This window comes from Apium graveolens, chromosome 5 (assembly GCF_009905375.1).
Source record: "Apium graveolens cultivar Ventura chromosome 5, ASM990537v1, whole genome shotgun sequence".
Lineage (NCBI taxonomy): Eukaryota > Viridiplantae > Streptophyta > Magnoliopsida > Apiales > Apiaceae > Apium > Apium graveolens.
Genome location: NC_133651.1, coordinates 37139653 through 37211741, shown reverse-complemented (window position 1 = coordinate 37211741; position 72089 = coordinate 37139653). Strand labels below are relative to the sequence as shown.

General features: G+C 36.3%; 1 long non-coding RNA gene across 1 annotated transcript; it reads left to right on the top strand.

Annotated features, from left to right (window-relative positions):
* The first annotated feature begins 56493 nt into the window (after window positions 1–56493).
* On the top strand, window positions 56494–68939 carry LOC141659634 (uncharacterized). Its single transcript, XR_012549834.1, has 3 exons — window positions 56494–56572; window positions 66980–67024; window positions 68848–68939. It is a non-coding gene; the product is annotated as an uncharacterized LOC141659634 (long non-coding RNA).
* The last annotated feature ends 3150 nt before the right edge of the window (window positions 68940–72089 follow it).

Sequence of the window (72089 nt, the reverse complement as noted above, 5' to 3'; positions counted from 1 at the left end):
TTCTGAGCAAGATCTTCCCAAGTCGTAATCGAACCAGCTGGTAGAGAGTGTAACCAGCTCTTAGCCTTGTCCCTTAGAGAGAATGGGAACAGTCTCAGCTTCACAGCATCTTCAGAAACACCGTTGAACTTGAAGATGTCGCAGATCTCAAGGAAATCCCTAATGTGCGTATTGGGATCTTCCGTTGAAGAACCCCCAAACTGGATTGAATTCTGCACCCATTGAATTATGTCAGGCTTGATCTCAAAGGTATTAGCTGTGACAGCTGGCCGGATAATGCTAGATTGAATGTCATTGATCTTGGCTTGAGAAAAATCCATCAAGGCTTTCTTTCGTGCTGCTGGATCTCCCATAGTAATGAGTACCTGAAACACAAACAAATAAACCGTGAAAGTAAAAGAATCTGAGTCACTGAACTTTAACGACCACTAATGACAAGCACATAAACTAAAAATTAACACCGAGTCCCCGGCAGCGGCGCCAAGAACTTGTTAGGGCGAAAACACGCGCTAATATTCACGCAAGTATACGCATTCACAAGTAGTATAAGATATAAATCAGATTCATTCCCACAGAGACTGGTTTAGGTTAAGTTCAATTTATGCACCTATGCAACAATGTATGGTTATCGCTCAATGCTAAGACAAATAACAAATTGGGTTTTTATTAAACTAAGAGATTATACTAAATAACATTAACTAAGAAAATTGAGATTGAATTAATATATATAACAAAGATGGGATTCTAACTTCATTAAATACTTCATTCAATAGCCTTATTGTTCTTAACCTTAGCATGTGATGGCGATGACACTAATCAGATAACACGAAACTGATAAACGCCAACTTTCGTTGCACGAGTACCATTCTACCAGACATCCACAAAAGAGATAGAAGCTGAATAGGCACCAATTATATTGAGACCCTATATGTTTATAGAATTTGATAACATAACGGTTTAAGCACAGGTTATCTATCTTGATTACATAGGGCAAGTAAAACGGTTAGAGTTACCTACGAATCATGCATACACATACATGAACCTATGCTAGCATGGCAAGTTCTAAACCTCTATATTCACCGTCGCTTCAATAGAGATTAACACGCTATCTTATATGTTAGCTACACACATAAGATGAATAAGCACAACCAATACTAGGATATCAATCAATCACCACACACCAAGATATCAAAACAAATTAACTATTGAAATCCATAAGTAAATCCGCTAGAACCTCATGACAATGATTAGCCCATAATTGAACTCATTGTCACCATGGGTTCCAATGAAAGCATGGTATAAACAAGGTCTTAATAAACTGAATAATAATCAAAGTACGAATAAACGAGATCTAAGTTCAACAAGAACGAAAACGAGCATCCAAAGTTACAACTAATTCAAAGAATCACAAGTTGAAAACAATATCTTCTTTTTCGGAGTTGTTCTGTGCTTTTAGGTCTTCTCCTTGGTATCCCAATCTTCCCGGATGATGAAAATCCTTTTTTAAGTATATATACGCGCCTAGTGGACCTGGACCCTTAAAATCATCAAATTCCACTCAAAAAAGGCTTTTTCAGCGAAATCAGCGACCAGCCGCGCCTTGGGCGGCCGCTCAGCTCTCTGGGCGGGCGCTTAGCTCTCCTGGGCGGCCGCTCAACTCTCCTGGGCGGGCGCTCAGCTCCTGTCTGAAAAAATTTCTGATGAATCTTGTTTTGACCATGACTTGATTCTACTTGTCGGAATTAGGCGATTCAACTGCCCACGTGAAGCTATTGAGATTCTCTACAACTTAAAAATGGCCTTGGCTTCCAATTCTGATCACTTTTTATCATATTTCCTTTAAAAGCTCTTTTTTTCATATAACTGATACCTGAAATGCAATAACACAAAAACACATCAAAATACCAACAACTTGAGTCCAAAACACCAATTTAAGCTTATAATAAAGCATTCCAAGTGGATATAAAATCCACTTATCAATGATGGGATTAATGACATATCTACAGAATTATATCATTTGCGTGTTACACTTAAGTCCCTCACTAAGGAAAATGCTAAAATAAAAGAAAACAATCTATTTTTAAGTGAGAGGAATAATGTGATAGAATCTCAGTTTATTGAATTTGAGAAATTGAGAATTGAGTGTAAGATTGCTAAGGATGAATTAACTGAGTCCTTGAAGAAATAAGAGATTTTGAAGAAGTAACTTAAACAAGAACAAGAGGTGATTAAGGCATGGAAATCATCCAGAGATGTTCATGCTCAAATCACTAAGGTTCAAGGTATTGAGTCCTTTTGTGATGCAGCCTGGAAAAAGAGTAAGGAAAAGCTGGAATCCAATTTGGTTGAAGGATTGTTAACAGATGTAGACTCGACGAATGATGAGAGTCATCCGTAGGATAATCAAAAGGATTATCCGTCGAGTGACATAAATCCTCATCCGTCGGCTGTGAGCAAACCTGTGAGCAAAGCCAAACTTGTCAAGTTAAATGGAAAATATGGACCAGTTTCTAAAAGCTTCGTTCCAGGAGAATCAAGTCAAGTGAAGAAGGAGAAGAAAGTGAATGTTGGTCATCTGTCCATCAAGCAACTGAATGATAGATTAGAAAAGATTGAGGTTAAAACAGGAACTAAAAGGAAAAATAATAGAAATGGTAAAGTAGGGATTAACAAACATAACAACTACACACCTGATATGTATGCTCCAAGAAAAATCTGTGTTAAGTGTGGTAGTATTAATCATTTGTCTGTTAATTGCAAACTTTCCATACCTACTCCTACATCTATACCATCTTCTTTTCCCAACATGAATGCCATGCCTTCTATGCCTTTGAATGCAATTTCTGCTCAGAATATGAATGCACAATTTGCTAATATGCCATTTGCACCTAATCCTTATTATGCTGCATTTAGTATGCCTCAAATGCCATTTAACATGCCTTACTGGAATAACATGTTTGCAAATAGCATGCCTTTTCTGTTAATCAAAATGTGCATGATAATTCTGTTTTAATGACTGGTTTCAAAGGTCCAACTCAGATGACTAAGGATGAATCAGATATCCCCAAGTCAAATGAGATCAAACCTAAGAAATAAAAGAAGAAAGCTAACAAGGCAGGACCTAAGGAAACTTGGGTACCAAAATCAACTTGATTTGGTTTTGATGTGTGCAGGGAAACAAAAAGAATCTTTGGTACCTGGATAGTGGTTGTTTAAGGCACATGACTGGAGATTCTACCCTGCTCACAGAGTTCAAGAAGAGAGCTGACCGAAGTATTACTTTTGGATATGATAGCAAGGGTTATACTGTGGGATATGGCTTGATTTCAAAATACAATGTCATCATTGAGGAGGTTGCCCTAGTGGATGGTCTCAAGCATAATTTGCTGAATATCAGCCAGCTTTGTGATAAGGGCAATTCAGTAACCTTCAATTCAGAAGCCTGTGTTGTGTCTAACAAAAGAAGCAACAAAGTGGTTCTCACTGGTGTGAGAAGAGGAAATGTGTATCTAGCTGATTTCAACTCATCAAATGCAGAATCTGTTACTTGCCTTCTCAGTAAAGCAATTCAAGATGAAAGCTGGCTGTGGCACAAGAAGCTATCCCATCTAAATTTCAAGACCATGAATGAGCTTTTCAAGAAAGAACTGGTTAGAGGAATTCCTCAAGTGGAGTTTACCAAGGATGGACTGTGTGATGCCTGCCAAAAAGGGAAGCAGACCAAAACAACATTCAGAAAAAAGCTTGATTGAACAATTGAAGAACCTTTACAATTGCTACACATGGATCTATTTGGACCAGTCAATATGTTGTCCATCTCAAGGAAAAGATTTTTCCTAGTAATTGTAGATGATTTCTCAAAGTTCTCTTGGACATATTTCCTAAAGTCTAAAGATGAGACTAGTGAAATCATCATCAATCACATAAGGCAAGTCAACAATCATCTTGATTTCAAAGTAAGAAGAATCAAGAGTGACAATGGAATTGAGTTCAAGAATTCTGTGATAAGATCATTTTATGAAGAAAATGGAATAATGCATGAGTTCTCTGCAGCAAGAACTCCACAACAAAATGGAGTGGTAGAAAGGAAAAACAGGTCTCTTATTGAAGCTGCAAGAACAATGCTTGAAGAATCAAAGTTACCAACATATTTCTGGGCTGAAGCTATGAATACTGCCTGCTACACTCATAATATTTCTTTGGTTAATCAAGCAAAGTGCATGACACCATATCAATTGTTCAAGAACAAGAAACCAATTCTAAATTTTCTTCATGTCTTTGGCTGCAAATGTTATATATTGAGAAATCAGACTGATCAACATGGGAAGTTTGATGCTAAAGCAGATGAAGGAATCTTTGTTGGATATGCTGTGGGAAAAACATATATAGTCTATAATCTAAGAACCAACATTGTTATGGAATCAATATATGTTGTGTTTGATGATAAAAAGATTGAAGGACTGCAAGATGAAGATTTTCATGAGAGTCTCAAATTTGATAATGTGGAGATGGTTAGTGATGACAGTGATGATGAAAGTGATCAGGAAACAATGACAAAGGATAATGCAGAAAAATCTACTACTAATGAAGCATAAAATTCAACATCTGTCGAGTTGCAAAATGCTTCATCCGTCTGGAGATAATCTGCTTTATCCGTCGGGAGACAATTAGCCTCATCCGTCGGAACACAAAGTGCACCATCTGTCGGGTCTTCAAAAGAAGCTGAAAGTAAGAATAGATCACCTACAGAAAGCTCTCCTGTCTCAAATCAAAGATTCACAAACTCCGGGGGAGTTTCTTATAATCAAAACTCAGTCACACATCAAGACAACAATGAGGCCTCTTTATCTAGAGCTAATCTACCTCAACAAAGAAAATGGACTAAAGATCACCCTTTTGAGCTCATCATTGGTGATGCATCTTCTACAGTTCAAACAAGGAGAGCAACTCAAGAAGAATGTCTATATAACAACTTCCTATCTAAGGAAGAACCAAAGAAGGTAGAAGAAACTTTGTTGGATCCTGATTGGATTTTAGCTATGTAGGAGGAGCTAAACCAATTTGAAAGAAATAAATTATGGAAGCTGGTACCCAACCCTAAAGGAAATAATCCAATTGACACCAAATGGATATTCAGAAACAAGATGGATGAAAATGGCATAGTAGTCAGGAACAAAGCTAGATTGCTTGCTAAGGGCTATTATCTACAAGAAGGAATAGATTTTGATGAAACTTTTGCTCCTGTTGCAAGACTTGAAGCCATCAGAATTTTCTTAGCCTATACAGCTCATGCCAATTTCAAGGTCTATCAAATGGATGTCAATAGTGCATTTCTGAATGGAGATTTGGAGGAGGAAGTCTATGTTAGTCAGCCTACTGGTTTTGAAGATCCAAATTTCCCAAATCATGTCTACTATCGTTTGAAAGCACTTTATGGACTGAAGCAAGCACTTAATGCCTGATATGACACTTTATCAAAGTTTCTTTTGGAAAATCACTTCACAAGAGGTACTGTTGATAAAACTTTATTCTTTATAAATGTTAATGGCTCTAGTATACATGTTTAAATCTATGTAGATGATATTATATTTAGCTCTACAGATGAAAAACTTTGCAAAAAGTTTGCCAAATTGATGCAAAGTAAGTATGAAATGAGCATGATGGGAGAACTAACTTACTTTATTGGTTTGCAAGTTAAGCAAGTTAGTGACGGAATATTCATTACTCAAACTAAATACATTCATGATCTCTTAAAGAAGTTTGATCGAATGGATTGCACATCTGCAAAAACTCCCATGGCCACTGCAACTAAGCTTAAATTAAACACTACTGAAAAGTCTGTGGATATTTTAAGTTATAGGGGCATGGTTTGTTCACTTCTGTACTTAACAGCTAGTAGGCCAGATATAATTTTTGCTACTTGTCTTTGTGCTAGATTTCAGGCTGATCCTAGAGAATCTCATTTAGTAGCTATTAAGAGAATTTTCAGATATCTCAAGGGAACACTAAAACTTGGCATTTGGTACCCTAGAGATTCTGGTTTTGATCTAACTGGTTATTCAGATGCAGATTATGCAGGTTGTAAAATAGACTGAAAAAGTACAACATGAACCTGTCAATTTCTAGGAAACAAGCTTGTGTCCTGGTTCAGTAAAAAGCAAAATTCAGTTTCTACTTCTACAACTGAAGCTGAATACATTGCTGCTGGTAGTTGTTGTGCACATATTTTTTGGATGAAAAACCAGTTGTTGGACTATGGTCTACAAGTAAATATGATTCCTATTTTCTGTGATAACACAAGTGCAATTGCCATCACTGAAAATCCAGTACAACATTCAAGAAAAAAGCACATAAACATCAAGTACCACTTCATTAGGGAACATGTGATGAATTGTACTATGGAACTTTATTTTGTTCCAAGTGAAAAGCAGCTTGCAGATATATTTACCAAGCCACTTGATGAATCCACCTTTTCAAGGTGGGTAAGTGAATTAGGTATGCTTATTTTTTCTTGAATCATTTCAGATATTTTGCAAGTTGTTATGCATCCAGAAATTTAATTGATTTTTCTGTTTTGGATGAAATTTTGGCTAAGTCAAAAATTACATCCCGGCGGATGATCATTATCCATCGAGTTTTCTCATCCGTCGGAATACAATTTGTCTATAAAAATCAATTATTTTTCTGGAATTTTTTATAACTTGACGGATAACTGTTTTATCTTCATCCGTCGAATTATCTCAATCCTAGCTGTTAATTCTCTGAACATTATCCATCGAGTATACTTAGATTTTGTAAGCATGACACGACGAATAAGTGACATAATTTTTACAGTTTATTTATTTTTAAACGGCTATTTTGGGCAATTTTTATTGGTTCTTTATTTCAATTTATTATTTTTGTTAATTTATCTCTGAGATAGTATAAAAGCTAAATTCTTTTTCATTCTTTTCTTTTATCATTCTCAAGATTCAATTGCTCTAACTTCTTTCTTCTCAAAAGCAAACTCTTTCTCTGCAAAGTCCAACACTCTAAAAATGGCACCTGTAGTGAAAATCATGTCTCAAACCGGTTATATCTATGAGAAAAACAACTTCTCAGCTTTAGTAAACAAGGAGATTCAACAATCTGGTGACAATCACAAAATGATGGATTTTGTGAAGAACTGTAAACTCAACTATGCCATGCTGGAATCACCCACCATTTACCGTGAGGTTGTAGATTAGATGTGGACAACTGCAGTGTACAACTCAAAAGACAAGACCTTCACTTTCACTCTAAAAGGTAAGGAGTTTTGCATAAACACTGATATTATTAAAGCATGCTTTAGGATTCCTGATAATACTGTAACTGCTCCACACATAGACACTGACATTGTTAACATGCTTAATTCTATGGGCTATGCACTCACTACCTCTAAGTTAAGTGAAATTAGAAGGTTGGGTCTTAGGAAAGAATGGAGTTATCTTTGTGATGTGATAACTAAAGTGTTTTCTGGTAAGATTAGCAACTTTGATTCTATCAATATATCCATGCTCAACATGCTAGTTACTGATAAGTATTTCAATTTCAGTGACTTAGTTTTGTTTGAGTTAGGCTTTAAGTTAGGAGAACTTAATAAGAGAGGTAAAAGTGTCTATTATGCTAGATTCTTTATGATGCTTGCTAACCATCTTATTGAGAATATTGAGATTGAGAACCCAACCAACAAGCTGAATTGTTGGGTTTAAGAAAGAAGGATTATTGCAGATTTAAACAGAGCAAATCATCACAAGGAGGAGCCCTTGTGCTATTTTCCCATAATGGAGGGACCTCAGGTAAGTCAGATAAATTCTACTGTCTCTACTTCTCCAACCTCACACATTTCTTTGACTTCTAGTGTAGCTATGGTATCTGTGCCAATGACCAAACACATGTCTACCCAAGCTACCAAACCAACAAAAGTTTCTAAATCCAAAGCTAAGAAAACCCTCTCTGATTTCTTTCAAAAGAAATCAGTTGTAAAATCTACTAAACCTAAAGAGGGGAGTGTGAAGGAGGGTAAGAAAGGTGGGGGACAGGGTGAAAATCAAAGAAGCCCTAAGGATAAGGCTGGTGAGAAGAGTGTACCCAAACCTAGCCACACCACAGTTTCCGAACAAATTATGGTTGTTAATAAGGAAATTATCTCATTACTGGTTTCATCCTCCCAAAAGGATGTTACCATTGAAACAAGCTCTCAACCAGGAGCACAAGCTAAGAGGGGTAGGGACACTAGCTCACCACAAACTTATGCTAGAAAGAAAAGATCAAAAACCCTTGGGGAGGCACATGGCTCACACACTGTATAAACTGGTGCCCTTGTATTATTTTCCAGTAATGGAGGGACCTCAGGTAAGTCAGGTAAATTCTACTGTAACTACTCTTCCAACATCACACATTTCTTTGCTTTCTAGTGTAACTATGGTATCTGTGCCTATGACCAAACAGATGCCTACCCAAGCTACCAAACCAACAAAAGTTTCTCAATCCAAAGCTAAGAAAGCCCCCTCTGATTTCTTTCAAAAGAAATCACTTGTAAAATCTATTAAACCTAAAGAGGGGAGTGTGAAGGAGGGTAAGAAAGGTGAGGGACAGGGTGAAAATCAAAGAAGCCCTAAGGATAAGGCTGGTGAGAAGAGTGTACCCAAACCTAGCCACACCACAGTTTCCCAACAAACTATGGTTGTTAATAAGAAAATTAGCTCATCACTGGTTTCATCCTCCCAAAAGGATGTTTCCATTGAAATAAGCTCCCAACCAGGAGCACAGGCCAAGAGGGGTAGGGACACTAGCTCACCACAAACTTATGCTAGAAAGAAAAGATCAAAAACCCTTGGGGATGCACATGGCTCACACACTGTGTAAACTGGTGCTAAAGACACAGTCACTGCACCTTCTCAAAGTCAGGTTGATGTGGCTCCAATAAATATGGAGTCACAACCAAAATCTCTCATAATTGAAGCACCTGATACACCAAATTCTCCCACACACTCACTGGATGTTGACATGATTAATACATCACTTCCAAATTCTCCATCTTTAACTCTCTTGGAGAAGCCAAAAATCCAAGTAAGTGAGCATCATCTTTTAGATGATTTGTTGTCTCATTTACCATTTCTTTCTGAGGCTGTTGAGACCTCTGTGCCTAAATTCTCATCAATCTGCACAGAGTCTATAATAGTCTCCACTCCAAACTCAATTATTTCTTCTATCTCGATGGATATTTATCATCCATCGAGTAGTGATTGTATCCCGACGGATAAGCTTAACAACAGTCATCCGTCGGATAGTCAAACTGCTAACCCGATGGATATTCCTCATCCGTTGGATGTCTCTGCATAGCTTCAAATTTCATCAAGTCTTACAAGTGCAGAGGACTTAGTAGTAGTGCAGTCACTCTTAGGACTAAGGGAAGAGAGTGAATTGAGTGAGAGTCTGGGTTGTTCCCAGGAAAAGGAGAGAAAAAGAGTGAACAAATGTAGTCCATCTTTTCAGGACTGGCAAAAGTGAGTGAGAGGAGTCCCACCTTAGATGGTGAAGGTGAGGGTGTGAGGGTGGGGAGCCAAGGGGAGACCTTGATGCAAAAAGAGAGAGAAAATGAGAGAAATGCAGGTACAGGAGTGATAAGGATGGAAATCATTCCAAGCGAGTTAATGAGTGTCAATGAAGCAAAAAGGAAAAGACTATTTCAGCAAGACTATCAAGCTGCTATAGACTCTATTTCCCTAGATGCAGAGACATTTACTCACGCTGCTACAGCTTATCAAACTCTAGCTGTACAGGGCAATTAGGAGGCTAAAAGGATGCTACAATTGGTGCACACTACACAATCTCTATAAAGAGCAAAAGAGGCAATCACTGCTATGCCTTTCAACACTGGCATTGATTTTGCATTGGCTGAAGATTTATTTGGAGATGCTGGTGGGGATGACGAGGAAGACAGCATGAGCATAGGGGGAGATGCAGACACTCTAGCCTGGATGCTAACAAAAGATTGTTCCTACTCCCATCTCCAATCAACCCTATTCAAGCTGATCCATAACACCCAAACAACAATTCAATCATCTCATAATGCTAGCACAAAGAAGCTACTTACAGCTTACCTTGAAGCACTTCAACTACACAAAATCCAAGCTCTTAATTACAGTCAAAGTGTAGATGAAATCAAACAAGAAATTTCTGAAGTAAAACAGGATTTCATAGCAAGGTTGGATGCTAGAATGCCTGGAACTACCATGACTGAAATAGCCCAGAAGCTAAGGAAGGAAACTGATCTCAATAGAAAAGTTGAGGCCATGGACTCAAGATTATCTGATGTAGAAAAGTCAATGGCCAAGATACTTACCAATCAAGAAATTCAAACTGCTCTACTCCAACAGTTGGTGGCTGCTCAACTCCCCTCCACTCAACAACTTTATGCTAATAAAAAGGGGGAGAAAAGATCAAGTAAGGGGGAAAAAGGTGAAAATGAGGGGGAGCTACAACTAAACATACAAGTCAGCAAAGTGATTACGCCAACAATTGCTCTCACAAAGCCACCAACCCTGGACAACATTGATATCATAAATTTGGCAGCAGCAAAACTAAACATAGATGACAAACTGCTAAAGATTGATATAGCAGCAGCTGAGAAGGAATTGAAAGAAAAGTGGAGAAAGATAGATGCAGAGATTCAACAAAAGTTTGGGCCAATTTAGAAACCAGATAAAGTATTTAGTCATCACTCTCAAGTCATGAAAATCTCTGTGAATGACATAAGTATGAACTATCTGGAAAAGGGTCAAACTTCCTGCATCAAATCTCCAAAAAGCAGATTTAATCATGAAGCCTAAAAGAAACTATCCAAAGTTTTCAGACAAGAGTCCTATGGATACTATATATGAGACACCTAGGCCAGATGAGAGGAAGCTGTTGGTAAGGTCAATTGCATTTTACAGGGATCTAGCAGATTCAGCACTTAAAAAGAGAATTGCTAAAATTTACATAAATGGTAAGGAGATTTGTGTGGTGGTTGGACACCCACTGTTTGTGGAAGCTAAGAAGGAAGAGAAAGAAAAAATCAGGCTAGAAAAGAAGCAAGCTACCTTGGATGCTAAGAAGCACAGATAAAAGAAGGAGCAAGCTGCTATCTTGGCCAAACTACAAGCTATAAAAACCATAACAGAAACTTCTACACAACCATCTGAAATTGCTGAATCTCAAGATCTAAAGGTGCAAGCTGAACCTCAACTGAACAAAGAAACCAAGATACAAGCAAAGAATCAAGAGAAAATTGGACTTCAGTGATGAGGAAAAGGAAAACTCTATTCCCAGGAAGCCTACAACTACAACTCAAACATCAAAACCCTTTGTGGTATTTAAAGAATTCAAAGTGGTGGATCCAACAAGGAATATTCATGGTGAGCCCATAATTCTTAAGGATGAACTAGTAGACTGGGATAGTTTTCCAATTCCTGAGCTGAACTTTCCTATCTTTAAGGCAAAGAAGACAAAGTTAAGAGCAATCAAGAAAGTGAAACCAGTGTTTCTCAAATCCAAGATCTTAACCAAATCCCAACCCACAGTCAACAAGAGAGATCTCATATACATTTGTGATATTAACGAGTTTTCAGACTTGAATCTCTAATTGGATGAACTGGAAGAAGTAAGAGGAATTGATGCTTACAGATACCTTCCTAAAAGACTGGTATTTAAATACAAGGGAGAGAAAGAGATAACATGGCCTCTTCACAGGATTCTCCAAGAAAGCCAATCTGTTCTGATTAAAGTCTACTCATCCTTCAAAAAGAACTTTAGATATAATGTGACTGCAAGGAGAATAGTTCTTAAGAAGATTGAGGAGCTGAGGAGTGATAGAGCCAAAGATGCACTTCCAAAAACTCTATCAATTCCCTTTACATGAAAGAGAGTGCATCTGAGGCCTTATTGGCTGATGGAATTCATGGACAACAAAGGAATTAGAAGATTCTTCATATTGGAGGACCAGTTGAGTATCTCTAGCAATGAGACTCTTTTGGAAATGTAAGAAATGCTAAATCTCTCAGAAGCTGATGAACTTGAATTTCACAGACAACTCCAGAATCAAATAGAGGAAAATAAGAGAAGACTTGGGAAGAAATCTAGACATTCAAGGAGATAGACTTATCTACTCAGACTAGAGAAGCACCTTGAAAATTGATTGTGAGAACTCTTTGTACACTTTGCTTTGTTCAATTTTCAGTAAAACTTGCAGCACTCATTAGTTTTATCTACTATTTTTCAAACTATATCTTTAGGATGTTTTGTTATCATCAAGTTTCTCTTAATTTATGGCTATAATTCCAGTAGACATAAATTGGGGGAGATTGTTAGGAATATGTTGTGTACTTGATGATAAGCTAAACAAAACACCTCAGTAGATTTAACTTAGTGAATTTTGTAGCACCCGACGGATGATTCAATATAGTCCCGACGGATGATTCAATATAGACCCGACGGATGACTCACTGATATCCATCAGGTGAGTAGATTATGTAACAATAAGTACTATATCACATTTCTGTAAACAACTTTGTATAAATTCTGTAGTAGCTTATGAATCATGTAGACTGTTAATAGATGTGCATAATAGGTTGATTAAATGTAAATATAAGACGTCTTGTAATTCTGCACAAATGAAATGGATTCAAGTGATAAATGGCTATCTGACGGATGATCAACAAAGCTAACCGACGGATGATCAACAAGGCTACCCGATGGTTAACAAGCATGTACCTGACGGATGATCAATTCAAATATCTGTTGACAGTGACAACACAGTCACATGCGTCGAGTGTTTGCAAAAGGAATGTGGCAGCCTGTTTAGCAGGGTTTTGAGAACAAAAAAGCATTGCCATTTCCATGATATTATGAAGATATTCAAAGATGCTGAAATAGAGTAGTGAAGCAGCATGAAGTTAGACTTGATAGGTTTTGTTTTATTATCTTGTCTTATTACCATGTAAACTTGGTGATATATAAACCAAGTGTAGCAAGTAGAACAACTAACAAATTGACTAAGAAACCACATTCTCAAAGAAACATTTGTAAGCTGTATCCTGTAGCATTTCTCTGTAAGTTTAGTTGTTTATATTTGTAACTGCAACTGTGAGCTATTCAAGCTTCACAGGGTTCTCTCGATATATATATATATATATATATATATATATATATATATATATATATATATCTGGTGGGTATATTCAAATCCACCAGAAAGTTTTCAAGACCTGTGTTTTTATTACTTGTGTTTTGGTATATATAATTCTTTCATTCCGCACATTGCAAATCAAACACTTATATATTAGTGAGTTAGAACAGTTTTAAAAATCTTAAAATGAAGCCAGAATTACATTCAACCCCCTTCTATAATTCTTGTTGTATTGTTAGGGAATAACAAGTGGAGAAGTCAGGAAAGCTACTCGAGAACTCAAGAAGATATCGAAAAGCCAATTTTAAAGAACTGAAGATTGGAGATATCAAGTGAAAGAGATATGTCCTAAGTCCAATCATGTATGAGGATTTAGGAATAACTTTTATGTAATCTGTTTTGATTTCATTGATATTAATAAAAGACTTGTTTTATTTTTATTGCGGGCTCTATCTATTTAAATGTTTAAATAAGATATACCATAATTTAGAGTAAAACTTTTTATGGATTGTGATGAGATCATAATAATGAGACCTAAAAGATGATAACTCTAAACTTAAATAGTTCCTGGTCGTAGGATTACTAACTGGTAATTAATAATCCGCAAAGATCGGTACATACTATGCTTGCTTCATTATGAAGGATGTCTGTTATCATAGATATTTGTGTGGTGACACTATAGCTAGTATGTAGGTGCTTATTATAGAATAAGTTCATTGAAGATGACTCACACAGTTGAACAACTGATGGAGTTCACTCACGTGTCAGCAGTTGTTCACATGGTGATAGTTGTACAAGTATCCTTAGACTTGAGGTCATCATAGTCATCTTGTGTACACTGGACTATGCTTTGGTTTAGTTTTTAGTCTCAAGGGACAATTATAAGGGCTCTACTGGGTATAGGAATTTGTACACGAAGATATTGTATGATCAATAAAGGATCTACCCCTTCCAGTGAAGGAAGAGAATGTTCAATGCTGATCCACTTATGTTAGTTCAGGAATCTCTGGCCAGAGTGAATGTAATTAGAAAGGAGTTTCTAATTTATATTAAATAGAACTAAGCATAGTGAAAGGGAAAGCAAGTGATTAAATAAGATATGCTTGACACAAGTTCCATGCCTTGTATTTAATCGTGACATTGCAGGGTAGAAGGAATTAATTGTACGGTAACTATTCTCTGAATAGGTTCTTGGTATTCTAAGCAGTGAATTCGTATTATCCGGATCGATATGCTGAGAAGTATCCCTCACGATGTAGAATAAATATGATTAATTAATTAATCATATTTAATGAATTAGAGAATTTATATAAATAATGACAAAATAGTTTTATTATTATTTATTTCTACTACCGGCTTAATATTGAACCTACAGGGTCACACCATAAAAGAGAATGATTTAATGGTGGAGGAATTAATTAATAATGGCTGATAATTATTTATTTATGAAATAAATAATTAATTGGAAAATTTAATAATTGATTAAATGAGATTTAATTGATTATAAATTAATTAAGAAAAGTTCTTAATATTATTAATTAAGAATTTAATTTTTGGAAATTAAATCAAGTGAGAGAAGTATTTCTAAAGAGTTTAGAAAAATGATTAATAATTAAAAGGTGTTTTAATTATTAATGAGATTAATAAAGGGTTAATAATAATAATATTTTATGGGAAAATTTTCAGCTGAAATTTTTGCCTATAAATATACTATTATAAACCCTATTTTTGCCTCAACCAAAAAGATTTACAAAACCCTAATTCTCTCCACCTCCTCCTCCTTCATTACATCGTTTTCTTGGTGGATACCGGTGGAGTGCTTCACACTTGAGGAGCAGCTGCTAAGGATCTCCGCTCTTTGTTCTTGGATCGCCATTAAAGACCTCCATCTTTCCATTAACGTAAAACTTCTTAAGGTAAATATACTGAACTATGAATTAAATATTATTTTTCGCATGGATACAACGGAGGGTTTCGGTTTTTTTTAAGATTTAAATTTACGTTTTCGTTGCGTTTATGTGCTAAAAACCCTTCAATAGCATCAGAGCTACTTGCGAAATTTTTTTAATTCGTTTATGTGTTTAACTGTTTTCGATATATGAGTATGTACGTGATTCGCCGTGATTTGATGTTGATATAATATGCTTATATATGTATGGTTTTGAATATATGATATTCATGTGAGTTGTATAATCATAAGATGATTATGTAATCTGCATATATACTGATATATACATGATTTATGCTTGTTCTAATTATGAGAATCAGATTAGATATGGATTCTGAATTGGCTGCTGCAGATTTGCTGAAATCTGGATCGGATGCAAACGAATACCCCATTCCATAGGTAAACGAGCGTCTAAACAAAACTGATAGCCAAAGCTATCAACGACTCATCTGTAAGGCGTTTGACGTCGTTTACTGCCCGTAAACAGTGATTCTTATTTTTCTGATTTGATTCTGATTTTTGTCATATTTTTTTTTTATGATTAGATCATGGATAATATGATATGTTAAGATCAAATTATGTGTTTTAACATGCTTTTATGTGTTGTATGAGCATGGTGGATGGTTATGGCCTTTCGACCTTAGTGTAATGGTTTTGGTTTTGGTTTTAAATACGACTTGCATGTCGTCAATCTTTGTAATCGTAAATCTCGAATGTAACTCGAGTTATTCTTGTAAGTTCATTAGATTAGTTTTACTTTCAATCATGTAATGTAATTGAAGACTCAAGAAGGCTATCCAATGGAGGTGATACAAAGAAGAAGACGAGGCATACAAGAAGTCTAAACAAAGAAAAAGACTTATGTAATAAATAGTTGTATTTATTTCCATCACCATATTAGATTGACCTTGATCGTTATCATGAGCTTGATAAAGATCACATAGGATGGGGCCATAACCAAACACATTTACTTTATTGCACTTTACATTTACTTGTTTATTTAATTTTATATATGAGATATATGCCTATGTTTACCATGCGATGATAGATTTAGGTGAACTTAAATCAATATAAGGCGTGCTCTAGAAAATCTAGAATATGAATCATTTCTTGCCTTAACAATAATATTATGAATACAATCATGAGATTCTTTTGTTTATGAAACACGTAATTGAATATGAATTTTCAATATTGAGAGAAAGGATGATTCTGTCAACAACAGATTTCTATCTGTAAGAAAGGGTTATTAAGTGACGCCTCTTGACAATGCTCCACCCGATCTGGGAATCATCTGATTATCGATTATTGATTTGAAATATTTAATTTAAAAGGAAGAATCTGTTTATAATATGATTATGATTGTAACGTAATATAATCCCTCTAAAATTAAATAATATCAAGTAGTAATTGACCAATGACACAACGGGCTTGTGTCGGTCAAAGCCTTCCAAAATGGTAGAAAGTAGTTCTTATTTTTGAATCATTGTCGTTTCGTGCTACAGCCGAGGGCTTTGATTTTGAAATAAGAAATACTTGTCTATTACATAGAGATGTGTACATTGAATTAGAATCTAAAGGTCGGTACGTGCCACAGCCGTGGGCCGTTGGAGACTGATTCAATTGTACGAAATGTTGGGTTAGACTTGACTTAGAATATTGACTTTGTCATGCCACAGCCGTGACTCAATTATTCAAGAGGCTAAAGTTATATTAGGGAATAACATAAGATGTAATTGACAAGAGTTGCCTGCCTATTGAACATCACATGACGTTTCGTGCCACAGCCGAGGTTGTGTGATGGAATGTAGGATCCCTATTCCCACTAGCATTATGAATGCTTAATTTTCACTTAGGGGTTGAATAAATTAGATAAACTAGTGGGAGACACTTATGAATAAAGACCCGATTCATATAGTGTTTTGAAATGAAATTGAATATTTGCTAAGTGTTGTTATATGTTTATCATTTACAGATTTACTATATTCGTCATGTCTTCTGCACTATCACTCAGGAGCATACTAGATGCTCACAAGTTGACTGGTCCTAATTTAGCTGTTTGTTTTCACTGTAACAAATTGGGGCACTGGAAGAGGAACTGCAAGGTTTACCTTGCAGAATTGAAGAAGAAGAAGGGTAGTAAGACTACCGCTTTTGATTCAGGCATGTTCATGATCGAAGTTAATATGTCACTAGGTCAAATTTCTACTTGGGTATTAGATACCGCCTGTGGTTCTCATATTTGCAATTCGTTGCAAGGACTAAAGGGAAGTAGGACTCTTGAAAAAGATGAGGTGATTCTACGTATGGGTAATGGAGCAAGGGTTGCAGCCATATCTGTAGGATCATTTAGTTTATATATGCCTACGGGCAAGACTATTATTTTGAATAATTGTTATTACGTTCCCTCTATTGTGAGGAATATTGTTTCTATTCCTATGTTGGATTTGGATGGTTTTTCATTTATTATTAAGAATAATGAATGTTCAATCCTTAGAGATAATGTTCTTTATGGACGTGGTATTTTAAATAACGGTCTGTATGTATGTGACGTAGAGCATGATTTACTTCAGATTGAACAAACTAATAAAAGAAAATGAGATGATGAAAATCTGACCTATTTATGGCACTGTAGGCTAGGTCATATTAGTGAAAATAGACTGCAGACATTGCATAAGGAAGGGTTACTTGACCCCTTTTATTTTGAATTATATCCTACATGCGAGTCTTGTCTATTGGGTAAAATGACCAAATCTCCATTTAGTGGACATGGAGAGAGGGCTGCAGATTTGCTAGGATTGGTACACACAGATGTATGTGGACCAATGTCTACGCAATCCATGGGTGGATTTTCATACTTCATTACTTTCATAGATGATATATCTAGATTCAGATATGTGTATTTGATGAAATACAAGTCTGAAGCCTTTGAAAAGTTCAAAGAATATAAACATGAAGTGGAGAAACAAACCAAACACAGTATTATAACTCTTCGATTAGATCGAGGTGGTTAATACTTGAATGGAGAGTTTATAGATTATCTCAAAGAAAATGGTATAGTCTCCCAGTGGACTCCTCCATATACTCCACAGTTAAATGAGGTATCTGAAAGGAGAAATCGAACTTTGTTAGACATGGTTCGATCCATGATGAGCTATGCGAATCTTCCAGTATTCCTATGGGGTTATGTTAGGTCCCAATTTGTTTGTAGAAGGGGGGTTGAATGCAAACAATACCGTTTAATCGAATAAAATGCGGAATAAAATTGTGAAACAAAATTCAAGTTAAATAAAACTTTTATTAAACTTGAAAGGTGTTACAACTACGGTATCGGTTACAAGGGATTAATCTCAAATCAATTATTACAAATCTAGAATAAATTCGACATGAACTTTTTCTATTTTTGTAATTAAAAGATCAAATGCTAAATGCAATTTGAGATTAAGTTCTAGGGATTTTAATCCGCTAGATTGATACACAAGAACAAGATAAGTATTTCTAGTTGATTGGATTTAACTTTACAATCTAGAAATTGATCTTGAAGTTGCAGATGAGATGAAATATTTTTCTGCTCCTTTTTCTTTTTGTTCTTTTGTTTGTGTTCTGTTTGATTGCTTTTGAAATAATAGACTTCTGCTCCTTTTTATCAAACAGCCGAATGTAAACATGTACTGGCATGACAATCTCTTTGGCCAGCAAGACTTTCGGTATGACAAAATTTACAACTAGCAAGACAATTAAAATGAGCTAGCAAGACTTTCGGTATGACTATTGATTGTCATACCGATTGTCATATTAGTTCAAATAAATTGTCTTGCTGAATTAATAACAGATTTTAATCTAAACAGAAATTCTAATAAGACAATTAAATGTATTGGCATGACTTTCGGTATGACTATCAATTGTCATACCGATTGTCATACTAGTTCAAATGAATTGTCTTGCTGAATTTAAGCAGATTTTAAACCAATTAAAATCTTGTAAATCCTTAATATTAATTCTAAATTAATTAATCAATTTAATTCAATTAATCAATAAATTAATCTTTGCAGATATAATTTATTTTCTTAATTAAATTATATGACTTAATTAATTAATAGAGAATTAATACTAACCCTGAGCAGCATCCATTCTTCTGACAATCTTCTGAAAGTCACTGAGACTTATGAATCAATTCCGCCACTTCAATGCTGACACTCGATGTACTGTCTGGTTCATGAATGACTAACTTCCGTGACGTTTCTTCATGTCTTGACTTTGATATTCTGATTGAATCCTTGTAATAAAATGATACCTTGACGAGATCTCTGTCACTTAATTAAATCCACGATCTTGATTTATATCACTGAGGCATGATCAAATTCTTGAACTTCTTCCAGTGAATCTTCAAGTCTGCAGATGAACAATGTTTCTTTATTCTTTGACAGATGTTACATTGTGAGATCTCTCTGATGATTGATCCACTATTTACTTATTACATTCTTATTTGAGTTGAGTTAAATACTCGAATAAACGAGTAGGCTATGACATATGCCTTTCAATCTCCCCCTATTTGCTTGTTAGACAATAACAACAAATACCTAGAGGATAACTCAACTAACAAATAAGAAAAAGATATAAACAGTAATGTAAAGTAAATAGCAGAAAAGTTCTGGATTATATTTAACATTTTCCAGATTCCAAATGAAATTTACAAGTGAATACAAGATAGATGTTCCTCTAGCCTGAACATATAACTACATTAGACTATCTTGATTCATAAAGCTCTAATCATATTACATTGAGTTTTGAGCTAATTGACTTCAGTTGTCTTCTCTTCTGACTTCACCTTCTTCTAAATCTTGAAGCAATTCCTTGTCAAAGACACGATCCTTTTCTGAAGTAAAGCTTGCTGGTCTGACTGGTTGAACTCCAACTGACTTCAGCTTATTCTTGAGTTGATTGTATCTTTTAACATTCTTTTCACAATAAGCTTGAATCAAGTCAGCAGCTTGAGTCTTCAACATGGATGAATATCCAGCAGTTCTCAAATGATGTTCCATCCAGACCAGATGCTTAGCTGAGTAGTCTTTAAGAGATTGTACATCTAGCTGACAGATTTGAAGACAATCAGACTTAAAGAATCTCACCTGATGAGGATTGTTGACCACTTGAGGACTAGCCCTGCTGGCAAACTCTTTAAGCCTTTCTCGAAGAACTTCATTCAATTCAGAGCTCCTTTTGACTTTGTTTAAAAGAACCCAAATCTCTGACAAAGAACGATTCTCAAATAGATGAAGTGACACCTTGAATGATCCTTCACTCTGATAATATACAAAAATGCTCATCTCATTTAGGGATCTATCAAAAGCAGCTGTGATCCTTGAGACTTCAGTCTTGATAGCATTCATGTACATGTCATTGTTAGGATTTGAGATTTCCAGCTTGTCAAGAAGATGTAAGAACTGCCTATCATTGTTAGTGCTCAGCTGAGGCATATCAAGTACTCTCCTAGCTTCATCCCATTTTTCACCAATCTTTAGTCTGACATCTCTTCTCCTTTCTTGAGCCTTAATGTCATGAAGACGTTGCTTTTGAAGAGTTTCTGTTCTTTGAATGTCTTTTCTCATGTCAATGATCTGAGAGACCTTCTTGAGTTCAGCTTCTTTTCTTTTCATCTCTGACTGCTCCTTCTGAAATTCTTTCTCAAACATAGGATCCACTTGAGCTTCTTCTTCCCATTCTCCAAAATCACTTTCCTCTTCAGCTTCAAATAACCCATCTTTATCTTCCTGAACTGGTTCAGTGGGAATGTCAAAAATATCAAAGTCATCCTGTTCTCCACTGTAGTAGACATCATCAGCCTTTCCTTTGTTTCCAGCAGAGGTATCTTTTTCTTTCCCTTTGGCACTACTTCCTTCCTTCTCCCCCTTAGTTGAGGGATCCTCTACTGACTTTCCTTTGGAACCTCCATCACCTCCAGAGCCTGATCCTCCACCAGACGGTCCTTCAAAATAAGCTCTTTGTTCTTCATTAGGGCAATGAGAATTCTTGATCATGAAATATAGGTGCTTCATCCCTTCATTGAGATGTTCCATGCCCGTCTCTATCTTTAGAAATCTTGAGGAGTCCAGTGAATGATTCATCTCAACGAGGTCTTCAAGAGAAGTCATTCTTGTGTGTAGAGAGCAGAAGTTGGATATGTCATCAGCTGATAAAGTTGGAGTGTCCTGAATAGAATTGAGCTTTGGTATTACAGTGGTCTTTAGATCTGAGATGTCATTCCTTATGATTGCAAGCTGATTGTTGACAGAGGTGGAAGAAGAAGACCGTTCAACCACTTGTGCTTTGAATGCTTGAGCTTCAGCTTGGCTTTTAGCAAGTTCTTCTTTTAGGGCAGCAATCTGAGCTAACAGGTTTACAGTATCAGTGTCTGTGTGTGCTCTCACCTGAATTTCACTCGTGTTTGGCTCACTCACCTCACGTGCATGTGTTTCTCTCAATATAATTGCTCGTGAGGAGTCTTCCTGTTGCTGTTCTTCTGTACCTGCATTAAAAATCACCCTAGCCTCTTCAAGAGAGGTCAGTGGTGGTGCAATGGGAATTTGCGAGTCCCGATCCTCAGTCAATACTATCAAATCTTTTGGAATAGATGTCTGAATTGCTTCAGGGATAGATTGACCGAGTTGCCCTCCACTTTCTCCAGATAAATCTGCGAGTGGAGAATCCCATAAGGGAGCCAGAGGTGTTGGATCTGGGAGGGGAGAAAATGACTCTATTAAAGATGGCGGAGAGTCAGATTTTCCCTCTGAAGCATGTGACTGCTCTTCTGCCGTAACTATGGCAGGCACTGTAGCCGACTCTACGTGCACTCCTCGCTGTGTGTCCTGAGTATGATCTGGGGAAGTGTATGGTTCCATTGTGAGTAATGGAATTGTGCTTGACTCTATACAAGATGCCATGGCCCTATGGCGAATTTCAATAGATGCATGCTGTTGAGAGAATGCCTCTAGTAACTGTTCATTGGCCATTTCAAAGTCCATGTCCTGTTGGGAGGACAAGGATGGGCTTTCAGATGCCTCAGAATATGTTCTTCTTTTCTTAGGAGGAGGCAGAGCTGAGGGTTCACTCATATTTAACAATGTACTACTTCCTAGAAATCTTCTGGGTAACATTTTAGACAGTGGGGGAAAGGTTGAGATAGAATGTGACTCTGTGTTTGGCTCTATGACCTGGGATTGAAGCTGTGGTTCTACAACTTCATGGTCAGCCCTATCAACCACTGGGGGTCTTTCAACAGAAGTAGGAAGAGAGTGAGAGTGAGGAATTACTACCTGTAATGGAAGAGCATCTGATGTTGGAGGAGCCTGGGTGGCTTGAACCACTGGAGGTTGAGGTTGCTGTTCATGGCCGGGAAGATTGAAAATAGGTAAAGGAATATAAGTGGCCATGAAAGCAGATACAAGTACTGGAACTTACATGAATTTGAAGGTTGTGTCTTGGCGAGTGTAAATCTTTTTGCTAACTGGAGGGGGTTCGGTTACTGCAGAGTTAGCAAAAAGGGCTTTGTGTTCAGGTGTGAGAAGATGATCTGCTATAAGCATGAGAAAACGAGCATAGTAACATGATACCCTACGATTTGTAGAATGATCACGTAAAGCAGAAGTTAGACGTCTCAAGAGAATGGGAAAAAGTAGTTTGCCAAAATTGATCCTTTGATTGAAAACAACCGCCAGACCAATATACTGCAGAGTGGAAGTGATGTTATGAAAATTGGATTTTGTGCAGTTGGCAAACACTTTGGAAAGTGTATCGAAGAAAATATCCCATTCAGACACCAAATTTGATTTAGAAAGTTTGGTTAAATTGATCACCCCCTGATAGTGAATAGCATTGAAAAAATTTGTGATATCATTTTCAGAGGGTAGATTACAGAAATTGTCTAGTGGAAAATTTAACGCACGATTGACGACTGTTTCATCAACTACATACTGTGTGTTTGCGACGGTGAATGAAAAAGATTTTGAATCATCGGCCACAGTAGAGGTTGTGCAAATCAGTCTAAGTAGATCGACGTTTAAAATCACATTTGATTTAATAGCAGAGCTAACAATTGAATGGTCATTTAAAAATCTAATCCATGGCTTAAAATTTTCAACATCACATTTTTCCGGATTAAAATAACCAACCTGATTATGCGCGACAATTTGGAAATTGAGAGCCATTTAAAATAATAATAAGACACACGCTTTCAGAATTTTAAGAATGATATTAAGAAAATTCGAATTAATTAAATTAATTTAATAATTTGAATTAAATTAATTATAATCGAAAAATTTAGACAGAAATGTATCTCGTTAAAATTCTTAACTCACAAACGCAGATTTGAAAAGCCAAAAGACACAAATCAGAATTTAAAATAAAAAAAAAATAAAATAAAAAAGTTCAAAATCAACAAACACAAATTGAATTGAAGGGGCAAACTGATTTTTATTTGTTTTTGTGTGTTTTTTTTAATAAAAATCCAACAGCACCTCTGTATATATATACTTGTATGTATATATCACAAAGTGATGAATTTGTGTGCTGAGTAAAAACTCGAGCAAGGAAGGAAGCAGTTCGAAGAGAGAGAAGAGAGAAACTGAAGAGAAAAAAAACTGTTCGAATTTTTGAAAAGAACTGAACTGTTGAAAATGGTTTAAAACAAGACAAACAAACTGCTTTATATGACAGTTGGTATGACAATCCTGGATTGTCATACCGATTGTCATACCAGGCAAAAGAAGGAAAAAAAACAACAGAAATAAAGGAAATAACAAAATAAACACTGAGTATATATAACTGGTATGACAATCTGATAGTCATACCGATTGTCATACCAGTATAAAATTAAAAGAAAATATATATATATTGTTTATAACTGGCAAGACAATTGACAGTCATACCGATTGTCTTGCCAGTATAAATTATACTGAAAAACACTAATATGACAATTATATAGCTAAATGACTTTCAGCAAGACAATTTCAATTGTCTTGCCGATTGTCATTTTAGTAGAAATACAATCAAATATGTACAGACTCTATAAATGTACTGAAATTATATTACAAAATGGTAAAACTGAAATACAGACCTATAATATTTACAGAAACAAAGACAATATATCAGAATTTATTATTTTTATTCCAAAAATAGATTTCTATTGAATTTTAGCAAATAAAATTCATAGTAAAATATTTTTAGAGGAAATAAAATATTCTGAGATATTTTAAATTAACAAGTAGGGAAAATAAAAATAGATAAGATAATATATATTACATAGAAATAAGCAAGAAATATGATAAAATGATAAAATAAATTTGCAAATGATTTTTTTTTTATTTATGAAAAATTCATTTGTAAATTCATTCAAGAACAGATCCCAGATATTAACTAAATTAATCACTAAAACTATTCAACATGCCCAATTTACCAACTAATCTGGTAAATGTGGATTCGTCAAGTGGTTTAGTGAAAATATCTGCTATTTGATCTTCTGTTGGAACAAAAAATAGTTCAACAGTACCATTCATGACGTGCTCTCTAATAAAATGATACCTGATGTCAATGTGCTTTGTCCTCGAGTGCTGCACAGGGTTGTTGGTGATGGCTATTGCACTTGTATTGTCACATAAAATAGGAATCTTGTTTAATACAGAGCCATAGTCTCGTAGTTGGTTCCTAATCCACAAGATCTGAGCACAGCAGCTTCCAGCAGCAATATATTCAGCCTCGGCCGTTGAGTTGGAAACTGTTTGTTGTTTCTTGCTGTACCATGAGACTAGTCTGCTACCTAGGAATTGACAACTCCCTGAGGTGCTTTTCCTATCAACAACACTTCCTGCATAATCTGAATCTGTATATCCGACAAGGTTAAAACCAGATTCTTTAGGGTACCAAATACCTAGATTTGGTGTTCCCTTAAGATATCTTAAGATTCGTTTAACAGCAACGAGATGAATATCTCTAGGATCCGCTTGGAACCTTGTACATAAACATGTAGCATACATAATATCTGGTCTACTTGCAGTAAGATAGAGTAACGAGCCAATCATACCTCTGTAGCATGTGACATCTACCTTAATGGAGTTTTCACATGGTCCAAGCTTGACAGCTGTAGTTGATGGAGTCCTTGCTGATACAGAATCCTCTAGATTGTACTTTTTGAGGAGTTCCTTGAGATACTTGGATTGACAAATAAATGTTCCATCTAACCTTTGATTTACTTGTAATCCAAGAAAGAACTTCAGCTCTCCCATCATGCTCATTTCAAACTTGCTGTGCATTAACTTAGCAAATCTCTTACAGAGATTATCATTAGTAGACCCAAATATTATATCATCCACATAGACTTGGACTAATATAGTATCCTTCTTATGTGTTTTAGAAAAGAGAGTTTTGTCTATGACGCCTCTAATAAAGCTATTTTCAATAAGAAATTCAGAGAGAGTGTCATACCATTTTCTTGGAGACTGTTTTAGCCCATAGATAGCCTTGAAAAGAAAGAAGACAAAATCCAAATGATCTGGATCTTCAAAACCAGGAGGTTGCTCTACATATACCTCTTCATCCAGCTTTCCATTCAGAAAGGCGCTCTTGACATCCATTTGATAAACTTTAAAGTTTGAAAATGCTGCGAATGCCAGAAATATCCTGATGGCCTCAAGTCTAGCCACTGGAGCATAGGTTTCATCATAATCAATGCCTTCAGCTTGAGAATACCCTTTAGCTACCAGTCTTGCCTTGTTTCTTGTAACCACACCATCTTCATCTAGTTTATTCCTGAATACCCACCTAGTACCAACAGCTTTCTTGTGTACAGGCCTAGGTACCAGTTTCCAGACTTGTTGACTTTCAAACTGATTGAGTTCATCTTGCATAGCAATCACCCAATCTGGATCAGTCAGTGCTTCTTCAATTTTCTTAGGTTCCATCTCAGAAAGAAATCCTGAGAACAGACACTCATTTTGAGTAGCACGTCTAGTTCTGACTCCAACATCTGGATCACCAATAATCAACTCAAAAGGGTGAGCTTTATTCCAGACAGTCTTTCTTGGAAGATTTGATCTTGATGATTCGCCTTGAAATTCATTGTGATGTTGTGTCCTACTAGATGATCCTTCAGCATCTCCCCCTGAGTTGTTGCCATGTTGACTTGAAGATTCTCCGTCAGTAGCAGTGGTATCTCCATTGTTGCCAAAGTTTCCATCACTATTACCTTAAGTATCATCAGGATTAACAGGTTCTTCACCAGCAACAACCTCAGGTTCTTGACCATGTTCTGATTCTGAATCTGACGTATAATCAAACTTCAGTTTCTCAGAAGGATCTTCAGTTTGGATACTAGGGAGTTTAGTGTCATCAAATGTAACATTGACACTTTCAGTTACTTTGTGTTGATCAATGATATTTACTCTATATGATCTTCTTCCATATCCAACAAAAATACCCTCATATGCCTTTGCCTCGAACTTACCACGACGATCATCACCATCCTTGAGCACGAAGCATCTGGCACCAAATACATGAAAGTATTTGATAGAAGGTTTCTGTTCATTCAAAATCTCATAAGGAGTTTTCATGAAGTCTTTGTTGATTAGAGTTCGATTCTGAGTATAACATGCAGTATTGACAGCTTCAGCCCAAAAGTACATTGGAAGACCTGATTCACTTAACATCATTCTTGCAGCTTCAATCAATGTACGATTCTTCCTTTCTACCACTCCATTTTGCTGAGGGGTTCTAGGAGATGAAAATTGTCTGGTAATCCCTTTGTCTGTACAGAATCCATTGAGAAGTGCATTCTTGAATTCTGTCCCATTATCTGACCTTATTGCTCTAACAGAGACGTTAGAATCTAACTCAATCATCTTGATATGATCAATCACAACTTGTGGTGTTTCATCCTTAGAGTGAAGAAATAAAACCCACGTATACTTGGAATAGTCATCAACTATCACAAGACAGTAACACTTCTTTGACATAGAAAGGATATTAACTGGACCAAATAAATCCATGTGCAATAATTGCAGAACACCAGTTATGGAAGATGTGTCAGTGCCTTTGTGACTTGCTTTCTTTGACTTTCCTTTCTGGCAAGCCTCACATAGTCCTTCTGGAGAGAATTCCAGCTGAGGCAGACCTCTTACCAATTCTCTTTTGACAAGAGAATTCATTGTTTTGAAATTGAGATGAGAAAGTCTCTTGTGCCATAGCCAACTCTCATCTGACGATGCTTTTGCATAGAAACAATTGACTTCAAGATTGCTTCCAGAGTTCATGTCAGCTACGAACAGATTTCCTTTCCGGATTCCCATTAAGGAGGGTTTTTCACTTTTCTTGTGCAGAATCTGACACTTCAGCTTGTCGAATAAAACATTGTAGCCGTTGTCACAGAACTGACTAATGCTAAACAGATTGTGTTCAAGTCCTTGCACAACATATACATTTTCAATGATAACATTTCCAGCTAGCAAACAGCCATATCCCTCCATTAAACCTTTGCTGTTATCTCCAAAGGTAACCACTGGGCCAGCTTTCTCAACCACATTTGATAGCAGGGCTCTATCTCCGGTCATATGTTTTGACGATCCGCTGTCAAGAATCCACACTACCGGTTGTACCTGTTTAATGCCCTCTTTTCTTGACGATGAGGTGCTTGCATTACTAGCCATGAGAGCAAGATTCCCAACTTCTTCATCTTCACTGTCAGTATCATCCCAGCTTCTTCCCTTTGCCAGGTACGCCCTTTCAGATTTACTCTTCTGATTAGAATCGTAAGAGTTCTTCCTAGCTTGTTTTGGCTTCCTACATTCTGTGGCAAAGTGTCCCAACTCATTACAGTTGAAGCATCGAATGGTGCTTCGATCAACCATCCCTGTTTTATACCCACCACTGCTGGTGTTAGAGGATGAAGATCCACCTTTCTGGAATCTGTTGTAGTTGGACTTGTACTTGAACTTGGGATTCCTTTTGAATCTGATATTTGAGAATCTCTTGACAATCAGGGCCATTGACTCATCCTCCAATTGCTCCAGTTCTTCCAAGGAATAATAATCATCTCCTGATTGATTTGTAGTAGGAGAATCAAATTCTGCTACTATCACATTATCTTCAACCTTGGAAGACTGTTGAGATTGTTGTTGATATTGTGGTTGTTGTTGTTGTTCATCAGCTACTAGAGCAGTAGACGTGCTGACCACTCTTCCTTTCCCGTAAACTTCCTTCTGCTGAATCTGCTCCAACTCATAAGTCTTTAACACACCATAGAGCCTTTCCAAAGAAATCTCACTCAGATCTCTTGCTTCTCTTATGGCAGTGATTCTATGTTCGAGATGAGTTGGCAGTGTTAAAAGGAACTTTTTGTTGACCTCCCTGATGGAATAGTATTTACCATTAATGTTCAGGTTGTTGATCAATGCATTGTACCTCTCAAACACTTCAGTGATTCCTTCTCCTGGATTGGATTTAAAGTATTCATACTCAGAGGTTAGGATTTCTAGTTTGTTCTCCCTAACTTCCTCTGTGCCTTCATTAATAATCTCAATAGTTTCCCAGATATGTTTGGAATCTTTACAATTCATCACATGTCTATTCATCAGGGGATTAAGGGAATCTACTAAGATTAATTGAAGGCTAGCATCCAGGGAAGCTTCTTCTATTTCAGCAGGAGAGAAGTCCTCAGGATCCTTCACATAAGTTCTCGCTTTGGTGATCACCACATCATTTTCTATTACCTCTGGTTCCATAACCATAGGAATTTTTGGACCCTTCTTCAACACTTGCAAATATTTGGGATTAGCAACCTGTAAAAACAGTAGCATCTTTTTCTTCCACATAACATAATTTTCTTTATCGAAAAGTGGAATTTTAACGGTTCCAATTTTTTGTGTAGTCATTATGAATTTTTTTTGAGTGAATAAAAAATTCAAGAAGTGAAAGAAACACAAAAGTCTAGGATCTAGATTTGTACGTTAATCAGAAGGCTCTGATACCAATTGTTAGGTCCCAATTTGTTTGTAGAAGGGGGGGTTGAATGCAAACAATACCGTTTAATCGAATAAAATGCGGAATAAAATTGTGAAACAAAATTCAAGTTAAATAAAACTTTTATTAAACTTGAAAGGTGTTACAACTACGGTATCGGTTACAAGGGATTAATCTCAAATCAATTATTACAAATCTAGAATAAATTCGACATGAACTTTTTCTATTTTTGTAATTAAAAGATCAAATGCTAAATGCGATTTGAGATTAAGTTCTAGGGATTTTAATCCGCTAGATTGATACACAAGAACAAGATAAGTATTTCTAGTTGATTGGATTTAACTTTACAATCTAGAAATTGATCTTGAAGTTGCAGATGAGATGAAATATTTTTCTGCTCCTTTTTCTTTTTGTTCTTTTGTTTGTGTTCTGTTTGATTGCTTTTGAAATAATAGACTTCTGCTCCTTTTTATCAAACAGCCGAATGTAAACATGTACTGGCATGACAATCTCTTTGGCCAGCAAGACTTTCGGTATGACAAAATTTACAACTAGCAAGACAATTAAAATGAGCTAGCAAGACTTTCGGTATGACTATTGATTGTCATACCGATTATCATATTAGTTCAAATAAATTGTCTTGCTGAATTAATAACAGATTTTAATCTAAACAGAAATTCTAATAAGACAATTAAATGTATTGGCATGACTTTCGGTATGACTATCAATTGACATACCGATTGTCATACTAGTTCAAATGAATTGTCTTGCTGAATTTAAGCAGATTTTAAACCAATTAAAATCTTGTAAATCCTTAATATTAATTCTAAATTAATTAATCAATTTAATTCAATTAATCAATAAATTAATCTTTGCAGATATAATTTATTTTCTTAATTAAATTATATGACTTAATTAATTAATAGAGAATTTATACTAACCCTGAGCAGCATCCATTCTTCTGACAATCTTCTGAAAGTCACTGAGACTTATGAATCAATTCCGCCACTTCAATGCTGACACTCGATGTACTGTCTGGTTCATGAATGACTAACTTCCATGACATTTCTTCATGTCTTGACTTTGATATTCTGATTGAATCCTTGTAATAAAATGATACCTTGACGAGATCTCTGTCACTTAATTAAATCCACGATCTTGATTTATATCACTGAGGCATGATCAAATTCTTGAACTTCTTCCAGTGAATCTTCAAGTCTGCAGATGAACAATGTTTCTTTATTCTTTGACAGATGTTACATTGTGAGATCTCTCTGATGATTGATCCACTATTTACTTATTACATTCTTATTTGAGTTGAGTTAAATACTCGAATAAACGAGTAGGCTATGACATATGCCTTTCAGGTTATGCATTGGAAACCTCAACATATTTACTGAATAAGGTGCCTTCCAAATCTGTTCCTCAAACTCCCTATGAGATATGGAAAAAAAGGAAACCGAGTCTTAAACACGTTAAGATTTGGGGATGTCCAGCTTATGTCAAAAAGGTTGACCCAGATAAGCTGGAATCTCGATCCGTAAAATGTAATTTTGTGGGATATCCTAAAGAGACTTTGGGGTATTACTTTTACACCGATCATCGGGTGTTTGTCTCCAACCATGCTACCTTCTTGGAAAAGGAGTTTATCCTTGAAGGAAACAGTGGGAGCAAAATTGAACTTGATGAAGTTCAAGAAGCACAAACTACTACGGATCAGATGGAAATACCTGTTCAGACTGAACAACCTTCTGTGGAACAGCCCATTCGTAGGACAGGGAGAGTGTCTCACCAACCTGAGAGGTATTATGGCCTTGTCATTGAGAATGGCAATGAGTTATCAATCATTGATGGTGACGACCCTGTGACCTATAATGAGGCTATGAGTAGTGTTGACTTAGAGAAATGGCATAGTGCCATGAAATCCGAAATGGAATCTATGTATACCAACCAAGTATGGACTCTGGTTGAGGCGCCTGAAGGTGTTTAGCCTATTGGGTGCAAGTGGGTATACAAAAGAAAGATTGGAGCAGATGGCCAGGTGGAGACCTATAAGGCCAGACTCGTGGCAAAAGGATTCAAACAAAGGCAAGGGATTGACTTTGATGAAACTTTTTCGCCTGTAGCCCTGTTAAAATCAATTCGGATTTTGCTTGCGATTGCTGCTTACTACGACTATGAGATCTGGAAAATGGACGTGAAAATGGCCTTCCTCAATGGGGAACTTGAGGAGGAAGTGTATATGACACAGCCATAGGGTTTTCTTTCCAAGGGAAATGAACATCTAGTGAGTAAGCTGCTGCGAACCATATATGGTTTAAGGCAAGCTTCTCGTAGATGGAAAATCCGTTTTGATGAGACAATCAAAGAGTTTAGTTTTATCAAAAACATAGATGAACCATGTGTCTACAAGAAGGTTAGTGGGAGCGCGGTAACATTTCTTGTATTGTATGTAGATGACATACTTCTTATAGGAAATGATATACCGATGCTATAATCAGTCAAAGTATGGCTATCAAAGAACTTCACCATGAAGGACTTGGGAGAAGCATCCTACATTCTCGGTATGAAGATCTATAGAGATAGATCTAGAAGAATGATAGGTCTTACCCAGGGAACATACATCCAGAAAGTGCTTAAAAGGTTTAGCATGGAAAACTCCAAAAGAGGTCTCATACCGATGAGCCATGGAGTGTCCCTTTCCGAAAAAATGTCTCCTAAGACACCTGAGGAAAGAGAGTGTATGAGTAAGATTCCTTATGCTTCAGCAATAGGATCTATCATGTACGCGATGTTGTGTACAAGGCCTGATGTTGCTTATTCAATTAGTGTGACGAGCAGATATCAGTCCAATCCAGGTGAAGAGTACTGGAAAACAGTGAAAAATATCCTTAAGTACTTGCGAAGGACTCAGGACATTTTTCTTATTTTTGGTGGTGAATCTGAGTTGAAAATAGAGGGTTATACTGACTCTAGTTTTCAATCAGAAAGTGATAGCAAATCCATATCAGGGTACGTGTTTACTCTGAATGGTGGTGCGATTAGTTGGAAGAGTTCCAAACAGTCTCTAACGGCTGACTCCACAGCGGAAGCAGAATATATAACTGCAAGTGAGGATGCAAAAGAGGAGATGTCAATGTCGAGAGAGTTGACACACATAACAGCAGACCCACTCACAAAGCCACTTTCTCAAAGTCACTTTGATCGTCATAAAGACAAGATGGGTATTATATACCAGAGTGATTGACTTTAGTACAAGTGGGAGATTGAAAGAGATATGTCCTAAGTCCAATCATATATGAGGATTTAGGAATAACTTTTATGTAATCTGTTTTGATTTCGTTGATATTAATAAAAGACTTGTTTTGTTTTTATTGCGGGCTCTATCTATTTAAATGTTTAAATAAGATATACCACAGTTTAGAGTAAAGCTTTTTATGGATTGTGATGAGATCATAATAATGAGACCTAAAAGATGATAACTCTAAACTTAAATAGTTCCTGGTCGTAGGATTACTAACTGGTAATTAATAATCCACAAAGATCGGTACATACTATGCTTGCTTCATTATGAAGGATGTCTGTTCTCATAGACATTTGTGTGGTGACACTATAGCTAGTATGTAGGTGCTTATTATAGAATAAGTTCACTGAACATGACTCACACAGCTGAACAACTGATGGAGTTCACTCATGTGTCAGCAGTTGTTCACATAGTGATAGTTGTACAAGTATCCTTAGATTTGAGGTCATCATAGTCATCTTGTGTACACTGAACTATGCTTTGGTTTAGTTTTTAGTCTCAAGGGACAATTATAAGGGCTCTACTGGGTATATGAATTTGTACACGAAGATAGTGTATGATCAATAAAGGATCTACCCCTTCCAGTGAAGGAAGAGAATGTTCAATGCTGATCCACTTATGTTAATTCAGGAATCTCTGGCCAGAGTGAATGAAATTAGAAAGGAGTTTCTAATTTACATTAAATAGAACTAAGCTTATGGAATGGGAAAGAAAGTGATTAAATAAGATAGGCTTGACACAAGTTCCATGCCTTGTATTTAATCGTGACATTGCAGGGTAGAAGGAATTAATTGTACGGTAACTATTCACTGAATAGGTTCTTGGTATTCTAAGCAGTGAATTCGTATTATCCGGATAGTCGCGATATGTTGAGAAGTATCCCTCACGATGTAGAATAAATATGATTAATTAATTAATCATATTTAATGAATTAGAGAATTTATATAAATAATGATAAAATAGTTTTATTATTATTTATTTCTACTACCGGCTTAATATTGAACCTACAGGGTCACACCATAAAAGAGAATGATTTAATGGTGGATGAGTTAATTAATAATGGCTGATAATTATTTATTTATGAAATAAATAATTAATTGGCAAATTTAATAATTGATTAAATGAGATTTAATTGATTATAAATTAATTAAGAAAAGTTCTTAATATTATTAACTAAGAATTTAATTTCTGGAAATTAAATCAAGTGAGAGAATTATTTCTAAAGAGTTTAGAAAAAGGATTAATAATTAAAAGGTGTTTTAATTATTAATAAGAATAATAAAGGGTTAATAATAATAATATTTTATCGGAAAATTTTCAGCTGAAATTTTTGCCTTTAAATATACTATTATAAACCCTATTTTTGCCTCAACCAAAAAGATTTACAAAACCCTAATTCTCTCCACCTCCTCCTCCTTCATTACATCGTTTTCTTGGTGGATACCGGTGGAGTGCTTCACACTTGAGGAGCAGCTGCTAAGGATCTCCGCTCGTTGTTCTTGGATCGCCATTAAAGACCTCTATCTTTCCATTAACGTAAAACTTCTTAAGGTAAACATCTTAAACTACGAATAAAATATTATTTTTCGCATGGATCCTGCGGAGGGTTTCGGTTTTTTTTAAGATTTAAATTTATGTTTTCGTTGCGTTTATGTGCTAAAAACCCTTCATCAACAAGTCATTCCTTCACTAGAGAACTAAGAGTTATCGATAAGTCATAGTAAAGATGTAAAGACTAGAGATCTCGACAAGCTGAAGACCTCTACAAGTCAAACTCAATATGGAATGCTAGAGATCTCGATATGTCTATATACTTATCGAGATGTCAAGTGTTCTATTAATTCAAACCGGAGATCTCGAAGTACAGTCTCAAACTACAGAATTACAGATCAGTTTAATATCCAAGATAAACAATCAACAAACAATCCAAAAACTGGATTGACAAGTCTACAAAAAGCTGCTTGAAGAGCGTGCAAGATCAATGGCAAAGATTAACTGACAGAGGAAGATTAAAGTAAACACGGGATGCTAAAGATATGCTAATCCAGAAATGGAAGATTTGCTTTTCTATAAATAGAAATGACAAGTGACAGTTTAGAAAAGCTAATAGCATGTTTATTATCCACTGTGTAAACCAGCAGTTAACTGAGTTATAAAGTTAACACTGGTCCTCTAGTTAGAAGTAACAATTTAGATAAAATCTCTTGTATCACTCTCAAGAAGAAGCTGAGCTCTTTAACATCAAGAGCTTAGAAATTTTGTAGCAAAACAGTCTTAATTTTTAATATAAAAATTAAGTGAGTTTTGAAGATTTGTGTTCTTTATTTTCTGCAAGTTTAAATACTGCATGAACACTTTTCTATATAAGATTTAATTTACTTTGTTCAACTATTAACTTTCAAGAAAAGCCTAAAATCTAGAAAAACACATTCACCCCCCTCTGTGTGTGATTCATTACCTAACAAGTGGTATCAGAGCCAAATATGAAAGTAAACAGATTCAAGATCTTGGAAGAATGAATACACAAAAAATCAGTAGCATCAAAATTCCTACCTTTGACAAAACTAACTACACTCTTTGGAAAAAGAAAATGATGTTGTTTATCAAGATGGCCAATCCATTCTATATTCAGATCCTCAAGAATGGAACCTTCATTCCTATGGTAAGAGTTGAGGAATCTATAGATGGAGACATGGTCATACCAGCTCATTATGCTCCTAAAGATCCAGCTGAATATTCTGACCCTGAAAAGGAGAAAGTCTCCCTGGACAGCAGTTTGTAATTGATATTGATTGAGTCACTTGACAATGTGATGTACAACAATATTGTTAACTGTGACAATATGGGGGAAGATTGAAATACTCTGTGAAGGAACTGAGGATGTTAGATCTAATCAAAGAAGGATACTGATTTCATAGTATGAGGGTTTCATGGCGAAGCCTAAGGAAAGCATTACTGATGTTTTTGAAAGATTCAATAAGCTGATAAAAGACTTGTAGCTTCATGACAAATACTATGAAGCTAAAGAGGCGAATCTAAAGTTCTTGCTTACTCTCCCTGACCATTTGGAACAGAAAATATCAGCAATCAGGGAAGGGAGAGACTTGAGCAGAATAACTCTGGAAAATCTATATGGAATTCTCAAAACCTATGAACTAGAGATGATTCAAAGGAAATCATTGAGATCTGGCCAAGGACATGTTGTAGATGGTTCAAGTGCTTTAATAGTAAATGAAGGCCAAACATCTAATGATGAACCAAGATCTCATATTCCAGTTGCCTCAACAAGTGAGCAGAGAACAATTGATTCACAGGAGCAAGTCATACTAGAGTTGGAAAATGATGAGTTCTATACCCTTGAAGAACTGGATGAGCTAGATCAGTCAATATTCTATCTGGCTAGAAAATTCTCTAACATTAGAGTAAGGAAGCCAAGATACTTCAAAAGTAAAGGACAGTCCTTTGACAAAGACAACAGCTGGAAAGAGAAGGGGAAGTGCAATTCTGATAGTAAGAGTGGTTACAAAAATGGATTTGTTGACAGATCTAATATAAGGTGCTTCAGTTGTGATGAACTAGGCCACTTTGCTACAGAATGCAGGAAACCCAAGAAGGTAAAGAAAGATAAAGCTTATCTTGAACTTGAAGCAACGTATGAAGCTCTTATGAAGAAACAGCAAAACAAAGCTTATATTGTAGAAGGTAAAAGTTGGGATGACACTGAAAATGATGAAGATGAAGAACTAGGAAACTATGCACTCATGGCCTTGGAGAAAGGAGAGTCATCCTCATCTAAATCAGAGGTATCAACTCTTACCTCCACTGATTTAAATGTGAATCAATATAAGGAAACTGTTGAAAAGATGAGCGCATAAATGTTTCACATTCATACAAGCATGGTTGCTGCCAATGAAGAAGTTAGCAGATTAATAAAGTTAAATAAGAAGCTTGAAAGTGAAAACCAAGAAGCTGAATTATTGATAGTGAAGCTTGAAGCCTTGAAACAAGAAAATGGCTATTTAAAAAACAAGCTCAAGTGTGCAAATGAGATTGAGGTTGTGGTAGGGAAAAACTGGAGAAAAGTGAAGTAAAGTTGAAGTCCTTCAAGAATGCATCTGAATTGGTTGGTCATTACTATGAGAAAAACAAACCATGTGCAAACATTTCTATTGGTCTTGATTATGATGCCTTAAACAACAAAAAGAAAAATCCTGGTGATAGAGGAAAAGCAACAAAGAGTGAAAATGTTCTAGCAATGCTGAGAAATGTTGGGTCACCTGTGTTTAAGACTTGTGAAGTAAACTTCAGTGAAGAAGAATTGATCATCAAGCAAGAAATTGCAGATGAGGACAATGAAAAGAAAAATGCAAGTTCAACTCAATCTTCCAAGGCTGAAGAAAATCTTATGGACAATCAAAGTACCAAGACTCCTATCAAAGAAACCAAGATTAAAGATGCAAGATAGAAGAAGAAAAATAGAAATGGGAGAAAGGGGATAACCAAAAGCAATAATCCGGCCTATGTTGCAGATGTTCCCGGAAAGAAGTGTGGAAAATATGGATCTACAAATCATCTAACTTACCTTTGTAAAAAGGGTGTTAGTAAGCCAACAGAAGGAGCTTGCAAATACAATGAAGCAGATTTAAATGATCCCTACTCATTCTGTGATAAGTTTGACTGCATCCCTTGCAACTTGAAAGCGATAAAGAGTTGCCACAAACTGAGAGTAGATCTTAAAGAATAAAAAATTGAGTCTACATCAGAAAGGGATAGTGCACAACAATCATTGAATTCTATTTTATCTGAAACAAATCACTCTACTTCTGCTAAATCAGTTAACAAGAAGAAAGTACCCAATAGTGCTTGGGTCACTAAACACACCTGAATCTCATTGTGTGCAGGGCAAAGTGAAGAAAGTCATATGGATCATTGACAGTGGATGTTCCAGACATATGACAGGTGATAAGGCCCTGCTATCACTGTTTGAGGAGAAAGCCGACCCATTGGTGACCTTTGGAGACAATAACAAAGGATTCACAATGGGATATGGCAAAATTGTTTCTGAAAATGTTGTCATTGATGATGTAGCACTAGTAGCTGATCTTGAGGTGAATCTTCTTAGTGTTAGCCAATTTGCAGACAAAGGCTTTGAAGTTTTATTCAACAAAAAAAAATGCACTTTTATCAACAAGAAAACTGGTGAAATTGCTCTGAAAGGAGCAAGGAAAGGAAGCTTGTTTGTTGCAGACTTGGACTCAACATATAAGGATGGTATTTGCTTCTTCTACACCAAGGCATCAGAAGAAGAAAGCAAGCTATGACATAAGAAGCTGTCTCACTTGAATTTCAAGGCAATTAACAACTTAGTCAAAAAGGAGTTAGTGAGAGACATGCCCAAGCTGGAGTTTGCTCAAGCTGAAGTCTGTGAAGCTTGTCAGAAGGGAAAGATGAAAAGATCTAGTTACAAGTCAAAAATTGTGAATTCCATTAGTGCACCCTTGCATCTTATTCACATGGACCTGTTTGGGCCAGTAAATGTCTTATCAATTTCAAGAAACAGATATGCACTTGTGATGGTGTATGATTTCTCAAGATACACTTGGGTAGAGTTCATGTACTCTAAAGATGAAACTTCACATATCATAATTGAGCACATCAAGAAGATAGAAAAACAGGCTGAAGATTATAATTTTGTGAAAAGACTGAGAAGTGATAATGGAACATAATTCAGAAATGCTACATTAAGTGAATTCTGCAAAGGCAAATGCATTGTTCAAGAGTTCTCAGCTGCCAGGACACCTCAACAAAATGGAGTAGTTGAGAGAAAGAACAGAACATTGGTTGAAGCTGCTAGAACAATGCTGCAAGATGCCAAATTGTCAACAAGTTTTTGAGAAGAGGCTGTCAACACTGCATGCTATACTCAGAACAGATATCTCATTAACAAGGCACATGGCAAGTCACCCTACTCAATCATGTCCAAGAGAAAGCCTACTGTAAAATATCTTCGTGTGTTTGGAAGCAAGTATTACATTTTGAAAGACAACTCTGAATATGTGGGAAAATATGACTCAAAGGTCTTTGAAGCACTTTTCTGGGATATTCACTGGAAAGAATAGCCTACAAAGTCTATGTGATTGATCAAAAGAAGATCATGGAAAGCACATATGTGACCTTTGATGATGACAAGTGTCCAGGCTTGTTATGCCTTGATGATAATGAAGCTGAAGTCCTTGTATTTGAAAACCTCAATATTGATAGTGATTCTGATGGAGAAGATGAAGTTAATGCACAACAAATGATGAATGAACAGACTACTGAACAGGAAAATCATGAGAATGGAAGCTCATCTCAAACACCTGAATTTCATAGCACAAATCAGGGGGAGAAAGAGAAGAAGGATCTACCAGTCATACCAATAATGAAGAAAATGATGAAGGCACAAGTCAACAAACTCACACAAGGAAGTGGGATGGAAGTCACTCTAGAGAAGCAATTATTGGTGATCCTACTGCTGGTGTGAGGACTAGAAGTGCAACTGCTAATGAGTGCCTACATGCATATTTTCTATCCCAAGTAGAGCCTAAGAAAATTGATGAAGCTCTATTGGATCCTGACTGGATATCTGCCATGCAGGAAGAGTTGGATCTGTTTGAAAGAAGCAAAGTCTGGAAGTTAGTTCCTGCACCAAAGAACAGAAGCATTATTGGAACAAAATGGGTGTTCAGGAACAAAATGGATGAAAATGGTATAGTTACCAGAAACAAAGCAAGGTTGGTTGCAAAAGGCTATTCACAAGAAGAAGGAATTGATTTCGATGAAACTTTTGCTCCTGTTGGAAGACTTGAAGCCATAAGAATTTTTCTAGCATTTGCTGCACATTCAAATTTTAAAGTGTATCAAATAGATGTCAAAAGTGCCTTTGTGAATGGTGAGCTAGAAGAAGTAGTTTATGTGCAATAACCTCCTGGATTTGAGGATCCAAAATTTCTAAATTTTGTGTATAAGTTACTCAAGGCTCTATATGGACTAAAATAGGCACCTAGAGTTTGGTATGACACACTATCAGATTTCCTATTGAAGTATGGTTTTACTAGAGGAACCATAAACAAGACTCTTTTCTACAAGAAACATGGTGAATATATGATCCTAGTTCAGATCTATGTGGATGATATCATCTTTGGTTCTACTAATGAGAAGCTGTGCCAAAGATTCTCCAAGCTTATGCAAAGTGAATATGAAATGAGTATGATGGGGGAACTGAGTTACTTCCTTGGACTTCAAGTCAGTCAAATAAGTGATGGTATCTTCATCAGCCAAACTAAATATGTCAAGGATCTTTTGAAAAAGTTTGGAATGGTTGATTGTTCACCGACATCTACACCTATGTCTACTGCAACAAAGTTGGATGAGGATAAAAAGGGCAAGAGTGTAGATATCTCAAGCTACAGAGGGATGATTGGATCATTGTTTTACTTAACAGCAAGTAGACCAGACATCATGTTTACAGCATGTCTATGTGCAAGATTTCAAGCCAATCCAAAAGAATCACATTTGATGGCTGTAAAGAGGATTTTCAGATACTTGAAGGGGACTTCTAACTTGGGATTATGGTATCTTAAGGGAACTGGTTTTGAAGCTATTGGATACACAGATGCATATTTTGCTGGATGGAGGGTTGACAAAAAGAGTACCAGTGGAAGCTGTGAATTCCTTGAACAAAGACTTGTATCTTGGTACAGTAAGAAACAACAATCTGTATCAACTTCTACAGCTGAAACTGAATACATAGCTGCAGGAAGTTGTTGTGCTCAAATGCTTTGAATTAGAAATCAGCTTATGGATTGTGGCCTAGTGTTACACAAAATTCCTATCATGTGTGACAATAATAGTGCTATATCTATAGTAGCTAATCCAGTTAATCATTCTAGGACAAAGCACATTGATGTGAGGTACCATTTTATTAGAGAACATGCTACTAATGGTACCATTGAGCTCATTTTTGTACCAACAGAAAAACAACTAGCTGACATTTTTACTAAACCTTTGGATGAAGCAACTTTCACTAGACTTGTAAGTGAAATTGGAATTCTCAATTCTTCATCCTAAGGCAAGAACTCAGCTAATGTTTTGCAGCAGATTAATCTCCAGTAAATCAAAATTAATTTGATTAAATTGGAAATTAACTGAAATATGATTATAAATATTTCATAAATCTCTGCATTTTTATTTTTCAAGTTCAATTAACTTGGAATTTTTCAAATTCTGAGTAAAATGCTTAGTTGTTAATTTACATCCTTAATATGTAAAATTAACTCAAGGCAGAATTACAATAACCAAAAGTATTTAGAAAACTGAGTTCTTGATAAGTATAAATTGACTTCTCGACAAGTCATTTTAGGACTTCTCGAGTGAGTCCTCGATAAGTAAATTTACCGACTTCTGGAGTGACTTCTCGATAGGTTTAAAATGACTTATCGATAAGTCCTTGTAGAGTTCTTTAATAGTGTTCATTCACAAAGTTCTCTATAAGTACAATTCTTGACTTATCAATAACTCAGAACTGAGATAATTTAAATTAATAAATTATTTTGGTAAAATACTTTTGGAAAATTTATTCTAATTTTATTTTGAATTTATTCAAATAAAAGTTAAAATTAGTTCAGTCCACTTTTTGGACAAACTGGGTATTTGTTTGACATTTCGATAAGCCAAGTTTAAATTCTCAATAAGAGTAATTTAAAATGACTTCTCGACTTGTACTTCACTTCTCAAAATGACTTCTCGATAGACAAACTCCGAATGTCTATTTTGAGTTCTCGACAAGTCATCTACTTTTACTATAAAAACCCAGACTTCTCGATTATTTTAACTTGGAATTTCTTGAAATTCTAAGCAAACTGAATATTTATTTATTCAGATTCTAACTATATGAAGTTAATAAATAACAGATCAAAAGAAGCAAACAATATGAAAAACTGAAATAATTTAATTCATAAATTATGTTCAGCATAATACTTTTGACGTACTTTGTCTATAATTACCCTGACTTATTGGCATATTTCCGTGCTTATATTTTTTTTTGAAATATGTTAGTCTAATGTAAGTAGACTAGTACTTTATATCTGATTTTTTGAGAAAGCTGATAATGATTAAATTATTTGACTATATGCTGATAGGAGGAGTTACTTTTGTGTAGGGAGTACTTGTTTATTTGCATGGGGAATAGTTATTCTAAATAGTGAACTAAGATTCTTGAGTACTTGCATGGGGAATAGTAACTAGTAGTAACTAGTCATTTCTAACTGTCAAATATGCTTATGTGATCATTACTCTTATTATCCGGGCAACTCAAAAGTCTTTTGGTTTCTATATTTACTCCCTCTATAAATTAAAACGCTTCACCCTTTATCATTCATCACTACTCTTATTCTCAACAAACATCTAATTTCAAACTCACCTCCTATTCATCTCTCTTTCTCACTAAAATGGATGCCCCACTCTTCTACAGACTTATTCATGGAGCTTACCAGCCTGTCCATCATCTAGATCAAGACCAAATTTACTTTGATCCTTTCGGACTACGTGTCTATCTCAGGGGGTTGTTTGCAGCCCCTTTGATATTCCACGAGAGATCTTTGACGAACTCTCATGGGATGATCAACTCAGCATTCTTTTCTTTAAGATGGAAGTCTCTCTTGAGCAGGAAAGACGTGCAAGTATAGCTGAACAGCAACACCTTGCTGCTTTGGAGTTACAGGAGAGGATCATCTCTCTTGCACACTCCATGTCCAGAGCTTACTAGCGCATGGCAAGGAGGTTGGAGGCTGAGAAGAAGAAGCCCAAATTAGAGTAGTTAGGATTAGGATTTACTTGATGTAATCTGAATCTTAATGTACTATGTGGTTAATATTAATGAAAATACTCTTCTTCTCTATAAATTTGTTTTTGTTGCTTGATTGTTTATGTCATGATTGCCTTGTGTTTACAAATTACTTGGTTATTAGTTTTCCTGTCATAATGCTTGCAACTGTATGTCTCAATGCTTATGCCTAATCAAAACATATAAATATGTTCAATGCATTACAGGTTCAACACAATCCACTTAGACAACAACGGGAAATTCAAATTTTCAATCAACATGTATTTGTGTTAACATGCAGCTAAAACATCTATAAACCAAACTGTAGTTCTCCTAGATACAACAAATCAAACATAAACTCAAACATAATCCCACTCAGGTGACTCTCAAAAGAAACCTGTTTTACAAAAGAACAACAATTTCATAATGTTCTTTAGAGTGTTTTGTTGATTGAGAAGAAAAACCACCACAAATATGGAAAATTAATCATTGTTTTACTGAATATCCCATGAGTATTCCTAATGCACCTTCAGGTGCAAAACAGTCTCATAGACTGAAAGGTTTGAGGGTAGTACTCCTGAGGGGGAGCTATCTAAATCCTCTCCAATTCAATTGGAGGTTCCTCATGTAGGAACAACTCCCCTCACAACCCTAGCAGAAATTGCCTCTGTAGTTAAAGCTAGAAGTACAATTGCCCATGATCCTGTCATAGGGGGGGCAAGTATAGCATATTTATTTGTCAGTATATTGCAAGGCATACAAGGGTTTGAGGCTGGTGTACATGATAGTAACCTAGTCAAATCCCCTCCAATTCAGTTGGAGGTTCCTACTACAAGTGAGGAACAACACACTATCAAAACCACAAATTAATCTGTGAGTCAAATTGTGACCCTAGTCACAAGTGTTCTTAATGATTCATTCACCTCACACCTTCAAGCTAATATTCTCTTTTCTGATGAAATGAATATGATTAGACCTATATGGCTTACCCCTAATCATATGATCACAGACAACTCTTCTCAGCCCCCTCTTATTTCTGTAAGTCAAACACAACTGAGCCTTTCATTTGAGAATAAGAGAAAAGATTGAGAGAAAACAGAGAATAAGAGAGGCATGATCCTTCCTGGAAAAAGGAGAGGTAGATGAGTGTATGGATTTAGCAATCCTTGTGAGGGAACTCTGACTCTCAAAAGTCATGAGACTAGTGCAGTGAACAGTAGTGAGACTACTTATTCAAAAGAACAGAGAGCTTAGAATTTTTTTCCTGACAAATTCTTTCTGCAGAAATAAGTGGAACCTCTATTCTATTTGATAAACTCATCTCCACGAATCTCACTGGAGCTTGAAGCTGCAGACAGTGTTTTAAATGCACAATGATAGTAGCTTGAACAATGTGCATCTACCTGGATCTTTCTACCTGGAGATAATGTCAAAAAGGGGGAGAATATATCTAAATGCCTGCCAAAATAGCTGATGGATGTTGCCAGATAATAAAATATTCTTTTCTTCACAAGGGGAGAGAAGAATAAATCTAAATGCAACTCAATAAAAGAAGACCAGATGGGAAGATTGGTTTCTGCATTTAGTTAAAGTTTTGACATCATCAATCATAACTTGTGCATGATTTCATAATGAACAAGTTGGGGGAGATTGTAATATATAGGAGATGATGTCAAAGATTACTAGAGCTAACGATGTCATTAGCATCTCTGATCATAGTATGAAGCAAATCAAATGGACATCTGATCTGAGTAGAAAATTAATGAACTTTTATTTTCAGTAATCTGTTAAGCTTGAGGTCAACCCTAAGTAAGTTGTATTGTTATCTTAATTTGTATTTTGTATTTATAACACTTAAAGTCTGTAAAAATGCAAAGGAGCAGACTGAAGTCTTTTTCCTTAAACAGTATCAAGCCTAAGGATTCTATCTGGAAGAAGATCAAGAAGATCATGCCTCAGAAGAATTTTGAAGAAGCTTGAAGTTGAATAAATCTGTTTGGAGAAAAATTTTCTAAGTCAAGATCTCTACAAGTCACAAATTTAATGTTATAGAGAAGTCATTCGAGAACTCCAGAGAGTACCGACGGATAAGCAATATCTACTCGATGGATGAGCAATATCTACTCGACGGATGAGCAATATCTAATCGATGGATGAGCTATATATCTACTCGACGGATGAGCTATATATCTACTCGACGGATGAGCAATATCCACCGGGAGTGGAGAAGTCAGGAAAGCTACTCGAGAACTCAAGAAGATATCGACAAGACAATTTTAAAGAACTGAAGATTGGAGATATCGACAAGTCATTCCTTCACTAGAGAACTCGGAGTTGTCGATAACTCATAGTGAAGATGTGAAGACTAGAGATCTCGACAAGATGAAGACCTCTACACGTCAAACTCAATATGGAATGCTAGAGATCTCGATAAGCCTATGTACTTATCGAGATGTCAAGTGTTCTATTAATTCAAACTGGAGATCTCGAAGTACAATCTCAAAGTACAGAATTGCAGATTAGTTCAATATCCAAGATAAACAATCAACAAACAATCCAACAGCTGGATTGACAAGTCTACAAAAAGCAGCTTGAAGAGCGTGCAAGATCAATGGCAAAGATTAACTGACAGAGAAAGATTAAAGTAAACACGGGATGCTAAAGATATGCTAAGCCAGAAATGGAAGATTTGCTTTTCTATAAATAGAAATGACAAGTGACAGTTTAGAAAAGCTAATAGCATGTTTATTATTCACTATGTAAACCAGCAGTTAACTGAGTTATAAAGTTAACACTGGTCCTCTAGTTAGAAGTAACAATTTAGAAAAAATCTCTTGTATCACTCTCAAGAAGAAGCTGAGCTCTTTAACATCAAGAGCTTAGAAATTTTGTAGCAAAACAGTCTTAATTTTTAATATAAAAATTAAGTGAGTTTTGAAGATTTGTGTTCTTTATTTTCTAAAAGTTTAAATTCTGCATGAACACTTTTCTATGCAAGATTTAATTTACTTTGTTCAACCATTAACTTTCAAGAAAAGCCTAAAATCAGAAAAACACATTCACCCCCCTCTATGTGTGATTCATTACCTAACAGTATACCTACTTCATTTTGAGTCTTTGCGCATTCCCAGCTTGCCCAAGCCATAAATAGCTTTTAGCCATTGTCCGAAATCCGTATAGCCCTGGTATCCCCAGGTTTTCCAAATCCATCCCGGCATAATCCATGTTAAATTCATTTTTATCCATTCATAACATTCCATTCTTAACAAAATTCTGGATTTTAATTTTCCTTATAAATATTCCATTTCAAGGTTATTCAAGATAGGTGTATACACCTATACTCTCTTATTCCAAATTACTAATTTTGCTTAACATTATCACATTTTAAGGCCAGACAGGATAAACATATATACTCATATATATATATATACTACCCCCCCCGAGTTCTTTAGCATTAATATTTTTATGGTGAAGAACTAAAGCAGGAATTATCATATCGATAAACATTCACGTTCTTTAGAGCGATTGTATTCCAAATAATCATGTTATAATCGTTTCAATCATATAGGCTTAACCGTGACAATCATATAAAAATAAAAAACAATAGTTGATATGCCAGAAGTAGATAAAACGAGAACTAATCATGATTTATTAAGGCAAATTGCCAACACGTGTTTCTCCGGAAGGTGTACATGCACTACCTCCTGGCCATCTACCGAAACAGGTTAAACAACTAAATGAATAATCCCTAAAACATAATAGCCCTAACTAATAGGCTATATTTATTATTCCTATATCCTTAAAGAGGATACGAGAGAATTACCTTGATTGGTTTACTAATAGTACTTCTTCAAGAGTTCAGCGTTCCACGCCCGTGGAAGTAACTTCCCATCCAAACTTTCCAGTTGATACGTGCCTTCCCACAAGACAATTTTTTATCTTATATGGGCCTTCCCAATTTTCCCCGAAGGCTCCATGTCCTGGAACCATCATGTTGGGCAATACCTTCCTTAGAACGAGATCCTCCACTTGCAGTGGTCAGACTTTAACCTTCTTATCAAAGTGCTTACAGGTCCTTTGTTGGTAGATGGCTAGCTTCAGCTGGGAGGTTGCCCGTACCTCTTCCACAAGATCCAGATATAGCCGATGATTAACCTCATTATCCATGGGGTTATAATTATCATGCCTGAATGATCCAGAGCCTATCTTCACTAGAACTATAGCCTCACATCTGTAAGTCAAAGTGAATGGGGATTCTCCAGTGGTCGTCCTGGGTGTAGTGTTATAAGACCATAGCACCATGGGTAGTTTTTCAGGCCAATACCCCTTCTTCTCCTCAAGCTTTGCCTTGAGGGTATGCTTGATTATCTTATTCACTGCTTCAGTTTGACCATTGCTTTGGGGGTGGCAAACTGTAGAGAAACCCTTCTGGATCTTCAAGTCATCACAAAGCTTTCGCATTTCCTTACTGTCGAACTGCTTCCCAGTCTCCGAGATCAACATATAAGGGACCCCGAACCCACACATAATAGCCCGAAAAAAAAAATTCTTCAATTTAGCTGCAGTAATGATAGCCAATGGCTCAGCTTCCGCCCACTTGGTGAAATAATCAACAGCTAATATAGCATATGTTACCCCGTCTTTTCCCTTAGGTAATTCTCCAATCGGGTCTATTCCCCAAACAGCAACGGGCCAGGGGCAAGTTAAGGGCTTCAAATGTACAACAGGGTTGTTATTCAGGTTAGCAAACCTTTGGCATCGGTCACACGTGCGGGTGAAATCATGGGCGTCTTTTTGTAGGGTTGGATAGTAATACCCTTGCTTCAATATCTTATGAGCAAGAGAAGTTCCCCTGACATGGTTTCCCCAAATACCCCCATGTACTTCTCGCATAATGTAATCACATTCGTTCCCAGTTACACACCTCAAAAGAGGCCTGTTGAAACCCCCTTTTGTATAGATTCTCATTGTATATAACATACCTCACCGCCTTGTACTTAATCCTTCTAGCCTCATCTTTGTCCGCGGTGAGTGTTTCTTTTGTGATATAGTCTAAAATGGGAGTGACCCATAATTCTTCCTTCTGGACATCTACCCCAATGACCTCAGCCTGAAAAATACTAGGCTGCTTTTGGATTTCCAGGGGTATTACCCCCAGCAGTGTAGCCTCCCTTTGAGATCCTAGTTTAGCCAAGGCGTCTGCGTCCGTATTTTCTGCACGAGGAATTTGCTCCAAGTTAATTTCCCTGAACTTACCCATTAGCTCCTGTGCATGCCTCATGTATAGGTCAGTACGGGGGCCTCTAGCTTGAAAGCCTCCTTTAACATGCCCAACCACTAACATCGAATCACTTAACACATTTATATTTTCAACTTTCATCTCGAGGGCCAGCTTCAATCCTGCTATTAGGGCCTCATATTCAGCGTCATTATTGGTTGCCTTGAAGCCAAAGTGAATAGAACTTTGGAGTTTATGCCCTTCGGGGCTAACCAACACTATACCCGAGCCTTCCCCATTTCCATTCACAGCCCCATCAACATACAAGGTCCACCAGGGTGAATAGTTTTCCATGGAGATTCCTGTTGGTGTCGGCTCAGTGACACATTCATTCCCATTTACTTCAAAAGATGGGGGGAATTCCAAAAAGAAATCGGCCAAGGCTTGCCCCTTAATAGCCGTCCTGGTCTTATACTCCATATCGAATTGCTCTAGTTCGACAGCCCACTTCCTCATCCTGCCCGAAGCTTCAGGTTTGTGCATAACCTGCCTTAGGGTGAATGAAGTTCTGACTTCCACCCGGTGTGCTTGAAAATACGGCCTCAACTTCTTCGAGGCTAGAATTAAGGCATACGCTAGTTTTTCCATATTGGTATATCGGGTCTCAGAGTCTAACAGCCCCTTGCTTACATAATAGACAGGGTATTGCACCTGTTCTTCTTCTCAGACCAATACCGCACTGATAGAGTAGTCAGAGACAGCTAAGTACAGTAGTAGGGTTTCCCCCTCTACGGGCTTAAACAACAATGGAGGATTCCCTAGTTGTTCCTTGATTTTGGTGAAGGCCTATTCACATTCGGTCATCCATTCAAAGTTCTTACCCTTTTTGATAGTTGAGAAGAACTCCTTGCATTTTTCCGAAGATTTAGAGACAAATCAGTTTAAGGCTGCTATCCTCCCCGTAAGGCTTTGCACCTCTCGAACATTTCGAGGGGATCTCATTTCCAATAGCGCTTTTATCTTAGATTTGTTTGCCTTAATACCCCTATGGTTCACTATGAATCCCAAGAATTTCCTTGACTCTACACCAAATACTCATTTTTTGGGGGTTTAGCTTCATCCTGAATTGTCTCAATATGTCAAACATCTCCATGGTTTCCCAATATGGTTCTTAAACATCATATTGAATAGCCTGTGATAAGTGTCCTCAGCGTTAATCAGGCCAAAGGGAATTCCAATATAGTAGTATATGTAATAACCCCAAAATTTTGAACTTTCTTGTAACCCTTATGAATAGTGTTTTGCTGATTATGCTGAATAAAGAAACTTTTCTTGCCACACTAAGTAGGGGTTCTTTGATTGATATTCTGAGATTTTATTAGTACTCTATATGGTATATAAGTGTATGTAAAGATCGTCAGAATCCAATTCCGAACACTTTGATTTTTCCCGGAAATCCACTAGATACGGAAAGAATTGAGTATAAGGTAACAGGATAAAAATGATTTAAATTTAAGGATTTTAAGAGAGGATCATAAAAGGATTATAATGTATTGAGACAGGTTAAGGAAACCCCAGTAATAAGATCCCGGGTATGATCCCTCAAACGATAAACGAAAACGAAAGTTAAGCGAACCGTATAACAGATCAGCGGTCATTAGGCAAACAATTAGGAAGTTAATCAAGGAGGTTAGGGATGATGAGGTCATCCAACCAATAAGGAGAGGGCAAGTAAGAGATGATGACACAATAAGGTGATGCAAGCATGACATAGGGAAGGAGGAGGTGTGGTTGGTTTATAACCACACAAATATAAGGTTAATAAGGTAATTAACCAAAAAATAAAAAAAAACCAACCAAGCTAAGCTAAACAAATCACAAACACAAAAATCTTTCTTTCTTCCAAGCTTGCTCTCGGCTTTTCCCCATTTTCAAGAAGAAGAATTTCAAAATTCAAGTTCCAAGCTTCCTTAATTGGTAAGTTAATTATCTAGTACTCCTTATGCATAGATATAGCTATCCCATGAGTTTAAGCTTCAAATTCCTTCACAATCTCTTCCAATAATTCAAGGAAGAAGATGGTGAATAGTAACTTTCAAAAAAATAACTTTAGTTTTCTTGAATTTTATGAAAGTTTAAGGTTATACAAGCAAGGATCAAGGTTCTTTAGGCATTCAAAGCTCTTGTGTTGTGTTAAGAAGCTTCAAGAAGGTATAAACTCCAAACCCTAGCTTTAGTTTTGAGTATTTAGGAATGGTTATGATTGATATAGTATATGTAAAGCATGAAGCTTGTTTGTTTAGAGTTTGGGTTGGAGTGGTAGTGAAATGAATGTTGAATCTTGTTGATTTGTTAAAGGAATTAAGTATAGTTTAAATTCATGATGAGAATAACATAAATTGGAAGAACTTGAGGTGTTGGGACTGTTGTAGTGTGTTTTGGAGGGATGTTGGTTGTATGAATGAATTGGGATTGATTGGTGGTCGATTTGAGATGGTATAAAATTGGGAAATCGCGTAAATATAGCCGTCGTAATGTCCGATTTACTTTAGACTGTTTTTGTTCATAACATTAGGACCCGAGAAATCCCTGCTAGGTATTGAACATTTCCATATTTAGATAGTTCATGTTATGAGCTTCGTTTTGATATGTGGTTCGTTTGATTCCGATGTACGGTTTAGGAGAAACGACCGTTTTAAGTAACGGCGTTTCGCGAACGAACCATTACCCCTCGCCTTACTTTGAAATATTGGTTAAAGACCCTAAATGACTAATTGGAGTATGAAACATTTATGTAAAGTGTAATAGGCAGTTGGTAAGGCACTCACGAAAGAATCTCCTTAAAAATCTTAATGGTTAATTTATTAAAAATGGTGGAGCGGAGGGTACTCGAGCGACTTAAGTGAAGCGTTAAGCGCAAAGCGAGCATTAGAGTCTAGAGTGGTTACAGTATAGATTCATAAGCGACTTTGGTTTAATTGCGACTTATATGTTGTTTATAGGTTGCCAGACTCGTCCCGGCCTTTTATTACCCCCAGTCACTCAGGCAAGTTTTCTACCCGTTATACTGTTGTTGTGATGTATATATGTATATGCATTATCTTGTGATAGATGCATGATGGTTAATTAGCAAATTCTTGCGATATATTGGAGCATGTGATATGGTATATATGCATGCCTGTTTTGTAATCTTGATACATATATCTGTTGATTCAGCTGCATAATACCTATGCTAGAGATAAGCAGTAATTGCGTATACCCTTAGTATAGGGGACCCCAAGGTGAACATTTTCTAAAACCGGGAGCCGATGTTCCCGAGTATATTATATATATATATATATATATAGATAGATATATTTTTCAAAACTATGAATCGAATAAGGTTTATTCGATAACTTTATTTTATTAATGAATATTATTTTGAATATTCATTCGAGGACATATGACTCCGTTTATTTTATTAATGAATATTATTTTGAATATTCATTCGAGGACATATGACTCCGTTTATTTTATTTAATGAATATTATTATTTGAATATTCATTTGAGGATCTATGACTCCGATTATTTTCTGAGATATATTCTTTATTTTATTAAAGAATAAGGTGTCGATAATCAAACTTATCTTTGATTATTCAAATAAAGATAGTACTTTCGTATAAGTATATCTTTGGTTATTTAATACTCACTTTAAGTATAAGTTTTACAACTTCTACCTCAATTATTTGTATAAAGATTATTCTTTATGGGAATATTATTTAAATAATAATATTCAGATATTTTCTAATACATTGGGACTGATTTACTTTATTAAATCAGCATTACTCCAAACACTCTGTAAAGTGTTTTCGAGTCTTTAAAATGATTTTTAAAAGTTAGAGCGGATCCCAAAACTCATTTTTATATATTTAAGATCTTCCTTTTTAAAGGGAATTTAAATACTCGCTCAAAACCGGAGGGATCCGGCTCTGTGGTGTATTTTATATTCGCAACAAGGTTGCTGTTTTGGTAAATTAATTGATTACTTACCCAACGTTCGGGAAGTAAGTCCATCTATCGAGTCGGCATAAGCAACATGGGCTCAGTGGGCGTCCATGATAGTGTAAGTGGCTCAGTGGGAGTCCATCAAATGCGTAAGTGGCTGAGTGGCAGTCCAACATAAGGTCCTATTGCGACCAGGGTGATGACCAGTGGGGAATTCGTCCATCTACTAGTAGAAAAGGTTACTTATTGGTATCTTTGCCTGATCAGCAAGATATCGGGTTTATGCCAAAATTCTTTCCTTTCCAAATTTATGGAATATTGCAACTCTGTTCATACTTTACATGACAGAGGTTTTCAGGAAATGTATGGGAGATATATATATGAATATATTTATATATCGGGACTTAATGAAGCATCTCGTAACTTCATTATTTATAATGATTTTTCAAGGATTGAATCTCTTCAAGTCTTATCTTGTAGTCTCATCTGGGTGATGAACTTTTGAAACTGATTATAACTTGAACGGTGGTAGTTCAAGTAGTATTCGGATATAAGTATATTGGAGTATCTTGTAACTTCATCTTTTAAACTTATATCTAGTAAATGATTATCTTGTGCATGTCAAAGATTTTCGGAAAAACGTTGAGATAAGGTTAGATATATGAGATCACCTTGCAACGATATTTTTATACAGTTATAAACTGGAACTCTGTGTATATTATACACGTCAGAGGATTTCAAAGATTGTGAAAAGTATATATGTACATATACTGAATATTATGCGACTTCATCGCATTAAGATATCAAACTTGGTTCATTTCTTTTGACCAAGACTTTCATGTGTACTATGAGAAGGCTCATATATTGTTAATCATTATACATATTATTTTGGTGGGCTTGCTGCTCACCCTTGCTTTCTTCTTTCATCACACAACAACAGATAGAAAAGATGAACATGACCAAGCTCCCGATTCGCAAGCGATTAGGAAACGTTCCGCAGTTTCCTATAGGCGTTGATGTCGCTGTAGCTGAGGTAGGAACTACCAATAGGCTAGGCTTTCAACTTTTGATGTACCAGACTTATGTATCTTTATCAATTGTAATAATGGCAAAGAAATGTAAATTTATTCAGAAACCCTTTTAAGGTGTATTGGCATATAATTGTGGAATAAAACGACTTGTGATTATTTTTGGATATTCATCTCTGAGACTATAACTTGTGGTGTGTGTGTTTATTGTGGGGTCACAGTACAGAGTAGTTGATTATTTATTAAGATTGGGTGTTATTAAGGGAAATGGAACTCGTGACAACCCGGATCCCCGACCCCGGATTTGGGGGTGTTACATTATAGCCCTATGTCAGTAATGAAGGATGTATGTTCTTGATCCGGCTCATACATTGGGATTTGATTATACCCCGAGTACGCATCCATAAAGCTCAGAAGAGCGGGACCTGCCGTCGAATCAACTAGCTGATCAATACGAGGCAATGGAAAACTATCTTTCAGACATGCCTTATTCAAATCAGTAAAATCCACAAATGTACGCTGTTTCCCATTAGGTTTCTTAAGTAAAACAGGATTTGCCAACCACATGGGGTAGAATGATTCCCTCACTAGGCCAGCTTTCAACAGTCGGTCGACTTCTTCTTTCAAAGCCGAAGCCCTTTCTCCACTCATAGCCCTTCTTTTCTGCCTTACAACCCTCCTATCAGGGTCAATATTCAGATGGTGACACATGACTTTGGGATCCACCCCTATCATGTCAGAATGACTCCAAGAAAAAACATCCAAGTTTTCCTTCAAGAATGAGACAAGGGCTATTTGAAATCAGCATTTAGCTGTTTACCGATTTTGAGTTCCCTTGTCGGATCATAATCATCTACCATAACCGAGACGGTGTTTCCAGCCGTGCCTGCTTTTTCGTCCGATTCCAGAATTCGAGGATCAAGGTCTATTTCCACCCTAGGTTGAGTTTCTTGAATTTCCTCTTTCTCAGGTAAACCATCGATAGCATCACAACCTTCAAAATCGCTATCATTGACCTCTTCAACTGCCCCCTCTACCAGGGGTTCTCCGACTTCCGTGATCTTTCCAATTTTTTGGGCCTCTAATAATAGTACTTCTTTCGGGGTACCTACCCCCTGAATAGATGCAACAGCCGTATATGGCTCCTCACCGGGGTGTTTGACAATCATAATTGTATTGCAAGATTCCCTTTTTGACTTTGCTCTCCACTCTTGAGGGGTATTTCCATTTTTCTCATTAGTCGGCTCCAAGTATCGGTAACACTCTTCACTTGAACCCCCATCAAACAGATGCCTACTTGCTCGCATTGCCATATGTAGAGCTCTGCTGTAACATTCCCTAGAGTCTACATGACAGCCCTTTACCCATCCAATTCCATTAGGGGTAGGGAATTTTATAGAGAAGTGGTGAATAGAAGTAATAATTCTCATTTCCCTCAGCAAGGGCCTGCCAATAATCCTATTATAGGAGATATCTTCATTTACCACCACGAACACGGTAATTCGCGTGGCTGTCCGAGGCTCTTCCCCCAGGGTAACAGGCAATTTAATTCTCCCCATAACCAAGACAGAGGTCCGGTAAATCCGCACACATCATTATAGCAGGGTAATAACTCGTTGTCTACTAGCCCCATTTTCTGGTAGGTGCTATAGGCCAAGATGTTGACGGAACTCCCATTATTTACCAACATCTTGTATACGTTAGTCCCTCCATTTAAAGCATTTATGACTAAGGCATTGTTGTGAGGGTGATGCACGTGTCGAGCGTCTGACTCTCTGAAGGTTACATCGGCTGATTCCCCTTTAAAGTACTTGGGAAGCCTCTCTGATAGGTTGCAGACATTAGTGAGGATCGGCCCCCTGGCCTCATGAGCATAATTTTTCATAGCATTTCGGCTCGAGCCACCAATATAAGGACCTCCTATGATCGTATGAATGCTTTTGCCCCTTGCAGGTCTCTCTGGATTTCCTTTTTCCCCTTCTTTTCCCGCCTTATCTGTTAGTGTATACTGAAAATATTTATTTGAAGTATATACATTTATTTCTGGCTAGTTTAATTGAGAATCATTTGAATGTTTACATGTTGTCTAATATTATATATTGTGAACAATCTAGTATCAAATGAGATACATAATATTAGATTGTTAAATACGGTTATATAATATAATAAGGTTCACAACACAGGTGGTGTTGGACAATCCACCAGTATGGCTGTAGTATTATTTAGATTAGTTTATATTTACTAATAAATAATACTAGTATACTTTGTGTATATTGAACATGATCAAATTTAGAATTGTTCCCTTAATACTGATTAAGAAGGAGAACTAAAATTCTATGTTATTATTAATGCTTAGGTTCTTAATCCGGAAATAGTAATTGACACGTGTATATTATTTACATGCTTTGATTTATATATGAAGTAATTCTTTTGAATTATATAATTATATTTTGGGTGATGGAATTATATACAAGGTGGATATTATTAATTGAAGGAATCCATGTCCTGATAATATTCGGGTTAATGATGTCCCCTTGAAAGCTCAGAAAGATTTAATTATGTGTAACCCTGCAGGTGGAATTTATTCTGGCATAATTAAATAAAGGTTGAGTGGATGATCAAGGATAAAAGATATTAATTAAATAAATTATCAGTAATTTATTTAATTAATGGACATGCGATATTTTAAACATGGGGAATTTAATAAGCAAATAATATTGGAACCGAATTAATTATTTAAATTGCGGTATTAGGAAAGGTAGTGCAAATATTAATTCTTTAGTGGATTGAATTAATATTTAATTACATTGGGCTAGGCTCAAGATGTAATTATAAGGCCCAACCTAATTATTCATGGTCCCTATTGTAGCCTATATATATTCTTATTCTCTTCTTGCTTGATTGAGGGTGAAAAACATATTGTAGCCACCAAGAAGCAAGAAGAGAGGATAACTTGAGAAGACGGAGGCCACACTTCGCTCAAGGGAATTTGGGAATACAATAGAAGAGCGTGGAATCAACCGTTAATGTAAGAACCCTGATTTTTGTAATATTTTAAAACTTTTGTGAATAGTAACTTGAGCTGATTAAGTAATACGTATGTGGATCATCATAAAATGAATAGTGGAATTTTGAGAATCCGAGATCATATTCTTGTTTATCGAGGAAAATAAGTGAATGTAAAAGCCGACGGAATTCGAAGATTCACGATTATACTACGTGTTTTCGTATCCGTAAAGAATGGCATAGAAACGGGAATACTACGTGAAATAAATAATATATCAAGGTGTTTCTATGATCAAGAGAAGGAATGGAATTGGTTATAGGATTATAAGCGATAAAAGAAATCGCTACGAAACAAGTCATTATACGTGGAAGCTATCAGAATGGAACGACGATTGCGTTTACGATAAATAAACGAATGAGAAATTAAATCCCATGCAAGTTGGCCATGCATAACCAAGTCCTAACTAGTATTTATGAGTGTAACTAGATGATTAGAAGCTAACTAGAATAGTTAGTGGAATAGTGTTGAATAGTGATGGGAGACAAACAAGTACACAAGCCATATTTCTTTTCTCACTTCACCACACAATCAAACCAACCCATACCTTTGCCAAATTATTGTCAAATCTGCTTCATACATCCCATATATTCATTATACACTCCCACACTTTAGCCACAAAAGAAAACAACCCCTTTTCCCTCACTTAAAGCTCTCCCATTTTTCATTCCCGCAGTTCGGATTTTCTGAGCAAGGGAGAAAGAAAAATTCATAACTCAAAATATACTTATTCAAATATCATGAAATTTTTACCACAGCTTCTCTATATTATGGGTAAGCTGAGTATCGAATTTAAGCCCCAAATTATTTTTTTTCAATTTTATAAAAATATTTGAATGAGTTGCTGAAAGGTAACTCCGAAATTTTAACTTGTTTCTTGGTTTTGTTTCTTAAGGATCTAGCCCTTCTAAGTGTTTTCTAAGAAAACCAAGCCTCAATAATCCTAGCACTAACCTTCCTAGTATCCAAGAAGGTATAACTTTCAACCCTTTAAGGTTTTATGGTTGGATTTAAGAGTTATGTTTGTTGTAGTGTTAAGATCCAAAGAATTGTGTTTGTTTGAGTTTGTATTGATTATGTTCTTGCTAAAGGCTTGAGATGTTGAGTTGTAATCCATGTATGTGGTACTGGAAAGAGCATATAAGGTGTATGTGGGTGGATCTTGAGAAGTACTTGTGTTTATGATGGTTATAGGTAGTGATTGTGTTAAGATCAAGTAGTAGAAATTGAGTTTGGACATTCTTGCACTTGATCTGTTTTCTGCAGGACATTCGGCCATGAAAATGGTTAAAATTTGAAAACCACTGGCCATTAATAGATAGATCTGGTTTTGTAGTTTCTATACATGTGTAGATCATCATGAGGAGATTTACGGTTTAGGAGTTATGGTCATTTTAGTGTAAAACATTTCTGCGATTAACCAACTGCACTTAAGTCCACTTGCAAGGTGATTTTGAAGGACTTAAAATAATTTCAAGATTCTGGAAAAATTATGAAAAATGGATATGACAGTAGAAAAGACTTTCCAAAAAGAATTTTGAGAAAATAATAATTTTTTCGATTTTATAAAAATGTTTTGGTAAAGTGAGCGCAAGCGAGAAACGCATAAAAACCTAGTTTTGACGCGCGTTTTCTCACGTTCGAGCTTAAAACTCGAAATGGACTTTCTAAAGCGAACGATCGATTTCAAAACTCGACCATGTTATAAAATGAGAATATAAGTGTTGAGAATGTGACGATCGGAGATTCATTATACTTGAGTAGTTGCGAAAGTTGCTTAATAAGAGCGAGACGTTAATCGCGTACTAACTTAGACCGTTGGCAGAGACCATACCACTTCGATTACTCGAGACAAGTTTTCGAAACCCTATCTCATACTATCCATGCTATATATATACTGTTGTGATATTGATGCCATGATTTACAGTTCAAACATATATGTTTGTCTATGATATCAATGCATACGAATTATGCGATTGTTTACGAAAACAAATTTTATTTTACACGAGTATGAGAAATTGAAACGTATTTCAAATATAATATATGATAATGGGAGTCAGAGATATTTTAATAATGATTTAATTCCGGAGAGAGCCGGACGCGAAAGATTTCTATTTCGATAAACAAAGTACGTTCGCGTAATATATATATCAAGCAAACGATTGGGATTTTGACTTAAACTTCGAGAAATATTGGTTTATTCATTTAAGGGACACCCTTACTTGATTGATTATTTTATAAAGCGATACTTAAGGGATTATTAAATATCCAGAAAGTATTTAAAAATATACTGAATAGTTTATAAATCATTTCACGTTATTTAATAAAGATTTAACTATTCAAAGAGCAATATTAGGATACCAAATTCGGTTTTGATTATTTGATTAAGGTGTCTCCATTCGTTGGACCTTATTCAGAAATATTTTGTATTTAAGGTTTTTATTAATTCATTGAACCTTATACAAAGATGTTTTATTTATAAGATTTTATCAATTCATTGAATCCCTTTTAAATTATTATGAGACCTTAGATATTTAGTATCTTCGGACTTCTAAAAACTTATTTAAAAATAGACATAGTTCCCAAAGGTACTTTCTAAATTATTCAAAACTCTTGAAATAGATTAATCATTTGAAATGTATCAAAACCTTAGGGAACTTAGTCTAAAAGCATAAGAGTTTTGCTTCCTCGTTCAATAAAGAACAAGTGAGTAATATATGTGTCACCCTACTACATATAGGGATTTGAAAATGATTTTAAATTCAAAACTCTGACAACTCCCAAAGATCAATTGAGTTAAAAGTGATGAATAAATCATCTTATTTAAAGGTCAACTTTTAACGACCTATTCCCTCGAAAAAGGATTTTGAGCAAAAGATATAATTGTCTTGGGACTGGAATATGGCATGCCCGGTACGGAGTGGTATCGGGCAGTGACCAGGCGCGGAGTGGCGCATTATGCAAGCGCGGAGTGGCGCATTGTACGGTTATATGGTCTATGTGACCATTGACTTTCGGACTTGCACGGCAATGGGCAACCACCGTGTAGTGTCTTGATGAGCCCAAAGGCGGCTAGGTTTGTATTCCTTCTACTAGTAGAGAAAATTTTGTATTCGGCTGATCACCGATACGTGGTTTATTCCAGTATAGTCCCTTTCTTCCATTTTGAAAAAAAAATTGTTGTGAAATATACAACAGAGAGCCGATAAGGCTGAGTTTTAAACAAGGATATTGATGAATATATATATATATATATATATATATATATATATATATCAAATCCATTTAAGAAATCTGCCGATAAGGCTGAGTTTAAATAAGGATGTTGATAATTATATATCAAATCCATTTGAGAAATCTGCCGATAAGGCTAAGTTTTAAATTGGGATGTTGATGAATATATATCACACCCATTTGAGAATCTTGGTTCGAGTAACATCTTGATATTTTGAAATAAAATGAGTACGAGTATAAAATGATTTTGAGAAAGAGATGAATACAAGTATTCAGTGGCTATACTATTGTAGTTGATTTTGAGAATACTATAAATTTGACAAGCATATAAACTTTCAGAACGCTTTGGAGATACAAAGTATAATTATTGGTTTTATTATCCTTACATACTTAATTATGGGGATATATACCTTGCTGAGCTATAATGCTCACCCTTGCTTTTATATATCATATCACAACAGACTACCAGCATGGATCAGACCAGGACTGCTGTCCGTAGGCAGGTAAGGAACGCTCGTGAGTTCCGTAGGCTTTTTGTGCGCCAGCCCCGTCAGGTAGATAAGTGGAGATGATTTATTTGATACTATTTCCAAGCATATAACCTGTGTGTGTGTGAGAGTTTGAATAAAAGGTCAAGTAACATTGTGAAAAGAGAATTATTTAATTAATAAGTGATCGTAACGACCCGAATTCACGACCTTGGATTTGGGAGTGTTACAGAAATGGTATCAGAGCCAAAGGTTAAAGTCTTGGAAAGAGTAAGAGTAAAATGGGTAGACTGCGGATCTAAAAGTTAAGAAGAACTCTCATCGAGTTCGTAGTCGGACTACTATGGAGTAATCGCGACGGTAGTACCCAAGGGGACCTTAGCCTTAAGAGTTGAGGCATTGGTTGAGTTATTAACAGTCGATTGAAAAGCCAGCATTAAGGGAAGAGAATGAGTTGTAGCACTCAGAGAAAAGAGTGCTAAGTGTTATATGCAAAAGAGAGTCCATTGGTTGAGCCGATAGAGTTTGTTGATGGACTACCAGGAGTTATGTTAAAGTGTTTATGTGAAGTGTTATACAGAAATTGATGGAATCGTTTAAGATCGACAGAATGAGGAAATGAGAAAATTGTACATGATTTTTATAATGTTGATATAGAAGTGGAGCTAAGTCTCTGGAGAAAGCGGGATAAAAACGATACACCAATACCATGGGTTGATTGGAAAACTCAAGTCTTGCCACTCATAGCTCTTTATAAAGTGTCCTTGAGGAGACATTTTAGGCAAGAATCAAGATGCTTAATTCTTTTACTATTAAGGTTATTACGTTACCTGAATTGGTTGAAAGTATTGTTCCGATAATAAGGGTTCAATACATGACAAATAATAATTCTACCAAGAAGGGTATTCGCTATACCATTGAGGAATCTATGTCCTATAAGGAAGATTTTAGCGTGTCCCAAGATGAGAATGCTATGCGATAATACGAAATCATTTCGTCCGTTAAGCCATTATGGTTCGGCACGAAAAGCGAGAATCGACAGAATAATTTCTGAAAAGTTTCATGCTCCTACAATCAACGCAGCAAGCTCCGAACTACTGGAGGAGAAGACCAATAACCAATAAGTCTGACGCAGAATTCCAAGAGTGGGATGTCACTAGGAGCTATGTGTATATTCTCGACAGGATGTCGTCTTTTGTTAACACATCAAATCAGGTACGTGGGGACAACATTGCGAGTAACCAAAGAGGAATGAAGAATGTATTTGTGAAAAAGTGAGTTATTAATCGACTTTAACATACTGAGTAGAGACGAGAATAATGTTATATTGGTGATCTTTTATATTAGCATAACAATGCCACCCCGACATATTGGGAAACTAGAGCAAACCTTGTTGACTTGGTAAACCAAAATAACCAAGAACACGAGGAAGTCGAATATAATGAATTCGACTTAGAGGATTACAATGAAGAAGAAACTATGGATACTAACGCGGGGGAAGGCCAGAGCGGAAACCCCATGGACCAAATTATGAATCTTCTTCGAGAGAATTTAAATTGTCATCCTCAACCCAGGTTGATCATGTTCCAGTTACTAATGTCTTTAAGGCCTTTAAGTGGTTGAAACCCCCAGAAATTTCAAGGGACTGCTAACCTGTTAAGGCCAGAGCTTGGATGAAAGAAATGGAAAAGAGCTTTGAGATAGTGCCCATAGAAGAGACGCAAAAGACTGTGTTCACCAATTATATGTTGAAAGGAGAAGCAAATTATTAGTGGGAACCTAAAGGAACCCTGGAGACTGATGTGATTATCATATGGGGAAAAGTATTTCCCAGGTTTATGGAGGCTCAGATGGAGTTGAAGTTTCTAGAGATTAAGTAAGATAAGATGTCAGTGGCTGTGTACAAAGCCAAATTTATTGAACTGTCGAGATTCGTGCCGGAGTTTGTGAACACGAAAGAGAAAAAGGCAAGGAGATTTCAGCAAGGGCTGAAACAATGGATTCAGGACCGAGTGTCATTACTTGAGATAACAGACTATGTGCAAAAAGGCCTCAATTGTAGAGGCATAGAGTGAGCAAAGTCAAAAAGAGAGAGAGAGAAAGAGAGCAAGAAGAGGATTTCGGAAGCCAAGGCGGCAGAGCGATAAACAGAAGTTTCCGATTAGGACTGAGAGGGGAGCGGTGTCCCAACCCGCAGTGGGTACCAGGTTTAGCGAACCGGTAAGTAAGAGTATCGCCCAGGAAGGTGGTCAATATAGGACTACGTTTCATAACCAGTTTCAGTCACCCCTACCAGATCATAAGTCATGTGGGGAGAAACATCCCGGGGTATGTAATTTAGGAAAAGAGCTACTGAGGTGCTTTAATGCAACCAACCAGGACATTATTCTAGCAACTGCCCCAACCCAGCTAGGGCGTGATAGCAGGTAACCTTTTACTCAATTTGGTTACTGCAAATATTCTGTTTAATTCTGAAGCAACTAAGTATTTTATATCGCGAGATTTTTGGCCAAGTTAAAACTTAATGTGATTCCAACGCGAGAATTATTGCGAATAGAAATAGTAAATCGAGAGGTTGCTCCAATTAATGAGATTCATCTAATCTGCAAGTGGGAACTAGGAAGGAAGGACTTTAAGTTGGACTTATTTCCTTTCAGGCTGAGAGAATTTGGCGTGGTCTTAAAAATGGATTGGTTGTCAAGCAATGGTGCTCATATTGATTATAAAGGAAAGAAAGTTAAAATCCGAATGCCTAACGACAAGGAAATTATGATTAAGGGTCAGCGTCAGACCCAAAATTTTTGAATATTGCTCAAGCGAAGCAATTATTGAGGAAATATAGCAAAGCGTATTTAGCATACGTGGCGGGTACCAAGAGAGAAGCCCCGATGTACGTGACATACCAGTTGTTAACGAATTTGAGGATGTGTTTTCCAAAGACCTTTCAGGATTATCACCTGACCGAGAAATAGAGTTTGCTATCGAATTAGCATCAGGAACGACATCACTTTCAAAAAGCCCCATATAGGCTAGCCCCGGTTGAAATGAAAGAATTGACTTCACAGTTGTAAGAACTGTTGAACAAAGGAATGATGAGACCTAATGTGTCACTATGAAGCACACCAATGTTGTTTGTCAAAAAGAAGGATGGCAGTATGCGATTGTGCACAGAGTATAGGGAACTGGATAAGCTGACTATTAAGAACAGATACCCTCTCTCTAGAATTGAAGATTCGTTTGACCAACTTAAAGGAGTTGTATACTTTTCGAAAATCGATCTAAGAACGGGATATCACCAACTGAAGATTAAAATAGGGGACAAATACAGTATTTCGCACGAGGTATGGACATTATGAGTTCTTGGTGACGTCGTTCGGGCTAAAAAATGCCCAGTAGCTTTCATGGACTTTGTGAATCGAGTGTTTAAAAAGTATTTGGACGTGTGCGTCATTATTTTTATTGATAATATTTTAGTCTATTCTAAAACGGAAGAAGAACATGCGGAATATCTGAGGATAGTGGTAAAAGCATTGAGAAGAGAAAAGTTGTTTGCCAAATTCTCAAGGTGCGAATTCTGGCAAAATGAAGTTCAGATCTTAGGACAATTGATGAGCAGTGAAGGAGTGTTAGTTGACCCTACCAATATTGAGGCAGTATTCCAATGAGAAATAATAACCACACCTACGGAAGTAGGAACTTTTTGGGAATTAACCGGTTTTATGAGAGGTTCGTACAGGATTTCGCTAAGATATCAGGACCTTTGACTAGGCCTACTTGCAAAACGGAGAAGGTTGTGTGGAATGAAAAATGTGAGGAAAGTTTTCAGGAATTGAAAAGGAGTTTGGTAATAGCCCTTGTGCTGGCATTGCCCGATGGAAAGGGTGATTTTGTGATCTATAGTGATGCGTCACGTAAAGGATTAAGATGCATGCTCATACAGCATGGGAAAGTGGTTGCTTATGCCTCACGGCAGCTGAAGGAATATGAAGTAAGATACCCTACTCATGAATTAGAATTAACAGCAATAGTTTTGCTTTGAAAAATTGGAGACAATATCCATACAGAGAAAATTGTGAGATCTACACTGACCATAAGAGCCTTAAGTATATATTTACTCAGAAAGAACTCAAAAGGAGACAGAGGAGATGGTTAGAGTTAATGAAAGACTATGTTGGTGAGATTTTATATCACCCAGGGAAGGCTAATGTGGTGGCCGATGCCCTTAGTAGTAAAGAGAGACTCAAGATGTTGACAACGCCGGAGGAACTAGTGAGAGAACTCGAGGAGATGGAGATAGAGGTGAAGTCACCGGTAAAGGGACTGATGGACTATTTGAGATCAAATTAGAACCGGAATTGTTAGAAAAGATGGGACATTGTCAGGAAGAGAAGACGAATGAAGAGCGAGAATCTTTGACTGAGAAGAAGTCAAATGTGAGAAAGATGAGAAGTGAATTATGAGGTATGCGAACCGGATTTGGATTCCGAATGTTCGAGAATTAAAAGATGAAATTTTACGCGAAGGACATAATTCTAGATATTCAATTCATCCTGGAGGTACCAAGATGTACCAAGATCCAAAGGAATATTATTGATGGCCCAACATGAAAAGAGACGTGGCCAATTGGGTCAGTAAGTGTTTGACCTGTTAAAGAGTGAAGGTGGAACATCAGTGACCGAGGGGACTCCTACAACCCTTAGGAATTCCGATATGAAAGTGGGAACAAATAGCCATGGATTCTGTGGTAGGATTTCCCCGAGCTAAGACAAACCGTGATGCAATATGACTAATTATATATCGACTGACCAAGTCAGCATACTTTCTTCCAATCAAGAAAACATACATGGTGGATAGATTAGCAGAGCTATACATCAAGGAAATTGTGATAAGACATGGAGTCTCTGTAGCTATCGTATCTGACAGAGATCCCCGATTCAACTCCAGATTTTTTGAGGAGCTTTCAGGAATGCTTATGAACCAAACTGAATGTGAGTACTGCATACCATCCCCAAACCGATGGACAAAGTGAGTGAATCATTCAGACATTGGAGTACATGTTGAGAAATTTTGTAATTGATTTTTAAGGTTATTGAGATGAACACCTATTTTTGATAGAGTTTGCCTACAATCATAGTTATCATGCGAGTATAGAAATGCCCCCACATGAGGTGCTGTATGGTCGGAGGTGCCATTCACCCTTGTACTGGGATGTAGTTGGTGAAAGAAAGTTACTAGGTCCCAACTTGGTGTAAAGAACGAGGGGTATAGTTGAGTTGATCAGAGGATGCTTAGCGGCAGCTCAATACTGACAGCGTAAATATGCCGACTTAGCACGAAAAGACAGAGAGTCTGAAGTGGGTGACTAGGTATTTTTAAAAGTGTCAGCATGGGAAGGACTAATGAGATTTGGAAAGAAAGGGAAGCTGAGTTCCCGATATATAGGTCCTTTGAGATTTTGTGACGAATAGAACCGTGGCATACGAATTGGCTTTACCTCCAAACCTTCAACAGGTTCATAGTGTTTTTCATGTGCCAATATTGAGAAATTATAATGCGGATACCAAGAATATAGTGAAATATGAGTAAGTACTAGATATGTCCTACATTCAGCAACCAGTTGAAATCATTGGTTGAAAATAGCAAGTACTCAGGGACAAGAGTGTCAAGCTATTCAGAGTCTTGTTGAGATATCCCGAGATCGAGGAGTCGACTTGGGAATTATAGAGCCACCTGCGAGAAAGGTACCCCCATCTATTTGTGAGTTGATTCCGGGACGAAATTCTTTTAAGGGGGAGAGACTGTAAGAACCCTGATTTTTGTAATATTTTAAAACTTTTGTGAATAGTAACTTGAGCTGATTAAGTAATACTTATGGGGATCATAATAAAATGAATACTGTAATTTTGAGAATCCGAGATCATATTCTTGTTTATCGAGGAAAATAAGTGAATGTAAAAGCCGATGGAATTCGAAGATTCACGATTATACTACGTATTTTCGTATCCGTAAAGAATGGCGTAGAACCGGGAATACTACGTGAAATAAATAATATATCAAGGTGTTTCTATGATCAAGAGAAGGAATGGAATTGGTTATAGGATTATAAGCGATAAAAGAAATCGCTACGAAATAAGTCATTATACGTGGAAGCTATCGGAATGGAACGACGATTGCGTTTACGATAAATAAACGAATGAGAAATTAAATCCCATGCATAACCAAGTCCTAACTAGTAGTTATGAGTGTAACTAGATGATTAGAAGCTAACTGGAATAGTTAGTGGAATAGTGTTGAATAGTGATGGGAGACAAACAAGTACACAAGCCGTACTTCTCCATTTTCTCACTTCACCACACAATCAAACCAACCCATAAATTTACCAAATTATTGTCAAATCTGCTGCATACATCCCATATATTCATTATACACTCCCACACTTTAGCCACAAAAGAAACCAACCCCTTTTCCCTCACTTAAAGCTCTCCCATTTTTCATTCCAGCAGTTCGAATTTTCTGAGCAAGGGAGAAAGAAAAATACATAACTCAAAATATACTTATTCAAATATCATGAAATTTTTACCATAGCTTCTCTATATTATGGGTAAGCTGAGTACCGGATTTCAGCCTCAAATTATTTTGTTTCAATTTTATAAAAATGTTTGAATGAGGTGCTGAAAGGTAACTCCGAAATTCTAACTTGTTTCTTGGTTTTGTTTCTTAAGGATCTAGCCCTTCTAAGTGTTTTCTAAGCAAACCAAGCCTCAATCATCCTAGAACTAACCTTCCTAGTATCCAAGAAGGTATAACTTTCAACCCTTTAAGGTTTTATGGTTGGATTTAAGAGTTATATTTGTTGTAGTGTTAAGATCCAAAGGATTTTGTTTGTTTGAGTTTGTATTGATTATGTTCTTGCTAAAGGCTTGAGATGTTGAGTTGTAATCCATGTATGTGGTACTGGAAAGAGCATATAAGGTGTATGTGGGTGGATCTTGAGAAGTACTTGTGTTTATGATGGTTATAGGTAGTGATTGTGTTAAGATCAAGTAGTAGTTGAGTTTGGGCATTCTTGCACTTGATCTGTTTTCTGCAGGACATTCGGCCATGACAATGGTTAAAATTTGAAAACCACTGGCCATTACTAGATAGATCTTGTTTTTTAGTTTCTATACATGTGTAGATCATCATGAGGAGATTTACGGTTTAGGAGTTATGGTCGTTTTAGTGTAAAACATTTCTGCGATTAGCCAACTGCACTTAAGTCCACTTGCATGGTGATTTTGAAGGACTTAAAATAATTTCAAGATTCTGGAAAAATTATTAAAAATGGATATGACAGTAGAGAAGACTTTCCAAAAAGAAGTTTGAGAAAATATTAATTTTTCGATTTTATAAAAATGTTTTGGAAAAGTGAGCGCAAGCGAGAAACGCATAAAAACCTAGTTTTGACGCGCGTTTTCTCACGTTCGAGCTTAAAACTCGAAATGGACTTTCTAAAGCGAACGATCGATTTCAAAACTCAACCATGTTATAAAGTGAGAATATAAGTGTTGAGAATGTGACGATCGGAGATTCGTTATACTTGAGTAGTTGCGAAAGTTGCTTAATAAGAGCGAGACGTTAATCGCGTACTAACTTAGACCGTTGGTTCTTGTTTATAGATCGCCAACCAAACACCAGAGACCATACCACTTCGATTACTCGAGGCAAGTTTTCGAAACCCTATCTCATACTATCCATGCTATATATATACTGTTGAGATATTGATGCCATGATTTACAGTTCAAATATATATGCTTGTCTATGATATCAATGCATACGAATTATGCGATTGTTTACGAAAACAAATTTTGTTTTACAGGAGTATGAGAAATTGAAACGTATTTCTAATATAATATATGATAATGGGAGTCAGAGATATTTTAATAATGATTTAATTCCGGAGAGAGCCGGACGCGAAAGATTTCTATTTCGATAAACAAAGTACGTTCGCGTAATATATATATCAAGCAAACGATTGGGATTTTGACTTAAACTTCGAGAAATATTGGTTTATTCATTTAAGGGACACCCTTACTTGATTGATTATTTTATAAAGCGATACTTAAGGGATTATTAAATATCCAGAAAGTATTTAAAAATATACTGAATAGTTTATAAATCATTTCACGTTATTTAATAAAGATTTAACTATTCAAAGAGCAATATTAGGATACCAAATCCGGTTTTGATTATTTGATTAAGGTGTCTCCATTCATTGGACCTTATTCAGAAATATTTTGTATTTAAGGTTTTTATTAATTCATTGAACCTTATACAGAGATGTTTTATTTATAAGATTTTATCAATTCATTGAATCCCTCTTAAATTATTATGAGACCTTAGATATTTAGTATCTTCGGACTTCTAAAAACTTATTTAAAAATAGACATAGTTCCCAAAGGTACTTTCTAAATTATTCAAAACTCTTGAAAGAGATTAATCATTTGAAATGTATCAAAACCTTAGGGAACTTAGTCTAGAAGCATAAGAGTTTTGCTTCCTCGTTCAATAAAGAACAAGTGAGTAATATATGTGTCACCCTACTACATATAGGGATTTGAAAATGATTTTAAATTCAAAACTCCGAAAACTCCCAAAGATCAATTGAGTTAAAAGTGATGAATAAATCATCTTATTTAAAGGTCAACTTTTAACGACCTATTCCCTCGAAAAAGGATTTTGAGCAAAAGATATAACTGTCTTGGGACTGGAATGTGGCCTGCCAGACACAGAGTGGTATCGGGCAGTGACCAGGCGCGGAGTGGCGCATTATGCAAGCGCGGAGTGGCGCATTGTACGGTTATATGGTCTATGTGACCATTGACTTTCGGACTTGCACGACAATGGGCAACCACCGTGTAGTGTCTTGATGAGCCCAAAGGCGGCTAGGTTTGTATTCCTTCTACTAGTAGAGAAAATTTTGTATTCGGCTGATCACCGATACGTGGTTTATTCCAGTATAATCCCTTTCTTCCATTTTGAAAAAAAAATGTTGTGAAATATACAACAGAGAGCCGATAAGGCTGAGTTTTAAACAAGGATATTGATGAATATATATATATATATATCAAATCCATTTGAGAAATCTGCCGATAAGGCTGAGTTTAAATAAGGATGTTGATGATTATATATCAAATCCATTTGAGAAATCTGCCGATAAGGTTAAGTTTTAAATTGGGATGTTGACGAATATATATCACACCCATTTGAGAATCTTGGTTCGAGTAACATCTTGATATTTTGAAATAAAATGAGTACGAGTATAAAATGATTTTGAGAAAGAGATGAATAAAAGTATTCAGTGGATATACTATTGTAGTTGATTTTGAGAATACTATAAATTTGACAAGCATATAAACTTTCAGAACGCTTTGGAGATACAAAGTATAATTATTGGTTTTATTTATCCTTACATACTTAATTATGGGATATATACCTTGCTGAGCTATAATGCTCACCCTTGCTTTTATATATCATATCACAACAGACTACCAGCATGGATCAGACCAGGACTGCTGTCCGTAGGCGGGTAAGGAACGCTCGTGAGTTCCGTAGGCTTTTTGTGCGCCAGCCCCGTCAGGTAGATAAATGGAGATGATTTATTTGATACTGTTTCCAAGCATATAACCTGTGTGTGTGTGAGAGTTTGAATAAAAGGTCAAGTGACATTGTGAAAAGAGAATTATTTAATTAATAAGTGATCGTAACGACCCGAATTCATGACCTTGGATTTGGGGGTGTTACAGTTAACAAGGTGATTTTCTTTTCGTAATCTTTATCGTAAAACGTAGTAGCACCCCAAGTCCGTGGTTCCCAATAATTGGTATCAGGAGACTGGTAATGGGTTCTACGTTTTATGATATGATGTCCATGTCGTAATTATATATGCGTGTATATAGTGTTTTGCTTGTATTGGTTTTGATGCAGGTTGTTAATCCACTATTATGGCCATGTATATTTTAATTATGTGTTTGGATCCCACGTGGTTTAATCGTGGTTAATTTTTGTTTTGGTTTCCACGTGGTTTAATCGTGGTTGTGATTTACACGAGGGTTGATCGTGTTAGAATAGATTTTACAAAATTAGTTTTGTATTAGATCTATTTTTTGTAATTGTTCCGGGTATTTTGTAACAATTATGTGCGATCGGAAATCAATTCTGGTGTTTTTTTGTTCCGCTGTGCAACACAAGGGGCTGCTGTTGGTGTTTGGTTCGAACAATAAACAAAACAAAAACACAACAGACAAGGCGACTGGCGGCTGGCGCGTGGAATTCAGCAGAAACAGGGGGTAACGCAGGCCGAACCTGCGCAACATGCCCAGTTTGGCTGTAACGTAAGCCGTACCTGCGCAACACCCCCAGATTGGTTGTAACGCAGGTCTGGCATGCGCAACAGGTGCTGGCGGCAGAATTTTTTTTTCTCAACAGCTGGAATTTTTTTTCAGAGGGCCATAATAGTGGAAAATTTATTTTAATTTTTTCCATTAATTTTTTAATTATTGCTAATTCCTTTAAAATTGTATGTTTAACATAATTAGGACGACATGGACATAAATTTTATTTATTGCTTTAATTAAATGTTATATGTTGTTATTATGTGTGTATTTTGAATGCATGATTAGACATAATTATAACGACATAGAGCCCCATTTAATTTTAAAATTCCTCAATTTTAATAAAAATTCTAAGTGGGAGAGGGAATTAATATGAAATTAAATCCCATGGTCTCCATTATTGTTTGTATGTAATTTAACATAAAGACGAATATAAATTATATAAACGTCACCCAGCGTGGTATGTAATTTATGGTGTCTAGAATGTTATAGAAATTACTAGAACAAACTTCTTAAATTAATAAGTTTTAAAAAGGAATAAATACGAATTTTCTTTATTTCTGATATGGGGCGATTTTGTCAAATAACGGGTTCATCGAACTTGTAAGACTGTGGGTATTAAGTGAGACCGATGTGACTCCTCCACTACCTGGAAATCAAACCATTGATGAATGTTGAATTGAAGTATTCTATACAAGGCAAAATTACGAATATTGGAAGGTATACACGCCACCCATCGTGGCGTACCAAGTTCCATAGATTTCGAATAATTTAAGATTTGATGATGGTATACACTTAGCTATGAAAAATAATATAGACCACCCCAACGTGGCATATTATTTAGTAATAGGACCGAAGTAACATTTAAACAAAATTAGGCGGTATACATGTCACATATCGTGGCGTACCAGAAACTTTTGGTGTTTAAATGTTAGTGCATTTAATTTTAATAATTGTTAGAGGAATCAATAGCTCTTAATAATTAATGCACCCTTATTTATGTGTAATGTGATGTTTTTTTTGTGCATGATTCTCAGGATAAAATGGGCTTTAATCCACTATTCACCATACTTAAGGATAACAAACTTACCGGACCTAACTATATTGAATGAAAACGAAATTTGGACATTGTGTTGACTGCTGAGGAGTACAAGTTTTGCACTTATGAACCCAAGCCTGATCAGCCTGCTGCTGATGCTCCTGAAGATGAGAAAGAGTATTATAAGCGGTGGATTAAGGCTGATGAGATGTCGCGATGTTACATTCTGGCAGCAATGTCGGGTGTTTTGTAACATCAGCATCAGTCTATGGCCACTGCTTCGGATATGCTCTTTAATCTCAAGGAACTTTTTGGAGATCAGAATAGGGCTGCTAGGCAAGTAGCCATGAAGGCTTTAATGAACACTTAGATGGCTGAAGGAACACTTGTAAGGGATCATGTTCTCAAGATGATGTCACATCTGAATGAGATAGAGATCCTTGGTGCTGAACTTGACAGGAAAACCCAGATTGACATTATCCTTATGAGCTTGTCCAAGAGTTTTGAGCAGTTCCGTTTGAATTACAACATAAACAAGAGGCAGTATAGTCTCGCGGAACTGCTGACAGAACTTCAGGCAGCTGGAGGATTATTTCGGCAGAGTGTTCAAGTGAATGTGGCTGAGAAAAGTTCTTCCTCTAAGCCGAAAGGTATTAAGAAGAAGAAAAAGGCTCAGACACAGAAAGCTGTGAAGGCAGTGGGAGTTCAGGGTGGTGTGAAAAAGCCTAATGGAAAGTACTTCAGATGCAAACAGTCAGGTCACTGGAAACAGGATTGTCCTCTTCCTAAGAAGACAAACAATACTGGTATGTCTCTTTCTCTAGTTACAGAAACATTTATAGCGGCTATATCTGCGAGCACTTGGTGTGTAGATACATGAGCCACTGATCATGTTTGTAATTCTATGCAGGGGTTCCAGCTATCCAGAATGCTTAGAGATGGTGAGATATACGTGTTCATGGGAGATGCTACGAAAGTAGCAGTAGTTGCAGTAGGAGTTATTCATTTATCTTTTGGTTCTGATAGGATTTTGGTTTTGAACAATTGTCTTTATGTACCTTCTTTTAGAAGGAATTTAATTTCAGTTTCTAAACTTGCTTTGGATGGTTATAATGTTTGTTTGGATCGTAATGTTTCTATTATGATGAATAAATGAATTATATGTTCTGGTACATTGCAAGACAATTTGTATATAATTAATCCTAGTCAACCTGCACTGCAACTGCAATTTAGGGAATTGAACAACACATCTACTAACTCTACTAAAAGAAAGGAACCTTCTACTATGAACCAAACATATCTTTGGCACTTGAGATTATGTCATATTAACTTGAGGAGGATTCAAAGACTGGTAGT